The sequence below is a fragment of the Eretmochelys imbricata genome, chromosome 12, assembly GCF_965152235.1.
Source record: "Eretmochelys imbricata isolate rEreImb1 chromosome 12, rEreImb1.hap1, whole genome shotgun sequence".
In the NCBI taxonomy this organism is placed as follows: Eukaryota; Metazoa; Chordata; order Testudines; family Cheloniidae; genus Eretmochelys; species Eretmochelys imbricata.
Window position 1 is genome coordinate 6663608 of NC_135583.1, and position 69951 is coordinate 6733558.

The following is a 69951-nucleotide window of genomic DNA, read 5'->3' on the forward strand; positions in this document are numbered from 1 at the left end:
CCCGTGGTGGGGCTGAGAATAGAACCCAGATCTCCTGACTCCCCGCGCAGTGCTTTAACCACTACACAATGCATCCTCTGAGCAGATGTGGCTTGGGGCACTTTATATCTAGAAAAGGTTTACCGAGTGCCATCGTTGGATTGGCTCAGACCTGGATTGTGCCAGATCAAGCTGGATTGTGCCAGTGGCTCAATTAGAATTTTGAGTATAGCACCTCTGACACATCTCTGCTTAAAAAAAACAAAAAAAACGAACGATCAAAGGAAGGTGCTTCCTGCAGGTACCCACAGTTGTGAGGCGACCATCCGCCCTTAGCATGAGGGAGCTTCATCTGTGCCTGCCGTGGGTCAGTTCCCCAACTCCACTGGCCATGGGCAACACAAACCATCCCCTCTAGGCCTATGCCAGCCTGGCTACCTCTCTACAGGTTAGCGGCAGGAACACTCCAACCCTGAGAGTCTCCCTAGAGTTTCCAGCCAACGATCCACTGGCCATTTGCAGTACTCACAGATTTGTTGCTTCCAAAGAAGCAGTACATGCCCACTGTTCCACTTCAGATCACTACTCTGCTTGATACACAACACTTACAGTAAAAACAAAAGTTTATTGAACAAAGTGTAGCAATTCACATGATAGCAAGCAGAACTACTAAACACATATGGTTACATATAAAATAAAATCATAACATGTTCTGGAACCTAGACACTTCCATGTCTTAGAAAGCAATGCTCACCCAAAGTCCTTGCACCGTTTTATAGCCAAGTTTGGCTGTGATCTTCCATTCATAAGACTAGTCACACCATTAGCTTGCCTCTTTGGTAAAAGATCTAGGGTGTCTGTTTGCACCCATAGATACATCAGAATTATTGACTGTCCTTATTCATAAACCAGATGCCCCCCTGCTGGCTGTTTTTTCTTGTACATTTCACAATCTCAATCAGCATTTGACTTAGTCTGTAAATCAGCATCCATTGTGAAGCACACAATACACAATAACCAGACAAGTGTCTGGCGAGACGCCCTGCCTAAAAAGAACCTGTCCACGGCATGTCATCTCCTGGTTCCCTGCCTTTACTTTAAGATTTTAAGAACACAATTTCCAGTATGGATAAGTAACTCCTTAAATATTATCCGTGCAAACATTTTGAAATGATTATGGAGACCTGTTGGCTACTGCCTCTCAGTAGAGACTTTACATGTCACCCTTTGGTGAACTAATATGTCTATATCTGACCCAGGCGATCCCTGTGCAACCCTATACATCCTTTGTGCTCTCTGCTGGTTGGCACCAAGAAGTCCCTGGGTCACACCTCACTCCTCAAATTGATGCCGTAGGGCTCAGCCACTGGCTAACCTGTAGGCGTCGGCTCAGAACCTTGCCAGGACAGCAGTGGGATTTTCAAATGACCTACGAGCACAAGCCTCATTGATTTGCAATAGGATTCGTGCTCCAAACTCACTTTGGTGCTTTCAAAAATCCCACCCTAAAATGTCTTCCTGTTAAATAGATGCCTTCATGCCAAAGAATGTGCTAAAAGGTCTGGGCCACTTTCTGCTTTATCTTTTCCTGGTTGCTATTTCTTGATCTAGCTTGACCTCTCTGTTATGGAGATTGATGTTCAATACTGAAATCAGAATGACTACACCTACTACTTCCAGTCTGGCAGGGGTTATCAATACCTTCTCTCTGCCAACAAAAAAATAACCCTAGCCCAGAGGACAGACAGACATTGATTAGAGCACAAAGATGCTGGCGAAGAAGCTGCAACAGAAGTAAAAAAGGAGGAAAGAACTGGGATGGGGTGGTTTTGCATGTTGGTTGAAAAGCTATTTATATTTAATTGGGCATCATGCCTCAGTGGCTGCCTCTGCTGTAAGGAAAAGTACCCGAGAAGCAATAAATAAAAAGTTTAAAGAGAATCTAAGTGCAAACGTGGAGTTTTCCAACTCATTACTTCTGACAAAAATGATTAGGGGTCTGGAACACATGGCTTATGAGGAGAGGCTGAGGGAACTGGGATTGTTTAGTCTGCAGAAGAGAAGAATGAGGGGGGATTTGATAGCTGCTTTCAACTACCTGAGAGGTGGTTCCAGAGAGGATGGTTCTAGACTATTCTCAATGGTAGAAGAGGACAGGACAAGGAGTAATGGTCTCAAGTTGCAGTGGGGGAGGTTTAGGTTGGATATTAGGAAAAACTTTTTCACTAGGAGGGTGGTGAAACACTGGAATGCGTTACCTAGGGAGGTGGTAGAATCTCCTTCCTTAGAAGTTTTTAAGGTCAGGCTTGACGAAGCCCTGGCTGGGATGATTTAATTGGGGATTGGTCCTGCTTTGAGCAGGGGGTTGGACTAGATGACCTCCTGAGGTCCCTTCCAACCCTGATATTCTATGATTCTATGACAGGGATTCGCTGCCAGTATTCTAGAGAGACCTTCCACTCTGCTGATTTGTTAAATATGTGCTCCTTAACTTTGTTAGTCAAATGCCAGGGATTGTTTCTGTTTTACAAGTATGCAAATCCAAACTCTTCTCACTTTAGTTCACTGCTGTGTGATTACGAAGTACAGTTTGTGTTTATCAAAATTACACAGTAGGCTTAGCCAGATACCTTACCAGGCTTCTCAATGGCATCTGGTCTCTGGAACAGCCATGAAGTATTTCTGGATAGAATAAGGCATACAAGATAACAAGAAAATCAATAGCACATAAAATCTGCAAACTGCTGGCTGCAATTTCAGAGGACACTGTCAGTTTAAATATCATGTTTTCTTTTAAAAAGTCCTATCGTGTTTACTAACAACACCTGAAAGTATCAAAGGAACATTTATCAATGGGGAAAAAACCAAAAACAAAAAACCCCACCACATCTATGTGAACATTTTGTATCGACTACTGTCACAAGTATATCTAAGATTACTGAAAGCGGTTAGAGAAAAAAACCCTCGTGACTCACAAGCAAAGCTACATTTTGAGGACATCTCCATAGAGCAACCCTTGTGCTGTTTAATGAGTTCTAATTCCATTCGCTCCCAATAGTAATTTTTTAATTTGTTCATTTTGTGCATTTGACAGCATTTTGTGCAGAGTCATTTCAATGTCTTTGCTGCTTGAGAGAAAACAATTTTTTTTAAAAACATGCCACAAAAATTGGTAAAAGAATTTAGGGAGCGCATGTTGTTTGGCAAACAGACTAGATTTCAAGTCGATGCTGCCCCCTTTAAAACTGGGTTTTTAAAACCTAAATTACTTTTAATTACATATGCTGATTGGTTTCTGTTTTCACTTCACTCAGCTTGGACAATGAAAACAGATTGCGCCCGTTTTGCTCTTATTTGGGAGTGCCCGCATTCTAGTGGTTAGAGCACTCAATAGGAGTCAGGACAGAGATTCCATTTCTGGCTCTGCCATCATGTTGCTGTTTGACCTTTGGTGTGTCTCATACATCTGTGCCTCAGTTTACCCCTCTGGGAACTGAGGATAATACTTCCCTTCCTCACAGTGGGATCGTGAGAATTCATTAGTTAATATTTGGAAAGTGTTTGAACATAAGCACTATATACAGTGAATGCTGTACAGTATTATAATCATCAGTCAATTTCACTTTCTGGTTCTTGAGCATTACCACAATGCTTCAATGTTTGGGCTGCACATGCTGCAAGAGAATGGTTACATCCAAAACATCAAATAGTTTCCCCGGAATTAAAAAAAAAAAAAAAAATCCAAAATCTAAGCATAAATACTGACACATTTCTGTCACTTGGGTTTTATAATTTTTTTTTTTTTTTAAACAGAATTAAAGGTTGGAGCCTTCTATCAACCTAGCAGTGTCTCTAATGTGACTCGTGGCAACTGCTAGGATTGTCTCAGTGGAGCTAGGAGTCAAATGGAAGACGTTGCTACGCCAGCGGAAGTGTATAAAATGTAATACTCCTGTGTTTGGGAGCTGTGTGAAGAACACGGTGGGTTCTTGCAGCAAGACTTTGGCTATTCAGAAACCTTAGCCACAGGGTTAGCATTCGTCTCCTGGCTAGGACTGATTCTCAGCAGCAGGGCAATTACAGAGACACACACTGTGTGAAGAACTTATTCCATGTGAAACACTCATTTATTCAGCACAGAAATCCCCAAATAGAAAATATACAAACTCCAGGCTAAAATTAGTTTCTTATAAAAAATGCATCATTTTCACAGCATGCTGTCGGTTAGCACAGTGGCATTTAATAATGTGCATGCTTGAACTCCCTCTTCATATTCCACTAGCTGCTGCTTAGTCTCCTGCAGTGGGACAGGTTGCCCTGTGCACTTCAGAGACCATGGCAAGTGGAAGACGCTGCCGTATCCAGCACTCAGTGTCCCTTCTGACTGACTGCAGAGGCAGAGCTTTCACTCCTGAGGCCCAAAGAATGGCCACTCGCCTATTGTGGGGGATCCCTTAGCCAACAATTACATTAAACATCCAAGAACAAGTGGCCCACACAAAATTTTGCTCTCCATGGGCCTGATCCCAAGAGACGCTGAAATTCTGATTAACATCCACAGCTACTAATCAAGACAACAGTCACTGTGAATGCTCAGCACCTCTCAGGATAAGGCCCCTCATTAGTTACTTTTTAAAGGGCTTACTCCCAAGGAAGGCTAAGAAACACCCAGATAGTTTCTAATGACTTGTCCCAAGAATACAAATTCCAATGGTCCCAGGAGTAGCTTTCTAGAGAGGGAACCATGTGTTTCTGGGTGTTCTGCCCTCCAACATGACTCACAAGCAAAGCTACATTTTGAGGACATCTCCATAGAGCAACCCTTGTGCTGTTTAATGAGTTCTAATTCCATTTGCTTCCAATAGTAAGAATGGCATTTTCAGAGAGGAAATAACAATAGATCAGAAGGAAACAAACAATTCATTAGCTCTGCCCCTTCACAATTAGCCAAAACTAGAAATCAGGACAACTTCTTTCATGAACTGGGTGTCCATATCACAAAAACCACCATGCATGTAGGAGTGAATGGGCTCTCCATTCCCACCTGCTGCCCAGAGGTGGGCTTTGCAGGTATGAGGCATAGTAGTGGCAGTGGGAGGTGGAAGCAGGGTGCATAAAGTTTGCAGCAAGACTTCAACTGCTGTGTGGACAAACAGAAGACAGTCTCTACTGTACCAATGACAAGCATTAAAATCACATACGAAACTAAAGCCGCAAAAGAATCAGCTAAAAGCAGGTGCTTATCCCTAATAAAGACATTTGTACTGGTGCATTAAGACATAGCACGAGAGAAAGGGATAACACAATGCAGTCTATACCACTCTTCCCTTCATGTTACGGGGATGTCCTGTGGAATCATGAAGCTGGAAACAGCTGTTCATGGTCAACACACTGGGGTATGTGTGGGGAAGATGGGATTTGAGGTGGGGGTGAAAGAGTTGAAACTACATTTTCAGAATCCCTATTTACAATTCCAGATCTATTTAGATGATAAATACAGTAAATATTAAATGATCCTCTTTCAGAAGAGCCTTTTATATCCACTCAGATATGAAGCCCAAAACTATTACCATAAATCCATGGGAGAAGGACGTGAGCGCTGTAAAACAATTTTGTGATGTATTCTTGTTATACTCATCCTTTAGTCTAAAATGTTCTTTGTTCTAATCTGAAGATGCTGCACAGAAGAACTTCAGTTAAACTGGGAGGAGAGTCTGTCCCTTTCCAAGATTGGCTGGTCTCTCTTCTCTCTGACACAGAGTACCTCAGTATCCCCTGTAGCAGTTTTGTGTCCTTCATGCCGTCAACCATCCATATCCGTGAATTTTCTCTTCCTGTAATTTTGCACCAGGCTGGAAGCTGTGATCTGAGAAGCCTGCCCCTTCTCCCAGCACTGAAAGTCATTCAGCCCTTTCTGACCAGCTCGAAACAACGCTCGTTCCAGTTCATCCAGCCGTGCCACCAGTGCAGAGGTGTCCTCGTTGTAGGCATTCTGGGAGGAGTCCATGATGCGACGGAAACGGCCAATAAATGTCTAAGGGAGAAAAGCAGAATTACCAAAGGCTAAGGGAGATTCTTCTTGAACTCAGGTGCTAGAGGCCTTTGCTTAGGAGCTGAAAGATCCAGGGTTCTAGTCCCTATGTTGTCTGTATCTATGCAGTCAAGGATTTCTTCTGGGCTAGCACCTGACTGTGGTAGTGAACTCGATGTACTCAAGGATAAGCTTTACCTAACTGGGGTGGATGGAGGAGTATACAAAATCCTGGCTAGAAAATGTGTGTATAACTGGGTTGAATTCGATTGGTCAAGTGTGATTGTTGCCTTCTAGTTGCTGACCGAGCGGGGCTACTGAAACATAACTATAATTCCACCTCCATTCAAGTGGGAGAAGTCATTGGTTTTGGAGCACGGGCCTTGCTCGACTGCAGGCCATTAATCTGTAGTCATGCATTTGTTACAATACTGCTTAATGACAGGTTTCAGAGTAACAGCCGTGTTAGTCTGTATTCGCAAAAAGAAAAGGAGTACTTGTGGCACCTTAGAGATTAACCAATTTATCTGAGCATAAGCTTTCGTGAGCTACAGCTCACTTCATCGGAAGTTGGCTGTAGCTCACGAAAGCTTATGCTCAAATAGATTGGTTAGTCTCTAAGATGCCACAAGTACTCCTTTTCTTTTTGCGAATGCTGCTTAATGTTTTTCTTCTCAAAACTGAGCCAAATGAGACTCCCCTTTTTAAAGGCATTACTACTACTCCTGATTGCATTTACCAAACACAAACCTCCTTCTGCCCCCAAAGCACTTGGGATGCTGCTCAAACACTTTCACATTTAGTACAACTCAAAAACATACAATACATAAACAATACACTTAAAAAGCTAAACAAAGGGGATCATTTAAAAGATTTTTTTTCCCTACCACTATGGGTAAAAACATATATATAATAAGGTACAAAGAAAGGCAAAGGGTTAAACTCTTGATAATCTTTGGAAATTGGGTTTAAGATTCCTTGGGAAACTATGCTTTTAGAAGCACCAATCACAAAATGACTGGGTTTTATTTATTATTTCTAGTATACACATTTATTTGGCATCTAAAACTTTGGTATTTGGGTGCTCTACAAGCACCAAATAAAGACTTTCAAGCTCTCAGTGAGGTCTCTGTACTTTAGTCACACATTTCTTTGAACATTAGTTTATTTATGCCATGATATATAAAACACAACTCATTAACAAGGAGGAGGGACACTGTGGTGGGGCAGATCCTCACTCCAGTCAGGAAGGGGTTAAAGAGCTCTTCTAGGCACAATCAGCACCCAGCCCAGCACACCCAAAGCCTGTCAAGCCTGGAGATGAGTAGGTCCCTACAGGGGAGTATCCCTGCTCAGGGAAATGTGGCACTCAGAGGAAAGCGGAGCTCCCGGGGCTCATAGTGCAGGGGCTGCTTATGAACCTCTGCCAACTTGACCGGTAAAGGGACCATCTTTACTTTATTTTCTATTACAGTCTCAGGCACTCAGCCTGAGTCCCTCAGACACGCAGCCAGTTAAGACCCTGGATCCCCTCCACCCTCTTCACAGAGACTATTTAACTTTTGCCTTGCAGAGAACAATGGGGTGAGCCTGTACTGCAGGATTATTTTGTTTGCCTTTTTTGTTTTGGATGCTGTTATACCAAGAAGTGAGTGGGTGGGGGGGGAGCAGCGTCCCTCAGATATACAACCAGAGGACTAAACCCTGCACTCTGAACCAGCAAAATCGCAACACGTACAGCCAGAGATGATGTCTGGGACCACAGAGGTGCCCACTGTCACCCCAACAGGATGCCCCAGAGGTACAATCTCTGACAGATGCTTTGCATTTTCTGTTACTAAGAAGTGATGCATCAAAGTAGTTCCTCTTCTAGAAGTCATCACGTTCCTTGTACAAAACTCACAGGACCAAATTCGGCTCCTGGATGCATACATACGAATCTTACTGAATTTTCTGGGATCTGAATATGCACATCTGATGTCAGAGGGCCTGATCTTGCAGTCCTTACTCAAGCTAGAATCATGTTTTTACATGTTGTTTACAGCAAAGTTGCAGGAAATATGGAGGAGGCAGCAGCAAAGAAAAAGGAAACCAAAGCTAACAAAGGAACTAGACTTGGTTCAAATACTTGCCTGCAGTATAGTCTGAGCTATCTCTGTATTCTCTGGATTGTCAAAATTCTGGAGCTGGGAGCCAAAGCCATAGTAGAATGGCCCCATTTTATGCAGGTCAACAACATTGGCATCAGCACTGAACACTGTCCGCCAGCCTTCCTTGTAAATCTTGGGCAGTTCCACTGAAAGTATCCTCCGTTTGTTGTCATACAACCCTTTTGCTAGCCACAATGGTATTTCCACCTTTGAACCCTGCATGCAAACAACAGAAAACCCCCCGCCCCCCCCAAAATATAGGTAAATGAACTCCGATCTTGATAACAAATAAACATGAAACTCGGATGAATACTGAAGATCCACAAGAGAGTGATTTCATTTCAGTCTACAATAGTAGAAACTAATGTAAATCATAGACTTTTGGTTGTCACTGGCAATATCCATAGGCATAAAATTTTTGTGAGAACGGGTGCCAAAGTATGAGGCACAGAAAGACAGCTGCATGTGTAAGATGTATATATAAATAAAAAACAATATTGCAGTGTAAGGAAAGTTACAAGCAGAGTCCCCCTGATCCTGCAGACACTTTCATATATGTGCAACTTTGCTTATGTGATCCCCACCACTAGGATTCCTCCGGGAAGTAATTTTACACACAGAATTTATTTGCAGGGCATGGTCCCCAGACAATAACTAGAATTTAAACGAAACAGCTAACCAACAGTAACTACATTCTCTACCAGAAATTCTCACCTCACTACAATATTTAATGGGCATAACACTTTCAGGCCCTTAAAAAGATACCCTAGTCACAGTCATTGCTTTAGTGAATGCACTCTACAGGCTGAGGGCATGCTACAGTAAGAATTTTCTGATATTGGTTTGAAGAGATATTACCCTTTAATTTCACTATATATCCCACCGATCTCAGATTAGAATCTGGGGTGGGGGTAAAATGTGCCCACCCAGAGCAGTTTGCAGCCCCCCCCCCAAACTGTAATGCAAAAATGCAGAGCCTAGCGCGATGTTGCACCCAGGCCAAAGCTACACATGACAGAGGGTGAAATCATAGAAGACCAGGGTTGGGAGGGAACTCAGGAGGTGTCTAGTCCCATCCCCAATTCAATCACCCCAGCCAGGGCTTTCTCAAGCCGGGCCTTACAAACCGCTCCCCGCAGAGAGCTCCACGCGGCCGCAACGGCACCGAAGCACGCGAGCAACCCCGCACGCCACCACTCTGAGGCTGGAGACTGCATTTCCCAGCCTGCCCCGCGGGCAGACACAGAGCACAGCTCCCGGCCCGCCCGCCGGCTTGTCACGTGGCCGGGCCCGGGGGCTGCCGGGAGCTGTAGTCCCCGGCGGCGGGTTACCTCCGGGATGCCGTCGCTCTGGCCGGCCCCCGCGCCCTTGCCCAGCACGGCGGCCAGGCGGGGCAGGGCAGCCTCCACGCGGCCCGGTAGCTTCTCCTGGGACATCAGGATGTCTTCCAGCGACAGGAAATTCTCCTCGGGCCCCAGCCCGGGCCCCACTGGGAAATAGGCCTCGGACATGACGGGGCGGCGGCGCGCTCCGACCCCGCGGCTCCCGCTCAGCAGCGGCCAGGCAGAAGCAGCCGCTGGGCCAGGAGAACGGACAACGCGCATGCGTCCCTTTCTCCCCACCCCGGAAGCCCCGCAGCAGCGCCAGGCGAGAGCAATCGAGGGGAGCGGGTGTGCGCGTGCGCACGTCGCACGTGGCCGGTCGCCTCGATGGGGGCCTGGGCAGCTGGGAGTTGCGAGGCCAACGGTGTTGCGCCCCGGCCCCGCCCGGCGTGGGGGGAAGCGCTGCTCCCCGACCCCTGCCCGGTGGATCGTTGCGGGCGGCGCGAGCGGGCGGGGGCGCGCGCTGCCTCATGACTCGAGCGGGGCCGGCCGGTAACCGACAGCGCCGCGGCGTCGAAGCGCGGGGCCGGGGGCTAACGGGAGGCGGAGCATGTGAGGGTGAGGCCCCCTGCTGTCAGGAGGGGGCTCGCAGGGGGGAGCGCACCTCGGACGGGGGCCCCCCCTTAAACTCAGCGATGTGCCTGGGGGGGCCCCCCTTAAACTCAACGATGTGCCTGGGGGGCCGCCCCGGTACTCAGCGATGTGCCTGGGGGGGGCGACCCCCCATTCTCAGCGATGTGCCTGGGGGGGGCGCCCCCTGGTACTCAGCGATGTGCTGCAAAGACACCACGTGTAACAACTTTAATCCTAAACCACACGGGCCCCCTGCTCCCCACCCCCTGATCACCAGCTCTGCCCCTCCCATGCCCCCAGCCTGGCCCTGGGGACACCAGCTGCTCTCCGGGGATACCAGACCCTTGGCTCCTCCCAGTGCCCCCATCCCTTCCCCTCCCCCCCCCCCCCCCCCCAGTGCAGACAGGCAGTTTGCATTCAGGTTGAATCCAGCCTTGATCCGGGACAGGTTGAGTCGTGATGTCATGAAATGTCCTCATGAGACAACGCCACCCCCTGGCAGTGACGTAATAACATTGCCCTGGCGGGAGATCGTGTTCAGGCTAACCGCCAATAGCCCTGCACACAGGACCACCCCGGTGAAATCAGGACAGTCACATAAAAGCCTGGCCTCTTGGGAACCTCTCGCTCCGCTACAAAGTTGTGAAGAAGGGACCCGAGAATTACATGTTGCACCGAAGAGTTCATCGTGGCGTACAGACATGTAGGAAGACAGTCCCTGCCCCAGAGAAGTTACAGTTTGTTTAGATTTTTAAAATCTAGGGAGAAATTCTGGCAAAATTCTCATTGACTTTAAAGGGGCCAGATTTTCATCCCTAGGGAATTTAAATAAAAACTAAAAACATATGATTCAGAAGATTTAGACTGCTCTGTCTAATTTGGTGGAAGGCCTGTTCAGTGGAGCTGGTTGGCATGAGAACACACCTCCATCCCATAAACTGTACTGGCTTCCCTGATGCAAGTTATTTTTAGTTTAACATAAAGCCCTCTGGCCTAGAATCTCAAAGGTATGGAGACATTTCACTTCCATGGGAGTGCGGCACCTAAATACCTTTGAGGATCTAGGCCTATGTGATTTGACATTTGTCTGGTTTAGAGTGTGGCCATCTCCTTTGTGATGGCTGAAATCAGCCTGAGTGTTTTTGCTGACTGTCTAAGATGTATGATCTTGATGCAGGCAGTTCTTGGTTGGAAGGTCCCTGTTTGTGGAACTTTCTCATTCTGGCAGGTGTCAGATCATGAATTTGTTAGCCTTCAACACGTTGTGCTAGGCTCATCTTTTCAGCTAAGCCTTTGCTGACTGGATCTAACCAGAGGCACTGGGACAGGTTCACACTGGTGCAACCCAAGTAGTGGGTTGCTGACAGCAGGAAGTCAGCCTGGAGAAGGGGCACAGTGGTACAAACCATCCTTGCCTCTCTTTCCTTCCCTATCAGAACCCTAGGGGAGAGCACCTATGCTATCACAACTGCCTGTATTTGAGGTTTGAATCTCTTCTTCAGTGCAGCCACTCTGACAGGCACAGGGGAGCTGCAAATTGCACCCCATTATGCCCAAGGGATGAATCTGGCCCTAGCCACAAACTGCCTGAAGACCACAGTGAGTATGAACTTGATCTGTGTGGTTAGGTATTCCTTTTTTTCTTTGAAGTGGGAATATGGGTTATCCTGCTTAATAAGGGACATGGTGAAAATCCAGGCAAATTAATATCTGTGCTAAGTAGGTTTAAGTAGATCTTAATGATCTCTGAATGCCAATGATTTAATTATTAAATTGTTTTCATGCAGCGGCAGAATATTGGATTTGAATTCAAATGCCACATTCACTTTAGTGCTATAATGCAATACACCAGAGATAATGCTTCTAGGTTAAAATCACACTCTTTGGGCCAGATTTTGATCTTGGGTAAAAAAGTATAACTCCAGAGTAACTGCACTGGTTTTACCAGAGTTACTCCAGACTTACACTGGTATAACCGAAAGCAGAATTTGACTTCTTTTGTCCTTGTCTTGTTTAGAAATTTTAAAATGTTTTAAATTTTGTTTGGGAATTCATTTTTTTCTCCTTGCTTGATTATACCTTGTTACCCTGCCTTTAATTGTGCATGTTGAGAAATAAAACAACATCAAAATCCCTCTACTATTCCTAAACACAGTAATCTATAAAATAACAGACCTTTTATATAATTGGTAAAGATTTTATTTTCCTTGTATCAGGGTTTATAGCTATGTTTATCAATCTCTGCTCATACAAAGCTTTGAGTAGGTTTGAAAGAAACAAGAGCATCGGTACACCCATGGGAAATGGCAATTTGGGTTGTTCCCACAGTTTTTGATGACTTAAGCAGAATGATATTTTTGAAACTTACTCCGTTTCCCTTCAACCAAAGACATACTGACAAATGGACCAGGAATGGATCAAAGGTATAGGGTGGGATTTTGAAAAACACGAAGCAGCTTTCAGTAGGAGTCAGAGGCCTAACTGTCATCAACATTCCTGAAAATTCTGTTTTGTTTTTAGTGTGGTCAGTATTAAAGTTGAAGGGTGGTAACTAATGTAGCCAAAACCAGACTAATCTGAAAAAAGCCTGAATAGAAGAACAATATAGGGCAGGGGTGGGCAAACTTTTTGGGCTGAGGGCCATATCTGGGTGGGGAAATTGTATGCAGGGCTGGGCTGGGGGTTGGAGTGTGGGAGGGAGTGTGGGGTGCAGGAACGGGCTCAGGGCAAGGGGTTGGGGCAGAAGAGGGGTGTGGGGTGCATGAGGGGGCTCAGGGAAGGGGGTTGGGGTACAGGAGGGGTGTGGAGTGCAGGAGGGGGCTCAGGGGTGCAGGAGGGGTGCAGACTGCTGGAGGGAGCTCAGGGCAGGGGGTTGGGGTGCAGGAGGGGTGCGAGGTGCAGGCAGGGGGCTTAGGACAGGGAGTTGGGGGGCGGGGTGCCAGAGGGGTTCGGGCTCTGGGGAGGCAGCGGTGTGCACCGGGGCCAGGGCAGGCTTGCAGGGACGTGGTGCCGGCTGCTTCTGAGAGCAGCGAGGGGCCTGTGGCACCACGGGAGGCAATCCCGCTGGCCGGATCCAAAGCCCTGAGGGGCCGGATCCAGCCCGCGGGCCGTAGTTTGGCCACCCCTGGTATAGGGAATACTGTGTGCATAAGACTTCTTTCAATACATTTAATGAATACTGGCTCATGACTTAGCCATGAATTGCAAAATTTCTCCCAAGTGGTTTAAAAATTGACAGCCTCAGATTCAGTGTGAAAGACTGGTGGCTCTCATACTCTCTTTGAAATGTAGCTTTAAGTTTTAGGTCCATATTTGTACCACTCTTACAATTGAATACAGCCAAAGTTTTAGAGTAAACTTGGCTTGGATCCATGAAAAATATATGGCCCCAAATAGGTTCATATATTTGTGGGATTAGATTTGCAAAATTTGGGGAGCTTTTGAAACATGGGCCCCAGCCTGTCACACTTCCGCCGACCTCCACCTTTGATTCTGGTTTAATCTGGCACGGCTTGTTGCAAGAGTGAGTGGGGAAATTGAGTCTGCTCTGTGGAATGGATCATCCAGCTGACCCTTTTTTGTGCAGAGGGTTGGGATTCTGTATGCCACTCTTTGTTTTACTGGGAAAAATAATAATGGAAATGTATAGACTGAACTGGTATTATAAAAAGTGTGTGTCATTATTAATCATGAACGCTTGTTTTTTATCATCTTTTGAAGGGTGAAATCAGTCATTGCACTTGCCAACTAAAAATCTACATTTGAATCTTTCAAGATTTCCAATCTGTAGTCCTTTTAAAAATTCATATCTATCAAAAAGAGAAAGAATAAAGGAAGAGATTTTGCAGTTCATGGCTAACTCACCAGTCAATGTCTCTTTTTTCATTACTTTTACATTCTTATGATCACAGTGTTCTCCATAAAGCCTTCTGCTCAAGCTGGTTTCAGGCTTGTTTGATATTGTTTTGACTGTTAATTTCCACACTTGTATTTTGATCAAAATCAAATCTGTTAAAACAGCCAAATTTGCAACACTTTGTTAAATCTTGTATTATCTATTTTATTCAAGGAAAATTTCATCAAAAGTTTTTTTAAAAGTACAATATGTTGGGCTAAGAGTACATACTTGGATTATTTACTCATTGTTTAGATGCTATGGTACATAGGAGCTATACAAAAACCGTAAGTAGATAAAAAGTAACAACAGGTTTTGTGAATGCCAGTATGCTGAAGTTGTGAAAATCCAAATGAACTAGATTTGTTAGCTGAGTAGAAAGGACATACACAGACCAAGGAGCAGAAGGAATATCTGCACATGTGTATGCAAATATGACACCCACACTTTGCCAGTTTTAGAAAGTCTCTTTTCCCCATTAATCAGGTACGTTAAATGCTTGCAACAATGCAATGCACAACTGAAGGGCAAAAACCAACACCAGAAAAATGATTCACATAAAAATGAAAAGGTCAACATTTTGTCTTTTTCCCTAGTAAGATTCCAAGTGTTTATCCATTGTACAGAAAACAGTTGGTATATTTAGATAGAAGTCTTAAATATTGTCCTTGATTTGTGATGGGAGAAAGAGAGAGAAACTTTGGAATAATTTTATTTCCATCTTTGCACATTTTCCAGAGGAATGGTATAACAGATTTCAAGAGTCCTTTTTAAAGGACGGTTCTGGATGAAGAGTCTAATTTACAAGACTGGACTAAAAAAGATATCCCTGTTTAATCGGGTCATAGGAACAAAGTCTTTGTGCTGAAAATGGACATTTGCAGCGATTGTGAGAAGAGAGGATTGTACAAATGGACTCATCTCTTTTTATAGGGTTTGGAATCAAAATGTCCGGAAAGAGAAAAAAGAAAATTAATATTTCCATCAATCCTGAGATGCGTCAGCCTGAAACGAATGATACTGAAGTGAGACAAGACAACCCGGAGAGACTGAGGTACAGGGCAAACACAAAGATAAAGGAATCACATAATTTCAAAGAACACTCTTGTGCTTATTGGAGGACTACTCTGAGGCCATGTCTACATTGCAGGTGATACAGGTGGCACAGGTGTGGTGGTGCAGCTATGCCGCTGTAGTGTAGACCTTTCCTACAGCGACGGAAGTTTGTTTTTTTTAGGGCTGTCAAGTGATTAAAAAAATCAGTTGTGGTTAATGGCATGATGTTGAAAAATTAATCGCGATCAATCGTGCTGTTAATAATAGAATACTATTTATATAAATGTTTTTGGGTGTTCTCCACATTTTCACATATATTGATTTCCTTTACAACACAGAATGCAAAGTGTACAGTGCTCACTTTATATTTATTTTTATTATAAATATTTTCACTGTAAAAATAAAAGAAATAGTATTTTTCAGTTCACTTAATACAAGTACTGTAGTGCAAGCTCTTTATCATGAAAGTTGAACTTACAAATGTAGAATGTGTAGAGTGTGTGCAAAACAATGTAAAACTAGAGCCTACAAGTCCACTCAGTCCTACTTCTTGTTCAGCCAATCACTCAGACAAACAAGTTTGTTTACATTTGCAGGAGATAATGCTGCCCGGTTCTTGTTTACAATGGCACCTGAAAGTGAGAACAGGCATTCTCATGGCACTGTTGTAGCTGTTGTTGCAAGATAGTTACATGCCAGATGCGCTAAAGATTCATATGTCCCTTCATGCTTCATCCACCATTCCAGGGGACATGCATCCATGCGGATGAAGGGTTCTACTCAATAATGATCCAAAGCAGTGCAGACCAATGCATGTTCATTTTCATCATTTGAGTCAGATGCCACCAGCAGAAGGTTGATTTTCTTTTTAGGTGGTTCGGATTCTGTAGTTTCCACATTGGAGTGTTGCTCTTTTAAGACTTCTGAAAACATGCTCCATGTCTCGTCCCAATCAGATTTTGGAAGGCACTTCAAATTCTTAAATCTTGAGTCAAGTTCTGTAGCTATCTTTAGAAATCTCACATTTCTTTTTGTTTTGTCAAATCTGCAGTGAAAGTGTTCTTAAAATGAACAACATGCTGGGTCATCATCCGAGACTGTTATAACATGAAATATGTGGCAGAATATGGGTAAAACACAGAGCAGGAGACGTACAATTCTCCCCCAAGGAGTTCAGTCACAAATTTAATTAACGCATTATTTTTTTTAATTAGTGTCATCAGCATGGAAGCATGTCCTCTGGAATGGTGACCAGAGCATGAAGGGGCATACGAAAGTTTCGCATATCTGGCACGTAAATACCTTGCAGTGCCAGCTACAAAAGTACCATGCAAATGTCTTTTCTCATTTTCAGGTGACATTGTAAATAAGAAGCAGGCAGCATTATCTCCCATAAATGTAAACAAACTTGTTTGTCTGAGCGATTGGCTGAACAAGATGTAGGACTGAGTGGACTTGTAGGCTCTAAAGTTTTACGTTGTTTTGTTTTTGAGAGCAGTTATGTAACAAAAAACAATCTACATTTGTAAATTGCACTTTCATGATAAAGAGATTGCACTACGGACTTGTATGAGGTGAATTGAAAAAAACTATTTCTTTTGTTTATCATTTTTACAGTGCAAATATTTGTAATAAAAATAATATAAAGTGAGCACTGTACATTTTGTAATCTGTGTTGTAATTGAAATCAATATATTAGAAAATGTAGAAAAACATCCAAAATATTTAATAAATTTCAATTGGTATTCCTTTGTTTAACAGTGCGATTAAAACTGCGCTTAATCGCAATTAATTTTTTTAATCACAATTAATGTTTCTGAGTTAATTGCATGAGTTAACTGCGATTAATTGACAGCCCTACCTTTTTCATAGCTTTAAGTAATCAACCTCTCCCAGTGGCAGTAGCTAGGTCAATGGAAGAATTTTTCTGTCATCCTAGACATGTCTACACTGTAGATTAGGTTGGCATAGCGATGGCGCTCAGCAATGTGAATTTTTCACACGCCTGAGCACCACAGGTATGTGAACCTAACTGTTAAGTGTAGACCAGGCCTGAGAATTGTGTCTCTGTATGCGTTGTAAGAAATGTTGGAAATAAGCTGCCAGATCATATGCCTCCTTTTATATAGTTTGCCCTTCCATGATAAGAGAGATACCATACTGGGATTTGCCACTGAACTACTGAGAGTGAGTCTTGAGCAGGTTGCAGCATTCAAAAATGTATAACAGCCTTGAACAGCAAACCAGATTATAATTGATTAGCCTTGTTGAAGGAAAGGGAATGGTCTAATGCATAAGTGATCCTGCTTATGCATTGTGGAATTAATTATAATTCCATAATGCGTGAGCGTCAGTATAAATTGGGAGTGATCTTGCTGAAGTCATATGGAGTTACAATGGTATACGGTGGTTTGAGAGGAGGATCAGACCCATTAATGAGATGAATGAAGATAAAAATTCAAGAACCTAAGCTAGGTAGAAGAGGGCAAAGAGTGGAGGAGAGTGGGGAAACAAGTGGCAAAGGAAAGAAGATGATGGGAAGATATGAAACAAAAATAAGGACAGAGGAAGTGGAATACAAACAAGGGGAGTGGGGAATCAAGAGGATAGGACATGGAAAACAGAGAAGGTGAAAGTCCATCTTACTATAAAGGTTATAGATGAGAAGTGATCCCCCACTGAAGAGGAGAGTAAAGTATTGCAGCAGTAAATACTGGCTGTTATGGGGCAAACTGAATCACCTGAGCGTATGGTAGTGAAACTGAGGGAAAAGCAGGCAGCATCCCATTTCTCTTGGTGTTAATCTATATCCCCAAGATCTGGAATCCCAAATCTCCAGGCCAGGATTTCCCCTGTATCATGATGCATAGAATAGTGGTAATTGTGTGCACCGACAATGCCCAGGTCTGTTAGAGGTATGCATAAGGGCTGCAAGCTTGTCATGGAGGTCACGGAAGTCACAGATTCCGTGACTTCTGCAGCAGCTGGTGCGGCTGGCTCTGGGGCTGCCCGAGCGGCTGAGGCAGCTCCTGGGTCAGTTGCACTGGCTGCTGCTGAGCAGCCTCAGGCCCCTCTGTCCTCCAGCAGCAGCAGGAGGAGTTTGGGTGTGGGAGGGAGCTCAGGACTGGCGGTTGGAGCGCGGGAGGGGGTGAGGGCTTTGGGTGGCACTTACCTTGGAGTGGCTCCCTGAAACGGCAACAGGTCCCTCAGCTCCTAGCTCTGTGCGCTACCTCCACCCGCAGGCACCGCCCCCGCAGCACCCCCCAGGCTGCTGCCCCCCCAGCAGCCGCAGTGCTCCCCGGGCTGCCCCCCCACCGTGTGCACCCATTGTGCCACCCCGAAGGACCTGCGCCCCCCCCCCCCCCCCGCAACCCCTCCTGGGATGCTGTCCCCCAGCACCTACGGTGCCACCCAGGTAGCCTCAACAAGCACCTGTGGCCCGCCCCCCAGGCCACCCTCCCCACGAGCCCCCCAGCACTCCCAAGATTTAGTCAGGGGTATAGTACAAATCATGGAGTGGTCACGGGCTCTGAATTTTTGTTTACTGCCTGTGACCTGTCCATGACTTTTACTAAAAATACCCGTGACTAAAACGTAGCCTTAGGCATGCACAGTTTTGAAGATCGGGGCCTTAGTGTTTGTCGTGGGTGCTTTGAAGTTATAAATTACTATCATTATCCTTCAATCTGAAACTGTTCCAAATATTGGTTAAACCCATTTCTTTCCTTACTGGAGCATTTGTTGATAGGAACAATTTGTGTTTCTTAATCAGCCTGTTGGACTGATGATGGGGGTAGCATACTTGTAGCGACCAGACATATTGTATCCTTCGTGCCAGATTTTGCAACCCATATGTTGAGTAGGACTGACAGTACTTGTGGAAGTAGTTCCATTGGCTTCAGTGGGATTACCTGTGGGAGTGAGTGCTGCTTTGCACGAATAAACATTGCAGAATCTGTCCCTCCTTGAGCAATTTAGCAGCTAATTCATTTCTTGGAGAAAAAGAAGGAAGCAAGACTAGGAGTTCCCAGTCACTGCTGGATCTTGGGTGAGAATAACAACCTTTCTGCTGCTTTTTGAACACCTGCAAGCTCCATTAATAGAGATTAAGGCTTGTCATCCCATAGATCCCCAAGCACTTTTCCCTGACAAAGGAGGAACACATTTTACAGCTAGTGAAACAAACCAGGTCTTCTGAATCCTATTCTAGGGTGGGGTCTTCTAGGCCACACTACCACCCTATGACATTACTGCCTTCTACAGTTGGCCTATAAGATTAGGATTTGCCTACATAGGTAGTTCATGTCAAGCTAGGGTATAAATCTACCCTGCACCAGCCTGCCGTGCACTAAGTGTCCATGTGGACCCCTGCTACTCTGCACTAAAATTTCCCCAGTACACTGTTTCAATGCAGCATACCGCACAACTGAACTGTTAGCTGACGTCAGCAGGGTCCACGTGGACACTTAGCATGTAGGAGGCTAAAACAGGGTAGATTTACACCCCAGCCAGCATGCCATGAACTAACTGTTCATGTAGACAAGCTCTTAATTTCAAAGTTTTCTAAGAAGCCACCGAAGAGGAAAATTAAAGTGAGAATATATTTGTCTTTCAGACAACTATATAGAAAACTATATTTTCCAATAAAATTGAAAATGAAAGCATTACAATAATTCTTCATTTTTTTTCTTAGCTGTCATATGTTGTGCGAATCCCTATTATCGTACGGGAGTGGATTCAACAATTTTCAAGGCATTTTTAACTGGTCTGTAGTCCTATTGGTAAGTGGAAAATCATCAAGTAACGTAGACCGATAATAGATGTTTGGTTAGTGTTTCTGACTTTGAAACCGTACAGGGAGGTGCTGAATAGATTAAACCTTTCATGATTTACTTGGTAATACTTACAAAAATATTTGGTATTTCTTGTCTCGGCTCCTAAATTTAGAGCCAGCAGCTGTCACTTCTTTGTTGTACCAAGTCAGTAACTTTCCATTCTCTTTGTGTTCCTTTATGTATATCACTAACTCTTTGCAAGTACCTGCAGCTTAGAATTGTGGGGAAATGGTGGGTACATGCGTTCTTCCTTCAGTTAGAGGCTGATACAACATGAAGCCCTGTTTAATGTGGGTCAGCATATTTCTCTAGTAGATCCCAGTGAATCAGTGTGATTCCCCACAGTTTCAGACCCCTGAAGTCAATGGAATTTTGTGGGTGTAAATCTGGTGTAATGCCAGGGAGAGCCAGACTCAATATATTTGTTTTGTTTGTTATAGAGAGAGGATTTCTCTTCTTCCTAGAGGGGGAAAGCAAGCCTTGCTCAGCCAAATGAGCAAAGCAATCAGTCCTTTTCTCCATTTTCATCACTAGGGTTTAACACCCTCCCTCCCTGAAATTTGTCACCTCCCACAGCAGGCTTCTTGTACTATGACTGGAACTGATTCTCTTCTCACGTCAGGTATGCACAGATGTAACTCTAAAATTCTGGGGAGCGACTCCTGCCGTACACCTTAGGAGAGAAGAATAAGTTTGGTTCTCTTCCCTGGGATCTATTGAATAGATTGTGGGGTTTTTTCAAGCAGAATAAAACAAATGTCATCAAGAAATTTAAGAAACTGGGATTGGTGATCAGTATGGGAAAAAAAAGGCTGTTCTCTTACATAAACTTAACTATTCTGAATGGACCTATCAGCTTCTTCTGAGCTACTCTGACCTATTCTAATCAAAGGAAGCCAAAATAATGCATTTGTCATCAACTTTTTGGTTTATGTAAAGGAAATTAGTTCTTGCAGACTACAGGCAAGCTGTTTCCAGCCAATCTGAATGCTGATATTTTAAATATGTTTTTGTGTTGAACTCTGGTGAACTGCGTATGTTTCTTTACTCTAGGTCCTCACACATGTTCACATGAGCCTGGAGAATTTCATCAGGTAAGTGTGTCACTAAAAAAGAAAAGCAGTGTTTCACAGTTCTGGAGAACTTGAATTCTTAGTTGCAGGGGGAGTAGGCATATATTGACTGAAGAGTCATTCTGTGATTAATCAGTAAACAACAAAAAAATAAATAACTGCATCAAATTTCCCCCTGAACACTATGACGGTGTCCCAGAATTGTTTGCTGGACAGGATGGCATAGTGGTCTAAACTTCAGATTTCAAAATATCTAGATTCTCTAACCATGGTTTCAAATCCCAGCATGATTAACTCAGCCCTTCATCCTTCAGTGATGGATAAGTTAAGTTCCATGCTGTTTAATAAATAATTTAGTCCTTAGAAACCTGTTTGCCTGAACATTAACAATCCCATGGTATGTTTCAGCCGAGTACAGGTTTTCCCTGCTGTCCTTGACCAAAATCCCCCCCCCCCCCCCGGGCATCATTTGTCCACCTGATTGCTGCCAAAGAAGCTGCATTTCTGGGCGCCGTGTGATTATAGGACCAGATTGTGTTCCACCCTTTTTCTGGTGTCCAAGAGTGGGAAATGATGCAAAGAATTTGCTTTACTGACTCCCTGTGTAGGGGCTGTCCCAAATCATATTGTAGAGCATGTAGCATCCTCTCAAAGGATCATGGAGAGAGAATTCCTCATGGGTTCATCTGCCACATAGACCCTATGCAGCCTCCAAACCTGAGGGTGCCCACAGCAGAATCTTTTCCATAATTTGTGAAATATTTTGGGATCCTTTGGAGTGAAAGATGCGACAGAAGTATAAGACCAGATCTTCAGCTGGGGCAATTTGGTGCAAATCAATTGAAGTCAATGGATCTACACCAATGAGAATTTGGCCCATATAATATGATTACTATCAGAGCCAGCTCAGCAAGGATATCTTGCATTACTGTAGGACCTTTATTTTATGAACTAATTGGGAACCGAAAATTCATAAAATTGAAATCTCAGAATGACAGTAGGTACGCTGCATATGTGAATGTAGTCATTGTTCAGTGCGTGTCCTTAATGAATGGTAACTCATGTATACAGCATGCCTGATTTCTCTTTGAGAGAGCTCCCTTTCTTCGCTGCCAGATCTCTTAGTCTTTTCAAACCTGTACAGCCGATTAAACATTGGCTGAGGGATTGAATTCACATTTGGCAGCAGAAAAAAGGTTCCTATAACTGGCCATTCATAAAATCAAGGTTCTACTGTATTTAGAAAAACTATTAACCTAGGAAAGGGGGAATGTAAAGCAGGAGAACCAACTAACAGGTCCATCTGAAGAGGAGTGAAGCAGCACATGTTGCCCACAATCTCCACTTCTTTAGGAGACTCAGAACCTGTCAGGGCATTTTAGCAAGTGGGCAAGGCTGGCTAGTGAGGGGGCAGGGCCTGAGTGCCAGGGAATGTGTGCTGATTGAATGCATTTCTGCGCGCCTGCCACTTGCAAGGCTCCTGCAGAACCCTCGCCAAAATTTTACAACGGCTACTTCTGGTGGAACCCCTGGGTGATGGTAAATTGTAGTGTCTTCTGGAGCAGAGAGAGAATACAGGGGGATCGGATTTCAGTTCTCGAACCCAAAAGTTGGGGGAAATCATGGTCTCCATTTTGAACAACTACAGTTGGGAGAGGTTTGGGGATTCAAGGTCTAGGGGAGTGAGTAGGAGAAAAGATACAGGCATCTTTTCTTAGTTTGACAATTAGATAGAAGTGTAGTATCCATGTTTCTAAGTATCAAACCATAGAGTTTCTGCACCACCTCACTGTTTTTCTCTCCCAGGTATGGACTGCTATTCGACCCTGTAAAGATAATCTCAGTTTTCCTGAAAGACCCCTATAAGTGGCCAGCAGTATATCTCATTACTGGTAAGCTGACAGTGTTCAAATGTCATTTGCTGAATACCTAATGGTGTCACTTTTGCATTTAACAGCATCCCATGAAATATTTCTATCACAAATGTATTTTCTCTGCACTTTTCTGGATCACAAGCAATGTCCAGTTTTATCACACAAACCCAGATGTGGATTTTTGGCAGGGTTTAAATCCCTGGTAGGAGAGGCAGCGTAGCGTCTGGCTTTCTCTTTTTTGCATATTTCCATTTACACCTATCATGAATTTTAGCTTCTATGAGAGAGGCTTCAGAGGAAGAGTTTCTGTTCTATTCTATTGATTAGCCTGCTGCCCTCACCACCATAGTGTCTGTGGCCAGGTCTACACTAGGAATGCTTTGTTGGAATAGCTGTGCTGAGCATTATACAGGCAAAGTGCTGCTAGAATGGTTGTAGCTTATAACCAGCGCTTTTGACAGTATGTTTTTTTGAGGCCCTGGAGCAAAATACGGGTGAGGGTGAGAGTCCGAGTCCCCCAAAAGTGCATTTTTGACAGTATAACTACATCTGCATTAGGGGCTTTGCCAGGACAGCTAAGTTGGTCAGGGATCACACCTTTTCACACCCTGACCAACATAGTTATGCCAGCAAAACGTTGTGGCCTGAGTGCCCTCCAGTGGTGCATTAAGCAACATGACTAACGTCTATCACATGTGACTTGTTCTCTCTCTCCCGCAGGGGAGATTTGTGTGTGCAGTGGGGCGCTTTGTTTTGGTAGGGTTTTGTTTGTGTTTTTAAATGTCTATGCTGTTCTGTGTTAGTGTTAGAGAAAGCAGGTCAGAGGAGTGCACCTGGTACGTGGAGCAGAAGGTGGGGAGGTCTGTGATGGTCCTTGGTTCTTGGGGGAGTTTATCCCACAGCCTGGGACCCGCCCCCTTATGGTAGCGAGTTTAATTATCATTCCATCAGAATCAAAGCTCTGATTTCCCCTAATGTGAGTGAGGTCAGTAGTTAGTACAATTGATCTGATTCTGCAGCTACTCTGCATGCGCAGCTTCTATTAACTTCAGAATGGCTGTAGAATTGGGCCCAATATCTTAAACCTTCCTGATTTACAGAGCAGTTTGCTGCCTCTTTCCCAACAAGTGCAGATACACAGAAATAGTGAGCAGTTTTAAAAATCGAAATCAACTCTGAAAATAAAGATCTGATACGATTATCGCACACTCCAGCAGGATGCTGAAAACAGCATGGAATTCAAATGGATTTTTGCTTTAAGTGTTGGTTGTGGTTTTCACTGTAAGAGCACAAGAAAAGAGATACTCAGCTCCTTGTTATTAATGAGAACTGCACATCTCATTCCCCACATATGGCACTAAAAATTTTACCATATGGTGCTTGTTGTTTTACCTTTTCCCTTCAGCTTCATTATAATTTTTCATATAACGCACATTCAACCTGTGCAACTCCTTGCCAAAGGATGTTCTGAAGGCCAAGACTATAACAAGATTCAAAAAAGAACTAGATAAGTTCATGGAGGATAGGTCCATCAATAGCTATTAGCCAGGATGGGCAGGGATGGTGTCCCTAGCCTCTGTTTACCAGAAGCTGGGAATTGGCGACAGAGGATGGATCATTGATGATTACCTGTTCTGTTCATTCCCTCTGAAACACCTGGCATTGACCATTGTCGGAAGACAGGATACTGGGCTAGATGGACCTTTGGTCTGACCCAGTATGGCTGGTCTTATATTCTTATATTTACTCAGGTGTGAAGAAGTGATGATATTCTGCTCAGACTCTGTCTTCAAGACAAGAATAGGTGGATGTTTCTCCTAACATCATTAGCTGTAAAATAGTTAATAGTTTTGAATTTAAACTGTCCTTGTCAGATATCAAAGTTAACATCTCATTGAGATGAATGAAAACAGCGCACACCCCTCTTGGCACTAACTGCTGAAACACCTCATGCACAGTCCAGTTTTGGACAAAAGATCTAAGAGGAGTTGTAGGAAAAGACATTTTCCCTTCCCCATCCCAGCTGGTTGATGCTAAGCAGCTGCGTAGCCACTTGTGAAGCCCATGTGCTTTAATAACAACTGGGGCCCATATGCCTTCCTAAGTGAGCCATTTTAGAACTTTCCATATAATAGCTGCTCTCCATGCCACTCTTCTACATGACCTCTGTCACAGCACATTAGCACTGCATGCTGTCCCTATCCTTGCAGGGAACCACAGTTGTTCCACAGTGTGTTTAGGGCCTTCCACTTCTGTGGAGCAGAGTTTAGCATTTAGCCCCGGGAGCTATGATTTCATTCTGTCTGAAGTGTCATCTCCGTGTTGGATCACATTCAGAACAGCATATTTACAATCAGAAGAGCTAGAAACATCATTTTAAAAAATGAAAGCTTCCATTCTGCTGAAACTTGTAGATCTCCAGAGGAGTTCTAGTAGAACATATCACTGCCCACCAGTTGAGTCCTACCTGTGCGCTTACTTTACCATAGATGTGTTTGATACAGATTTATTTCCTGATGTTTTATTATTTTTCTTCCTTTCAGCCGCTGTTTTGTTTGCACTTCCTGCAGTTTTTATAGAAAGGTATTTAAGAAAGGTAGGTGAACTGGTGGTTTGCTATGCATTGTGCTCTCTCTCTGTAATGGTATTTCTGACTGAACACTTCTGTTATGGATCTACTGGGAGAAGTGAAATACCCATAAGCCATTATTGATTGTAAAGAACATTAGTAGCAAAGTAGCACAGTTTAATGCACTCGTGCATTTCAGCTTTGGAGATCAAGAGTAAAATTTAGATTTGGGCACCAGTAAAATGAGTTATGTGGCCTCAGTCTAGATAGCTTTTGATCAGCCCTAAACTACCACACAGTTGGCACAACTCGCAGTCTTTGAGTCAGAGACTGGAGTTGAAATATATGTTGGAGGCTAAGATGGTTGGCCTTTGGTAGAGGTACATGGAGGAAGCTTGCAACATTCCTAGTTTTCCTTTCTGTCCAGCTCTTTTATGAGCAGTAAATCCGCCAAAATCACTCTGATTTAGAAAGCACATTAGTGATAAGGCCAAAGAATCACTGGTTATGCTATAAAATTATTATCCTTTGTAGGTTCGTGGCTCTGAAAGCATTGGTTTGGTGTTGCAGTCAGTAAACCTGTTTTTTCTGATAACATTCCCAGCTGTGATGGTTTATAGAATGCAAGCCATAACTCCAGGTGAGAGACGCTTGTTTTGTGCTAGAGGTACTTATGGCCAGCACTATAGTGTAATATGCAGTTTGTCACATAACAGGTGTGTTTGTTTTCAGGTGGGAGGAGAAGGGAAGGGCTGCTGGCCACAATATATTGTTTTTAAAATTCAAAATGACACAGTATTTAAAAGTGTATAGAGCAGTCTTGGTAATTCAGTATCACGTGGTCTCTGAACAGTGCCACAGAACAACAGGCATTAAAATTCTGACTTTGATGTCTCAAAGTTCTATTAGTAATGTACATGCATACTCATCTGACTTGTTTGGCCTGCAGAGTATAAAGAGACAATTCTTCAAGATATTCTATCCTTCTCTTCCAAGTGTTCTGTTCCCTGGCCATTTTGTACATGTGTGTAACTTCTGTCAGGGGTGATGGTAATAAGTTTGCATACCAAGAGGAGTCAGGAGTCCCAGTTCTCCTCTCTCGAAGTTTATGATGTTAACAGAAACCTTTGTTGGTCTATAGCCTCATATAATAAATAGATGCTTGTACAATACATTATTAGGCCATCTATCCCAAATTCTAATTTAAAGCACTACACCCACAAGTAGACATATTTTAAAAATATATTTTAGGAAATGTATATTCAGTTTTTGTGTACTTGTTTATATTCCTTTTCCCAATATACCTGTGCATAAATATGTCTTCTTTATAAAAACCTACTCATTCTGGCAAATGTATCCTTCAGTGTCCCAGTCTGGCACCGGGTCACTTCCATTGTAGTTACCTGTGATGTTTTAAAACACTGGATTGTGGCTAAGTGAGGGAATCTGGCTGAAGGAGATGGCAGATTATCAAGGTGAAAGCTGCTGTTTACGTACACACAGGAAGGAATTACGTAAAGGCCTAAGAGGCCTGCAAATGGACATACAAAAATGTGAGCCTAATTTGTGGTGCAAATGGCCAGTTAAATGCACAGCTAGTCATTTGAGTGTGCAGTCACCCAGTTTGCATATGCACGTATGTGATAATTACAAGTGCTACCTGTGTGCACACTAGTGAACCTGGAGTTCTGCAGCTTGGGCACTGAATGTACATAGCAGGTTAACCAATTTGCTAAACTATCATATTGTTTATAATTTGCCTGGATGTAGCTGGCAATTCTTTCAACAAATAACCAAGCAAAAAAAAGTACTTTTTTCTTTGAACAAATTGGGCATGTATAAAGAAAAGGAGGACTTGTGGCACCTTAGAGACTAACCAATTTATTTGAGCATAAGCTTTCGTGAGCTACAGCTCACTGCATCGGATGCATTCAGTGGAAAATACAGTGAGGAGATTTATATACACCCAGAACATGAAAAACTGGGTGTTATCATACACACTGTAAGGAGAGGGATCACTTAAGATGAGCTATTACCGGGCCGGGGAGGGGAGAAACCATTTGTAGTGATAATCGAGGTGGGCCATTTCCAGCAGTTAACAAGAACGTCTGAGGAACAGGGTAGGGGGGGGAGCAGCAGCGGCATGGCATGTATAGTAATGCAATAGCAATAGCTCCATCTGCTGAAACAAATAGTAAATCATTGGAAAGTCCAGGTGTCACAGCCTACCCAGAGCTCCCGACACTATTAGCATGCCATGACACTTTCATGTCTTGCATGCTCTGTTTAATAATGCGCCAAACCAAAAAAATCTGTATTCATTCAGATTTTTGAGGGTAAATGTGTGAGGTGGGTAATAGTGTTAATTCAGTCAAGTGAAATGATGAGTGACAATAAATAGAGAAGCTCTCTCAAAATGGTACTCCTTTCATTTGGAGGGTCACTTAGTTTTGGCGTGCGCAGATTAGCGATGTAACACCATCATCTAATGTAACTAATATGATATGGCTACATGGCTAGGGAGCAGGAAACCATATTAAACCATATTTCAAGAAGCTTTCTCTGCCATGCTTTATGATTTTAACTCCTTACATTGTTTGCCACTAAAAAGTCCCAGGTACCACAGTTCTTTCCTATACTAAATCTAGAGAGAGCCTATGGCTTCTCTAATATCGCTGTGTGGTAACAGGCTGACACATGCTTTCTTTTCAATGATCACTTCTGTTACCAACCTCTGATTCACAGCTTTGCCTGGTTTCAGGGTTGAGCCACCCTCCTGGGGCAGCGCGGTTCACACTGTGCTTCTCTATAGGAGCCAGGCCCCTTTCGCTATGGGGGGGATTCATGCGGGGGAGAGCTGGCTGCTGCCGTCCAGCCGTTTCAGTCTCTAGGGGTCTAGTGGAGCCTCTCTGGCAGAGCCTCTCTCTGAGCCAGTACATCTCTTGGCTGACTTGCCATGCGCTTTCCCTGGCCAAGGGCTGCCTACGTTTGGGGCTGCGTTGGCTCTTGTGGGCTTTGTGACAGAATCTCTGCTGCCAGGGCCCTCTGCCAAGGTCGGTGCCAGCAGGAAATTGCCTCCCAAGGTGTGTATAGATTTAAAGGACACTCAAGCAGTCAAGTGTCACTGGGCACCTCCTTGTAATGAGAAGGAATTCGTTTGCAAATCTCTTTTATGGATGCATTAGGCAGGCTGCACAGATAGACTGATATCCTTTATCTAATTAGCAAAGACAACATCATTGTCCTGAGTCTGTGTGTTTGAGAAGAAAAGATAAACTGCACCTGGAACTACCACAACAGGTTATTTTCTCTCTTGTTTCTTAGCTGGAGGGTTGCTGACCATGTTTGTGTATATCATCATTGCCCTGAAACTGTTCTCCTACTACCAGGTGAATCGCTGGTATAGGGAGGGAACCCCTAGACCAGTCAGAGGAACTTCCAGAGTGCAAGGTCAGCAAATTCTGAACCCTCCTATCTCTATCAGTAGGCACCGAAAAGAACGTACCATTTATATGTGGCTCAGTGGACCGAGCACATCAACGCCAGGGGCTTGGGTTCTAATTCCAGCTCTGTCATGGATTCCTTGTGTGGCAGTCTCCTTGTCTCAGCTTCCCAATCTATTGAGGGAAAATCTCTCTGTCCAGAGTATTTGTAAATGTGCTTTTGTTGAGGCATCTAGACATCTGTTACCTCACACAGTTATTGTAAGGATTCATTCATTAATATTTGATATAAGATATAAAGTGCTCTATAAGGGCTAGCTCTGGTACCACTGATTTTGGTGGGAACAGGACCAGGGCCTCGGTGTTTTTGAACAGGCAGAGTCTCACTCTGCTTTCAGAACAACGTGCACACAATAGGTTGATGTCTAAGCTTGCCCCTCCCTAGGGTTTGCCTTTTTTGTTAACTTAAGTAACAACCATACTTACTCCTCAGCCTACACTTTCTCCTGACCTTCGCTTGTTCCTAGCAGCATCCCTAGCCCTAGTTCTCCTCTCCTCCGAAAGACATTCTGACCCCTTTGATGCTCTTGGTTGGGAGCAAATAGGATTCACCCGGCCTGGTGAACCAGCAGTAATAACTCAGCCTCTCTCTCCTGTGCACCGAATGAGGCGGCGGTCCTGTGGAAAAGATAGAATGTGATCATGTCATTAACGCATACGCACAAGGATGCTGAATTAAGGTTGCACAGGCAACCTGAATTCTGACGTTTCCTAACTTTTGAGCGCTTCGCTTTGCAACCGTAATGATCATTTAACATAGTTTTTTTGGATGTAATTTGCTAGGTTTTAAAAAACTTAACAGAAAAAGCAGAAATTTCATCCTGTGGAACCATATTGACTCCCACGTGAGTCACCAGTAGGGTTGGGGTCAGTATCTGGAGCTAGCTGTCTTGGTGTAAAAACACACCTTTTTGGCAGTGAAGACATAGGTGTAACTGGGAATAGATTGATTAAAATGATTTAAATTCCTCTCTACCATTGATTTCAGTGGGCTCAGAGTTAGGGCAACTCTGAGCTCATGTGAAAATCCTACCATAAGCTCCTACCTGCTTAGAATATTACCTACTCTAGCCTCTTGCTTGCCTCATCTGGGCTCCTCTTTTAATTGTATGTTAGCTTCCTCCAGTCATCCTGCAACCAAACCCTGTGCGCTGGTTTGCCCCAACCAATAGCAGATGATGCGCATAATCACAGAGGGGAAGGGCAGTAGTTCGTGTGATCACAAAAGGAAGGGGAAGTAGTTCACACAGTCATGAACCACAGGAGACGTGTTCATGAGATGGTTTCTTTTTCATGAAGAAGTGGTTTTCTTTGTGAAAAAGAGGAAGAAGGGTCCAATGGTTAGGGTGCTAGTCTGACACTCAGGAGACCCAGGTTCAAATCTCTGCTTTGCCATAGACTTCCAGTGTGACATGGGGGAAGGCCTCTCTGTGCCTCAGTGCCCATCTGTACAATGGGGATAATAGCCTCACCCTGCCCTGCCTCAGAAGTATGGTTAGGGTGAACGCAATCATTGTGAGGTGCTCAGATATTATGGGAATGGGGGCTACCTAAGTGCCTAAAGAGAGAGAGAGGAAAAGAAGTTGACCCTTGACCCAAAGTGTTGGAAACTATGCACCCACAGATTAGCATGAAGTCAAAGCTGGACAGAACGTTGGTGTTGGTGTCACCTCCTTGAACTTTGTAAAAGTTGAGCTCTCTTCAGCCCCGGCTTGTTATATAAAGTCATTTGTGACCTTCAATTCACTTGAAACCATATGATAGATGTTACACCTTTTGTTAGCAACAGATCCTTCAGCCCATCAGTCCAGAAGGAACGAAAGAGGACAGTCAAAGCAGATCATGTACCCAATGAACCTGAAAGTAAAAGGTAACATTTCCTCATACTTCAGCAGTTACCTCTTCACCGTCAGCACTCTTCACTGTATTTGCAGCAGCTCTTACCCTGATAACCAGATGAACAAAAATTGCATTTCTAATAGCTCTTCTTAAAAGAACATTGTCCCTTACAAATCACACTTCTGGCTGAAAATACTTTACCTGCGACTGTTACAAGTCCACCTAAGGCAACTGTAAATGGAGGAGAACAGAGAAAACAATATCTGAGTTTTTTTAGTTTACTTTGTATATTTGGCAGTACTTTAGGTATAGTCAGTTTCACAGTTCCCCTTGTACAGTCTGTTGTTTGTGAGTCTTTCACAGGGCAACATTTGTTTGTATGTTGAGCAGGGGGCAGAATGTTTTAAATGGAAACTATATTTGTAAAGCCACTTTGGGTACCCAAAGTGATGGCATCAAGATACTCCATGGTTCTGGTTATGATTGGAATATCATGCTCCAACAATACAGCAACCTCCATCTCTTTCCCAGTTCCGTCTAGCAACATTAGCTCTCAGACAAAGCCTGTATTGGTTGAAATCACAGTACTTCACAATAAAAATGCAAATATGGTCCAAAAATGGCTAGTTGCATTCGGGGCAGATGTAATACCTGGAACTACTTTTTAAATCAAGTTTGTGATTTTTTTATTAGCTGCCTAACTGGCACTGGTGCCTTCGAAAGATATCCCCACCTTGACTCAGTGGGAACTGTTGGGGATTCAGCACTTTTAAAAATCAGGCCTTTTATTTAGGGGCCTCAGTATGATCTTAGGAGCCTAACATTAGTTACTCATTTTACAAAATCTTGGCCTTAAGTTTGAAAGTATGGAGCACATCTCACAGCACTGCCATTTAGCCTGCATTCTAGTCATTGCTTCTATGAAAACTTAACTGTCTTTAAGTGTGCACAGCTCTGTCAGACCTGAAATAGGCTTCCAGAGGAGGTTGTGGAATCCTCGTCACTGGAGGCTTTTAAGAACAGGTTGGATTAACACCTGTCAGGGAGGTTCTAGGTTTACTTCAGCAGAGAGAGGTGGACCAGATGACCTCTTAAGGTCCCTTCCAGCCCTACCTTTCTAGGATTCTATTATTCTAATGCTGTTACAGAGATAAGATCCTCAGAAGAGAACGTCTTTGGTTCAAGGAGTTCTCTTTGCTATATTGCGAGTTCTGCCATGTCTCTGCATGATTTGTGTTTTGTAGCTGTTGAATTCTGATTGAGCTCCATGCAAGCTTCCAAATGTGATACATTATGTGGGCACAGCAGCCTCACTCATCCCAAAGCGTTTTGCGATGAGCAGTGATAGCTTAATACAGTCATAGTCAAACTGATTGACAAATGTAGCGACATTTAGCTATTATGGAGCGCAGTGTGCGGCAGTGTTGCTCTTCCAGCTTAGCCCTACTATGACTGTGGTGTATAGTCACTTAGAAGATGCAAAGATAAAGGGTGATATCCTGACCCCACTGAAGTCAGGAGGAAACTCCCACTGGTTTCAAAGGGCCAGGGTTTCACCCAAAATGAATACGTTCATAAATGCTAAAAGCAAACAACATCAAGTGAGAATTTTTTCATGAACCTTTCAGGGCCTCTTAGGGCGAGATTGTGCTGTCCCCTGCACATGTGTAAGGGTGGAGGGAATGCAAGGAACTTCTCCCTTCACAGAGCCCCCATGCACAGGCTGGCCACAGTTCCAGTCCTCATGCTTCCCTGAACATAAGGACTGTTCGGGCTGCCAAGCCTGTCCCTAGGGGTGGAGAGGAGCCAGGCATGGCCATTGCCCTCTTTAAGAACGGTGTCTCTGGGTACTCCAGAAGGCACTGTATCACCCGGTAATTGCTGCACCGCATGTTGTGGGATGGAGTGATTCAGCACCACCCACATTTCAGGCTGCTGCTTTATGTCACAGTTTAGCTGTCAGGGGGTATGTCTACACTGCAGTTAGACACCTGTGGCTGACCTGTGTCAGCAGACTCAGGCTTGCAGGGCTTGGGCTAAGGGGCTGTTTAATTGCAGTGTAGAGGTTCGGGCTTGGGCTGCATCCCACGCCCTGGGACCCTCCTACCTCACAGGATCCTAGAGCTTGTGCTCCATCCCAAGCCTACATGTCTACACTCTAATTAAACAGTCCCTTACGCAAGCCCCGCAAGCCTGTGTCAGCTGGCATGGGCCAGCCGTGGGTATGTCTACACTCACTGTGAGCTAAGTCATCCACCCACTTCTTACGTGACTTATTTCCATTGGAGTTATGCATGTAGTGTAGGTCAGGATCTAGCCTTAGATTATCTGTCATTGGAATTACCCATGTTCATTTGTGCATTCCTACAGTTTATTGGGTACCCAAAGTGATGGCATCAAGATACTCCATGGTTCTGGTTATGATTGGAATATCATGCTCCAACAATATGGCAACCTCCATCTCTTTCCCAGTTCCATCTAGCAACATTAGCTTTCAGACAAAGCCTGGATTGGTTGAAATCACAGTACTTCACAATAAAAATAAATATGGTCCAAACTGTGTAGATAAACTGAATTCTAAAGTCGATTTGCCATGAAGAGTGAATTTTTTTTAAAGCCTGGTATTTTTCTTCTTCCCCCAGATCTGTATTACTTCCTGCTAGCCCCCACGCTTTGCTACCAGCTGAATTTCCCAAGACAAAAGAATTGCCGGCAAGGCTATATCATTAGGAGATTCATTGAAATGGTAAGAACAAGGCATTGCATTTAAAACTGTCCACTTCTCTGCTCCCGCTATCATAGTGAATGTATCAGATCTTGAGGTTTCACACTGCATATGTTCCCTTGGAGGCTGAATGTGACAGTTCTGAGCCATGCATGATTTTCCCATGACATTTTACAAACACAGGTAAGCCGTTTCTGCTGTGTTAAAAAGATTTTCTTAGGCCCCTCAGTCCCTGGAGGGCTAGAAGAGTGTCCTAGGACATCCTTCCAGCTCTTGGTCTACCAGGGATGGAATGCCATCCCAAATGCATCCTAAAAATGCAAGAGCCAGCAGTGCTACCTGAAGCCTCTTCTAGCTTCATTGAGGCAAGTTGTACTGCACTTGTGTTGTGAAATGTCATCAAATTAACACACATTTGAGACTTTTTATTGACATTTTTGCAAAAATGTCCATTTTTCACAAATCCATTTTGAATCCCCACCCCCATCTTTAGAACACTTGAATGAGAAATGGGGGTTGGCTTTCATAGATTGTCTCTATAGGGGAGCCCTCTTGATACCCCTTAGACCCCTGTGCCTTAGCAATTCTTATGCTAAAGGTTCCTTTTGCAGCCTGTAAAGTGTTGTCCAGTGGGGTCACTGACACTGATGTGAGGCCTCTGGAACTCTCCTGTCTCCAACCAACACAAAGAGCAAAGGATCAAACTTAGCATCCAAATATGGACCCTGCATGTATAACTCAGTGCATGGCCACTAGGCCACCGGATCAGCTGATCTTTGGTCAGTTAATGCAGGAAATACACAAGATAAAATTGCACTGTAGACTTCATGAAAATACAGATGACAAGACGAGTCCTTGTATTTTGCAGCTGTAGATGTTTGACATCTTGTATTAGAGTGACTGATACGCTGGGAAGCATGCCATTCACTCGAGCTTGCTGCAGCACCAGATATTTTAGGGTCAGTTGCACTTGAAGATGCTGTGGTGGTTATAGTGTTTAAATACAAGATAGACTGGAGATTTTGCTGTGATGACCCAGGATACTGTCAACTCAGTTTAAGGGAATTAAGGCTCCAAAATCTACTTTTGTTGTTTTCTTTGCAGGTTTTTCTCTTTCATCTCATGCTGGGGCTAATACAGCAGGTATGTTTTTTGTCTAAGGTTAAACCCCAGGGATTCAGCTACCATGGATAATGAGGCCTCTGTGAACCACATATTACCACTTAATGCAATAAGCTGTTTAGATCTGACCTTTACCACTTCATTTTCTTTACTGTCAAAATAAGCTCCTGCATCTACCTTAATACTCACGCAATTTGGAAATGGATCAATCATTTAGATTCCTGTCAGTATCTGCTTAGACTGAGGCTATATCTATTCTACAGCGCCTATGCCAGCATAGCATGGATGCAGTGTACGCCGACAGGAGGAGTTTTTTCTGCTGCTGCAGGCACGCCACGTCCCTGATCGATGTTAGCTATGCTGATGTTAGCACTCTTCTGTTGGCATAGCTGTGTCTCCGCTGGGGTTTTGCCATCACCCCTGATTGACATAGCTATGTCAGGACAAGTTTTAAGTATAGACCAAGCCACAGTTACTGCCTCAGCGAGCTACCACGAGACCACAGTGCAGATATAATATAACAAAGTAAAGATGCTGAAGGGGCGGGGGGAGAGGGGGAGTTCTCCACTCCTGTTAGTGGTGTTGCTGACTTGCTCCTCCACAGCTGTCCATGCCTCAAGTTAAGCACTGGGAATTTACAGACGTGTGACTGAGAGAGTGAGGGAAAGTACCCACTGCGTCCCTAGTCACCAAAAGGATTATTAAACTTGTTCTGCCACTTCTTTGGGCTTCTCCCCATCTCAGCTGCTCCTCTCACAGCAAGCTGGAAAATGTTTAATAGCCAAGATCTAAACTGGGCTGGGGTTAAATTGCAAAGGAATTTCCACCGGGACCTGAAGACTAGTGAGGATTCAATGAGGAGACTAAATCCTCAACCAAGTGCACAAATATCCATGCCCCATATTGGCCTGTTTCTAAATTTGTTCCCAATTCCTACCCTAACACCCAGTTCATCAGCTCATCCCATTCACTCTCTGTCCTCAGCAGTTGTCATCTGCCTTGTTGTCCAGTATTTTCCCTTCCACCGTTTGCTCCAAAATCCTTTTGCCTGCAGCGGTGGCAATTGAGTGCAGTGAAGGAGGAGGATTCACTTAGATGAGGATTTTTTTCAGTAATCAAGCATAATTTGTAGTGCATTAGTACAGTTTAATAATCCATCTAGTAAACTACTAACTTTACTAATGCACTTAGAGCTCTTATTACTGCATGTTCATCTAAGATGCCACCCTTTTGCATCATGATAGCAAGTGCTGAGGATTCTTTACCATGCTGATGTACCCCCATACATTTGATTGTGTTCCGTTTGCTCCCAGCTAGAGAAGAGAGAGTACAAGCGCTTTGTACCCCCAAGCTTCAGTGATGCACACACTAATGCAGGGGGGTAGAGATTCCAGCTCCATATCCAAACTGATGCTGAAAGCATTATAGAACTTCATGGTCTTTACACCCGAAAGGAAGTGCTACCCATGAGAACAACAATAGTCAGCTGGCAGGTTGGGATGCAGCTGTTTAGCAGGGTGTCAGGTGTCCTCCTAGCTATTCAGTTGGTATGACAGCCCAGGAAGGGTTTGTATGCTACACAAGCTGCACTTGTGCTTTTTCATTATAGCAGAGACATAAAAGAATGAGTCACTTTACAATGCCTTGCAGAAAGAACTGTTTATATCCTCAATTCTGTGTTTATTTTTTGTTCCAGTGGATTGTACCAAATATTCATAAATCAATGAAGCCCATAAATGTAAGCAAATCACACCTGGTTATTTTCTTGAACCAAATTCTGACTCATTCAGACCAGTGCCAGAGATAACATTCATCTATTTTGTTTGTTTCTGCAGGAAATAGAGTCCACCCTGCTCACAGAATACATCTTAAAACTAGCGGTGAGGTCAATCTGCATGCTTTTCGATTCCGGGGTTAAGCTGATGTGTAACTATTAGAAATTTCCCTTTGGAATAGAAAACAAAGGAGATTTGGGAATGCCAGGGGTCCAGTAACCATGATAGATCTATTCCCTTCTAGCTCTTTAATCTCACTTAGGGTTTTATATTGCTGTCCATCTCACAGCATCTGATTGCCTTCCATGTAAAATCAGGAGCAATAGTAAAGTCCCTAGTGGACTTCATGGACTCTCTGGCATGTCTCACTTTTTAGAGTCAAAACTTTATTTGAGGTATGGTATTTTCTTTTTTAAATTATTGTTCTGGGTAAGGGTTATTGGGCAGAAGAGGGTATCAGTGTTGAAGATTTTTGGGTACAAGGGGGTGCCAGTGTTGTGTCATTCTTATGATGGAATTACTTTTTTGAAGAAGAAGGTTTCGCAGCATTTCTGGAAGATCCTCAGAGTCTGGATTGGCCCAGTCTCCTCTCGGAGTTTATTCCATAGGCAGAGCCCCTCAGTTGAGAATGGTTTGTCCCTGCTTCTCATGTGCTTCATTGTGGGCTCTGTGATCTGCATTGTCCTAGCGGAGCACAGCTGTTGTCGTGGTTCAAAGATCAAAATTTGATCTTTGATTTAGCTAGGGTTTGATCCATTAATTGCTTTGAAAATAAGGACCAAGGCCTTAAATTGGCAGCAGAAGCTAACTGCGAGCCATTGGAGGGGCTTGAGCACTAGCCTGATACTCTCACAGCAGCCTAAGCCATGGAGAAGGTGGGCAGTTATATTCTATACCATCTAGAGCTTGTGCATGGTTTTCACATTCTGCTTCACATACCTGTAGGTGACATGTGCATGGATCGGTGTTGGCAGGTCTTCATCTGGGAGGAGGGGACAAAATTTCCTATTGTGAGCTGGAGTGAAAACCCTTGTGTTAAGTTAGCAGTTATTTCTTTTCCACAAACACTTACCTCTCTCACTGATATGTGGGAAAGACCTCCCCATCCCTGGTGGAGCCCTAACCTTCCTCCACTTTCCCCTGTTTTACACTATGTCTGTTCATAGCTGCGTAGCTTCCCCTTCCAAGGCCTGTCAACAGTCCCCATGCTTCTGACCAAGGGGCTGCGGGAAAGGCGGCCAGCACATCCCTCGGCCCGCGCCGCTTCCCGCAGCCCCCATTGGCCTGGAGCAGCGAACCACGGCCAGGGGGAGCTGCGATCGGCCGAACCTGTGGATGCGGCAGGTAAACAAACCGGCCCGGCCCGCTGGGGCTTTCCCTGATCAAGTGGCGGACCGGCTTTGGGAACCACTGGTCTATACCATTCTCTAGCTTTTAAAGCTCTTTGGGATCCCTCAGGATGAAAAGTGCTTTGCAAGTGAAAGGCCTGGTCTACACACAGATTTTGTACCAATATAATTATTTTTGGTTTGGGGTGTGCTTTTTTTTAAACTCAAATAGTTATTCTGGTTGAATCCGTAGTATAGATGCAGGTATAGCTGTAGAAAGCTGCCTTATACTAGGATAGCCTATTTCCCTTCCTGCGTATAGTAAAATTTATCCTGGCATAGCCCCTTAATGTGAATGCAGTGTACACTGAGAGAAGGAATTTTTATGCTGGCGTAGAAACGCCACCTCCCCAGACGACGTTAGCTATGTCAGCAGAAGCACTCTTGTCGGCACAGCAGCATCTACACTGGGGACTTTGTCAGCATAGCTAAATTGCTAGGGATTGTGGCTTTTTCACTGACGTAGCTATGCTGGGATTAGTTTTATTTAGGTATAGACCAAGCCTAAGCAGTACTGATAAAAGCACCTTTATTCCAGTCTAACTGCATCCACCCATGGGGATAGTATTGCTCCACCGGTGTAGTTAAAGCGGTATGTCTTTTGTGTGTAGACGAGGCCTAAAATGATATTATCTCTTACAAGAATACAGAGAAAACAAAACATTGAAGGTGGGACCATGGTTAATGGATGAGTATTTCCCTGTTGGAATCCTGGAGGGTACAAGAGGAATGTATTTGATTCACTCTAGTTCATATTACATTTTTATCCATACTGAAGATAAAAAATCTACCCTGCCCTCCTGCATTGAGCCATCTCCGCAGGGCACAACTCAGTCCAGATCTATGACAAGCGTTGGCACAACTGCCTGGAAGAGTTTGCCTATCCTCTGCCTGACTCCAGCCAGTTACTCACTCTCTCAGTGTTCGCTAGGTTCAGTTCCAAAATTACCTCATTACACACCGTAGGCCCATATAGTTTCTCAGTTTCCTGCCTTGCATTAGTCTATGAGCTTTATTTATATTTGAATCATTTTCATGTGTTTCTTTATATTAATCATATTTAAAAGCCTGTCTCCATTGCATTGCTTGCAACTGGATACTTTAAATCCAGGAGAAGGTAGATCTCTTTATGAGAGCAGTTGCTGTGGCAAGGGCCAGATTATATCTGATTATAGTGAAGCAGTGCTGGAGGAGTGGCACTGTACAGGAGGGAAGGATTGTTTTTATTATGTTTCCCACACAGGTGCCAAATCATTTCATCTGGCTGATCTTTTTTTATTGGTACTTTCACTCCTGCCTCAACTGCCTTGCAGAACTGCTTCGATTTGGAGACCGGCAATTTTATCTAGACTGGTGGTAAGGTTTCTTTTACCTCTTGTCAAAACAGATCGCTGTTGCTTAATAGAATCAGACTGTTATGTGTCATGCTTAATGTCAATGGGGAGATTGTATTCCAAAAAAAGAGGGATCTGATTGGCTGGCAAAGGTTCTACCTGTACAAGTATCTGGCATGACTGACTGAATTTCTGTAACTGTTAGTCAGTTAGCATTGTTAGATAACAATGGGGCTGGGAAAAGCAAGGTAAGGAATTTAAAATACAGATGTAGATGCTCTGTTGCTTTGCACCTTGTGCAGTCATTTACACAATGGAAATAGGATGTTAAAAGGTCACCTAATCAGACAGACAGTGATTTACACCACACTTCGCATGCGTGTAAGTGATGTCCCAAGAATCTGCCTCATAAACTCTACAAATATACTTTAACTTTTACCGCTACCTGCAGAAATAGACATTGGATCTGTTAAAATAAGATTCAGATAAGGTCCACAAATCTAGGCTTTACCTTACTTTGACTAATTCCCTGTGGAAGCAGAAAACAGAAGTCAGCAGCTGAAAGTAACAAGTGTTTTGGCATCTGTTTCTTGTTTCCACTGCCATTTGCACAGAAGGTGGACTTGTGAAAACAAGATACAGGAAAGTTCAAAAACAAAGTCTACGCTTTAAACCATTGCCTGATTTTCACTGATCTGACCTCTATTTCCAGAAAAGCTGGTAATGTTAGTATCACTAGCAACCGATAGGGATTCCAGGTGCTGGCTTTTCCTGGCAAGATCTAGTTTGCATAAGTAGCTGAAAAGCCTGCAGTACTTCAGATTGGAAAAGGATATTTTTCATTTAAAAAAACAACTTTGGGTTCTTTTAAAAAAAATCAAATAGTTTATTTAATTTTCAAACAGACAGTTGTACCCAGACATGCCTACTTTTCAGGTACTGTCGTTGAATTCTCTGTGCTTTTGGCCCTCAACAGGGTAAAATGACACACCTTCCTGTGTATTATTATTTATATATAGTATATGTGTCATAGAATATAGAGTAATTATTCTGTTGATACTCATTTCCTAAGCATTGGTATAGAAAATATTTTAAAGTTGTTGGCACACAGAGATGTCAGTTACAGCCTAACTATGCTGCTGTTGAGAACAGGTGTATGCATGTATACAGTTAAGCAATGAGTCATGGCCTGCAGGGGTGGAAGGGATGGTCTGCATACTGTGGATGGATCAGGCGATATGAAGCAAGCAAGAATGATTCCAGCCTCCCAAGAAATGGCATAATCCACCTGCAGTGTCGGAGTGGATTTACGAGATGCAACTTATGAAAAGGATGTAAAGAACCACGATACTTTGGTCTTTGTTGGGCATTAATGAGGTGAATTCTTTTACCAACAATCAGAAAGGTGCATGTATAGAAAGTGCTCCAAAGCCATTCCATAGATCTACTGGTCTAATCCCTGCAGTAGGTAGGAAAATTAAGGCAGTGATTTCAGTGGGAGGATTTCAGTACAGTACATAGGCTTGTTGCAGGACCCCTTGCAGGGTCTGCCTCTGAGTCAGACGTTGGATCCAGGGTTCCCCAATTTCAGCTGGAGGCAGGAGAAGGAGCAGTTGGCAAGGCTTGACATGGTGCTGTCTACAGGACCCAGTTATGCAGGTTTAAGGCATAGGCAAACTAAGTATGTGCCTAGGGCCCAAATTCATGGGGCAGGGCAAAGTGAACCCAGACTCCATTAACCCAATGGCAAGTCACTACCCCCAGGGACAAATACTTTGTAAGTGTAAATATTAAGCTACAGCACTGCCAACCCCAAGTGTTCAAAAATCATGAATCAGGCCTCAAAAAACATAAGATTGGCTCAAAAATGAGATTTTAAAAAACCCAAAACTTTTGGTTCTTTTTAGTTGCCTTCTGGTAGTTGAGTCTTTAGAGTCCACGTTTTCCATTTTTGCTCTGCAGACATCAGGGCTAGAAACTTATTTTTTTAAAAAAGCTGAGATTCTCCCATATTCATCTGACTCCAGGAGTTGGAGTTTTAAGACACACACCAGATATCATGAGTCTCAGAGACTGTGTCATCTTGTTGTAAGCTCCAGGTGGTAAATTCTTTATAACTACAGTATAAATTAAATGTAAGCTAGCTCCAAAGATACAGCATTCAAGAGAACCACAAGATGATAGTTAATAGAGTGTCATCAGGGTAAGTTCTGTTTGTATGCATAATCTTCTGGTGCTGGTGTAAGCATTGTCAGGAAAACCAGAATGTTATACTCTAGAAGAGTGGGTGAGAGGCAGGAAGTGCAGTAGGTGGCAGATACCTCTTCATCATTTTGATTGACTGATGATTCCACCTATCTCAAGTTGCCAAAGCTGTACAAGGGAAAGGAGGAATGGCTGCAGGTTAAATTAGGTAACACTGAAAAGTTTGAAGTAAAATTATGCTCTGCAGCATCTGCACACAATGTATAAAGGATTCATGCTGATCGGGTCTAGAAGATACACGGTGTGAGATCTGCAGGAAGAAGAGTCTGTTTTCTTTCATTTTTTAAAATTGGTTTTGCTGTTCTCAGTCATCCTTTACAATATCTGGAGGAGGCATGCTAACCTCAGCAGCTCTTTTAGATATTGAATTTAGCTGAAATAAAAAACTCCTGCCTTTCAGGGCTCTCTCTTCCCTGTATGTTTCCATACCCAATACCTTAGTCTTTCCTTTCTACAGTTAGGTCTGATGACTGATTCATTGACAATGAGAGACCTAAAATATTAACCTCATTGTCACAGTTCAAGGCAACTGTACTTGTATTTCCCTGACATGGTAAACCAAGGGCACCTCTCTTGGGCAGAGACCCACATCTCACTCCCTTCTGATGAGGGATTTTAAGGCTGCACAGCTCCCTGGCTTACACTGAGATATCGCCAGAAAGCCGGACTGCTTAAAAGCCAAGTGCCTGTGCTTTGCTGTCTCCCTGAGGGCTCTGACCAGTGTATCACCCACAGTGTCAAGCGACCACACAGCTCCTTCTAAGCAAGCACATTTATTCTTAAGGTAAAAGCATTACAGAGAAACCATATTAAAACAATACAAGAACCTACACCTGTGCTAGAATGCTTACCAGAGATCACCCCCAAGTCCATCCTAGGGCTCTGGTAGGTTTTAGTATTTCAGACCCACAACAGGGTTTTCCCAATGGAAACGAGTTCATCTGTCTTAGATCCAGAACAGAGACTGGGCAGATCAGCTGTTTCTTTGTTCAGCTCCAGCCTTTGATCTCAGGCTTCTGTAACAGGTAATTAGCAGACAGTGACCCTCTCCTCAAGGCATAGTGTCCAAACGGGTTTTTGCATAACCAGAACTGCGGAATTTGTATTAATTTCTCCCTAGGGATTCCCGAAGAAACCCACTTCACACTTACTGTCCCTAAAGTCCATACTTCTCTAGTTCATTTCCAATTTAGTCTTGTAAACTCCCAGGTCTCACATCTGTCACATCTCCCCCCTAGAATTGTTACATACAATTCCAGCCCACAATAATACATAAATGTAATATAATAAGGTCTTTCAAGGATATTGCAGGAAATTGCCATATCTGTCACACACAGCACTTAGTGGTTTCATAGCTTAGCAGAATACATCATGTGTAGGGCTCCGTGTTTCACAGAGGTCGCAGAAGTCACGGAATCTGTGACTTCTGCGACCTCTGTGACTTTTGCAGCGGCTGGTGTGGTTGACCCCAGGGCCGCCCAAGCACCTGGCCCTGGGGCTAGCTACTCAGATGGTCCTGGGGCCAGCTACACTGGCCACAGTTGGAGCGGCTCTTCAGCCAGCCGCTTGGGCGGTCCCTGGCCCCGGGGCCAGTCGCACTGGCCGGTGCTCTGGTGACCCTGGGCAGCTGGCTCTGGGGACCGCCTGAGCAGCAGTCCCAGGAGCAGTGGGAGCAGCCACAGCTTGGTGGCTCCTGGCAGTGGTCTCAGGCGGCTGGAGCAGCGGCTGGTCCTGTCCGTTCTCCCCCCAGCAGCGGCTGGAACAGCAACTGGCCCCCTGGGGCTCTCCCTCCAGCGGTGGCCAGAGCAGCGGCTAGCCCCCTGAGACTCCTCCCCCCCGGTAGCTGGTGCCATGGGCTCCTGCTCCCGCTGGCAGCGTCCCTCCCCCCAACATTCAATCGTGTGTATTTATGGTATAAGTCACGGGCCATGATTTTTTGTTTCTTGCCCATGACCTGTCCATGACTTTTACTAAAAATACCTGTGATTAAATAATAGCCTTAATCATGTGTCGTCGTTAAGTGTGAGATAATTGGCTCCCAAGTTCTAGCTCTGGTAAAAATGATGGGCTTACCACTGGAGGGATGTATGCATGCCCATCAACTGCAGAGTAGTCACATGTGTGAGTCAGTGGCTTTAACTGCACACTACTCCAGGGTGCACTTGATTTTTTTTTAAACCCTCCTACCATAAATAGCAAGCACGACATTTATTTCTGATTCCAGGGGTTGCATGACAGAGAATACCAAAGCCCTTATCCGGAGGTTATTTCAGTAGTGCCATGGAAGGTGCAGTCATAATCAGCAGGCTGACTGAGCTGCATTTTGATTTTTGGTGAAACAAAATTGGTGCTGAAAAACGTGTGTCTGGTAGAGTGGGCGTATGCTCTTCTTTCTGTGCTTTACAAAGACGTCCCTTCTGCTTGCTCTGTCCTTGTAGGAATGCAGACTCCGTCTTACAGTTCTGGTCCAGATGGAATATCCCCGCCCACAAGTGGCTAGACAGGTACAAAAATGAGTCCTGCATTTCCCAGTTAAGATTCAGCGTCAGTGAGGAGATGAAATATTGCTGCTGGGAATCCATAATAATAATAATTGATTTCCTTTGTGAAGGATTAAATCACCATGAATGGGCCTGTTTGCCTGCTGTATCACACCAGCAGATCTGCTGGCTTGAAATTTAACTCTCAGGCATTGCAATTAAGCCTTGACATTTAAGCATAATTAATGGGTGATCTTTAAATTTCAGGTGGTCGTGGAGGAATAGCAGGGTGCTGGAGGAAATGTAACAGTTTTGTTAAGTTAAACACTTTAAAATAATTGGAAGGATCTAGCATATGCTGCTGAGAATGGGATCTTCAGGAATAATACAGCAACCCTATAGACCAAATCCTGTCCCCTCTGCAGTTGCAGGGGGTTCTGATCTGTGGAGTTCCAGTTGTGGGGGATGCAATTTGGGAACCTTCTCCTCATCAGGGAATGTGGAACCCTTTTGCATCACAGACCTCTGCTCCATGAGGGTTTCCTTGAGACTTCACCCCAATGTGTAGATGGTCAGGGATGGGCCAGGGAATGTGCAGTATGGTGGATCTGTCATTCTATGGATTTCCCAGTCACTTTCCCTGTGCAGATGGGATATGTTGGCTACAGGGGCTATTGAGAGAGGTTGGGAGAAAGGATTCCTTAGCAGTGAGATTCCCCAGCAGGCAGCCCAGCTATCCCAGCTGTACGCAGGCTCTGATCTGGTTCTACATCTCAAACAGGTAGAGTCTGTGTCTATTCAGTGTCCATTGAAACTGGTAGCTCTTATAGTACCTTCTGGTGCAGGTTCAAATCGCTAAACAGGTGGCTGTGTTCCAACCTAAAAGCCTCTTTAACTTTGGGAGGATAGATAGTGACCTGTTAGTCCACTGGGGCCTGTGCTAAAGTGACTCCTGCTCCCCGTGAAGCCGGTACTGCTCCATTCACACATTACCGGGGCATAACCTGAGAGTTCCTTGTTGTGATGGTCTAAGCCACGTTAGCAGGGTAACAAGTCTGGAGAGCTGTGTAATCTTTCTAACTCCGACAGTGCAGAGAATCAAACACCCTGACCTCCTTAACGCTGCCCACCACCAACGTACTGCACAAGAAGCAGGGCCACTCTTACAGGTAAAAGCTATTGCCAAGATTTTCAAAAAGGGGGTTCTACGCTCACATTTAGGCAGCGAAATAAGTGGCCTGATTTTGATTCAGCTGACTTCAGTGGCAACTACTGCTGCTCAGCACCTTTGAAAATCAAACCAGGCCACTCATTTTCAGTACCTTAAATATGAACTTGGAAGCGACAGGAATAACCCCTTCCTGAAAATCTTGGCCTCTTTGTGTAATTGTATTTTCGATGCATGTTCATTAAAAGATATGGAGGAACCACTAAGCTACTAAGATCCATGTGGAAGCTCACAGGAAAGTCAATGGAGGTTGCAACTTACCAGCAACAGCCATTTCAGTGCAGTTACTCTTCTCCCTAGCTCCTTCTGTCACTGCATAGGGCTAAAGGGCAGGAAAATAATAAATAGTGCTTTTGTTAAGTCAAAATAGTTGTCCTGTGGGCCAAACTCTGCACTTATTTACTGGTGTAAATCTGGAGTATCTCAGCTGACTTCAGTGGAGTTACTCTGGTATAAGATACATAGACAGCTCTGTCGGACTAACACTATACTAATGGCTGACTGCACCAGGAAACAGTGTAAGTAACTCTTTTTCTTTTGGCTTGTGTACATAGACATGTATACAGGCCCTTGCTGCATCACGGCTATGACAAGTGGCAGGCCCGAATGACAGTATTCCTACTCTCTGCATGTTTCTATGAGGTAGGTCACAACAGCACTGATCTAAGCATCAGCAAGGGGGCACTGTCCTGAGACCACAAATGATTGTCATTGACTTTTAACAGATCACTCACTCAAACTGCGAAATCTGCGAAGATTCTAATGGTCTCTCTTCAATAAGAGTCTCTTCTACAGACCCCAATCTGTGCTGTGTGTGCTGGGTGTGCTAGCTGAGACGCATTTAGCATATGGGACTAAACGGATTGGCAATGTCAATGGCGGTGTAAGTTAGACAGAAAATGGGTTTAAGTGCCAAAGTAGGCTAAGCTTCACCAGTCGAATCCATCAGTTGTGCAAGGAGTCTCACTCCACTTCGTCAGACAGTGACCCCGGGCCTCATAAGGGGTGTGGCTGTAAAATGGGGTGTGGTCAGTTAAAAAGAGGGCATGGCCAGAGGAAAGTGCTACTGAGACAGGTTAGCAGGTGTAGACATGCCAATTTCCCAGCCTAGAAAATTTTCCGGAAAAATTAACTCCTTGAATATGGGACTTTTCCCCACTGAAAAATACGTCACTAGTAACTGATGATCCACGCCGTGCTGAGGATGCTCTGTTTTCTTTGCAGGTCTGTGCAGCTTTCCTCGTTCCAGTTTTCTCTAGGGCTATCCCCCATTTCAGGGCTGAACTCTAGCACTGGGCCCCTGGGACATTCCATTGTTTTAATAGTTCATAACAAAGGTTCTGAGTCACTCCGTATCCTGCACTGTCACTGTGAGCCCAGTTCTGAAGAGCCTGCTCAGGTGTCTGCTCATCTGGACTCATGAAGCCTTGGGGGATAGTAGAACAACCCTATTCCTGCAGACGGTGGGTGGCCACATGACCTGTTACCTAACGCACCTGTCACAGCCTCTTTTGCCTCCATGGCCAGGGTGCAGCGTAGGTGCAGTTACTGCTGCTCTGGACACCAGAAACACCTGCCTTGCGACTGTCAGAGACTGTCATGGGGGAACTAGGCCCAAGGCTGACAGGCCCCTGGTCAGGGACAGCCCAGCAGCTGTGCAAGCCATGCTGCTGCTGCTGCATGCAGGGCTGGGGCCAGAGGGCTAAGGAGGCTTCCCTGTATATACTCCTGGTTCTTGGCATTTAGCTGTCCCAGTGACAGTGCTTTAGAACTGGACAGAGCACGTGAGCTCAGGCTGATGCCAGCAATGCTGGCTGTCCTGTGCCCCACCCTGGTCCCTATGGTCAGTGCATTAGACTGGTAGTTCTTTACGAGCTCTGCATCTCAGAAGGCTTTCTTTCCCCTTCTTCACTCCTTTGACTATGAAGGAAATGTATCAACATCACTCCTTCCTTAGGAAAAAGTCCTATTGAAGCCGTGTCAGGATCAGGCCCTTCACACTCCACTGCTTATTATAGTAAAGAGCAGAGTCTTATAGTCTCATTCAGGGCAGTGCGCCTCAGATCCTTGCTTTTGTCTTTTTCAGTATCTAATTGCCATCCCACTGAAGATGTTCCGGTTTTGGATGTTTTTTGCTATGGCAGCCCAGGTATGCTAAGATGGAAACTCTGCCAATGAATGTATATCTAACAGGGAGTGGTTACCAAGCTCTTTGTACTGTTGCTGCTAACTAGCGATGATCTTTATAATTAAGGCATGAAGCTTTTTAGTTTAAACCACGAGTGAAAGCTTTGCCAAGCCCAGGGTTTCTGGTGAGCATTGGGCAGGCTGTTCCTGCCCGCCATAGTTCACGCTGGGGAGCTACACTACAAAATGTTTTTGAGCTGTCGCTTTCTGACATGCAGTAAAGATGCTAAAAAAACCTGTACCCCAGTTTTATTTTTATGGCAAAAAATGCCAAACATCAGAAATCTTGGCTTATAAACCCCTCCGAGAGAAATCTTTCCTTGTTCTTTGGTTTCTTTGGTATAATGTTTAGAGCCATTGGCGATCTGAGAAGAAACGTACCAAATTCTGCAGTAATTTAACCCTGAACACTTTATAAAATCTTTTTAAGCCAACAAGAAAAAACCTTATTGTGGTCTTGTAACCAGCTCAGTGAAACTCGCTCAGGCCACGTACACTATAGTTCCACCTGGTTTTAAAACCTGTTGAATTTTGAGGGTTAATTTCCTCAGTGTAACGATCGCTCTTTTGCTATGATGGTTTCTGTGGTGCAGAATTTGTTCCCCCCTGAAATCTTATTTAATCTCTCCCTACCTTTAAAAACCATCTTCAAGCCTTTCTGTTCCAACAGTGACTTTTAGTCTGACATCTGTTGGCTTTCTGTATAGGACCCTTTCCTTCTCCTTGTGACTGCTTAGCTGTTAAGCTATTAGCAGGTGGTCTCTTTAATGATTTTTTAAAAAATTTAATTATGCTGTGCACAGACCCAGGACACTTTGGCAAAGGGAAGTGTTAGAAAGAAAATGAGACGTTGTTATATAAAAGTCCATTCATTTTGAACCTGTTCTCTAATTAAGGGCACTTGCACCATTTAGAAAACGGTAGGAACTACTGGGAAGAATGTTGTTAGTGACTTGTGTTTGCTTCTCCCTACAGGTCCCACTGGCTTGTCTAATGAAAAGGCTTTTTGGTGGTAATTTTGGCAACATCTTCATGTGGATCAGTCTGGTCTTGGGTCCTCCCCTCATGATGCTCTTGTATTTTCATGACTATTATATCCAGCACCATCGGAAGGATTCAAGCTGGAGACTGTTTTTTTTCTAATCGACTCCAGTCCTAGTTCCCTTGTGCTCTCTGTCTGTCTGTCTTTATGTATGACAGAGGCACCCAAACTTGGCTCAAATTAGAACCACAGACTGAAGCCACCCTTTTCTTTAATATGGGAGGGGTGGCCCAGGCCTGCAATGCTCCATCTGGCCACTAGGCTGGAGATATAGAATTGCATGCTGGTCTCCCCCGCATATTGAAGATGAGTGAGTGCAGAGCTCTGTGGGCCATATGTATTTGTTTACTTTGGCCACCTCTGATCCCTTTGTCTCTTCAATAGCAAGTTGATCTTTGGCTCCTGCAGGATTGACTTTAAAGAATACCTGCAAAAGTCCGGTAACAGCTCTGGAGATAAATATACATTATAGTGGATGCTCTTTATTCATATTAAAATCCTGCTGTTTATGATAACATCTTGCCTGAGAAATGAATTTAAGAATCAGGTAAAACCTAATACTGTTTCCTTGCTTTTTTCATCCAATGATTTAAATGGGAGAGTTGAATTAATGAGGAGATAATGTCAATTGAACAGAAGGTTGAGAATGGTGTCCTGCAACTAGATAAATGCAAAGGTGAAGCCAAGACATTTCTGTTCACAGCAGGAGACATCACAGGTTTATTAAACTCATTCTCTCTCTTTTATCCCATGTGACTGCTGTACAGTAGGGATAATTATTTTGGGCCTAGCTCTGCCACCCTTGCTTGTATTGAACACTTCCCTTGCTCCTCAAGTAGTCCCAGTAAACTCAGGGGGACTGCTTGCAGAGTGCTGTTCGACTCAGTGGAATTAAGGGTGGCAGCTTCGAGCCCTTTGTATGCAGTAGTAGTGTGGCAATTGCTAATGGATGACTGACTGCCCTGAATGCATCACGTCTTCCTAAGGTGTGGGTTTCACGTTTCCCATGCAGGACAGACAACTACCTCCTGTCTCCAGACCTGTGTGTGGAGGGGACAGGGTGGAACTTACATCACACCCCGCGTCCCCATGACCAACCCAGCTGAGGCTCCAAGTACAGTATTCTCATGACAAAGAAGCTGTGTGTTGCTATTTGGGGGCAGTGAAGTGGGTGGAGTTAGAAAGCAGCCATTTGGCAGGGAAGTAGCCCCGAGACGGTGCCTTGCCCTGTTCTGAGGAGAATCCCTTTGAATTTGGCAAGTGAGGAAGCTTTGAGGATCAGATTTCACGCAGGATCAGTAGATGGTTTTACCAGTAGGCATGTAACAAGGATCACCTGATGTACTAATGGGAGTTAGCTTTCACAGCACACACAACAGTAACCAGTAGGTGGTCAAAGCATCCCTGTTCAGGAAAGCACTTAAGCCCTTGCTGAACTTTACAACTTGGGCTTAAGTACTTTCCTGAATGAGGCAAAGCTATTCTGAACCTGCCTGGCCTCATTCTTTGTCTCCCTTGCTGCACCGTATGGTGAGGCCAACATTTTCATACATGGGTGCCAACAGCGAGGCACCTGAACCCAGGTTTGTTTATCATTATCATTCTCTGTATTATCAAGTGCCTAGGCGTTCCAGTTGCAGACCAAGACCCCATTGGGCTGGGTACTGGACACGCAACACAAAGAGACAGCCCGGCTGCAAGGAGTTAACAGTCTACGGCAAGAGACAGTAGATGGGTACAGACAGGGGAGCACAAGGAAACGGAGAGACAGGACTGGTCAGCAGGATGGACGGTGGTCTCAGCACAACAGCCGGCTGCATGGGCACCTAATTCAGCAGCCTGGTTTTCCAGCACCCGTTGACAACTGTCAAATTCCTTCGATTAGATTTGCTTAGACTGTAAATTCTCTGGGAGCGGGAGCAGTAATATCAGAGTTACTCCAAATACACACTGAAGGGAGAGGACAGTCAGGCCCGGTGTGCACAGGACAGATGACATAGGGGAACGAGGCGCTCAGTGAACAGTGAGGATGAAGAGAATTTCTTAGAAAGCACTGATTACAACCAGTGGATTTATTTTAACCAGTGTAATAATCCATTTCCCCCAACGATGATCACTGAGTAGTGGCCTTCCTCTTTGCTTCTGTTGGAAGAAGTTATTTAAACAGAAATGTCTCGCCACTCCCTCGCTCACTGGGCACTGTCTAACCGTGTCCGGGCCGGGAGTGTGCAGTAGCGAGAGCACATGAGCGTTTAAGGAAAGCCCCTCTCTCAGTGCGAGCACACAAAGGCACAGTCGGAGGCTGTGGGCTTTGCTATCTCCTGGGCGTCACTGCAATTGGAATGCTTTTTGAACACAGGTTTTCTTAGGGAATCTGGATGTATAAAAAGAACCATTCACACATTTCAGGCACGTCCACAGGGATGTTAAGACATACGTGGTCTGGCCTTCAGAGGGGCTGAACCCCAGCAGTTACCATCGACTTCTGCACCTCGGAAAAGCACTCCTAACGGGCAGCTAAAAGCAGTTAAAGGCCAAGGAGGGCCCATTACTTACCCTGACCCCTCACCTTCTGTAAAGGGGGGTTAGGGGCTCCAGCTGCTTTTTCACTATCTCCATATTTACACCAATGATGATTTCAGCATAGCTGGCAACATGTGGACGTTTTAGATGCATTCCAGGGGAATATGAAAAATATTCTTGCTGCATGTACGTAGGGCCTTTTGGGACACCAAAGCTGCTGAAAATGTGACACACCCCTCTCCCTGCTTTAACCAGTCTTTGTTCTCTGGCCCTTTTTTCCCTTCCTGTCCTCTTTTCTCATAGGAAGGGCAGGATTTGTAAGGGTGTTTCAGAGCAACACAGAACCCCTGCAGGCTAGGAGCGGCAGGCAAAAGAGCAGATGGGTTTTCCATCCAGGGAGGTTTTTAAAGATGGGCAGTTGTGTAAATCAACCATGTATCAACTATCCTGAAATATATCTGCACTTGCTCTGAGTCACTGGCCCCTCCTGGCTGCACCACTTCTTCATTACAAGGTCACCCTGTGTCCCGAAGATGAATGTCATCATCTCAGCAGGTGTGACATACTCCCGGTGTATATTTTCTAGTGGGAGAAATGTGTCAATCAACAGAAACACACTGGGAAGTTTTTGAGGCCTTCCTATCCTTGTATTCCAGTCAGCCATGAGATAATGAGCGTTCACCGCAGGGCTTCCATATCTGCCATTTCTCTCATTGTGCAGTCAGTGTATTCGGAGCAAAAATAAACCAATTCATCATGGGACTGGATGCTTCAGGCGACTGGTGGTGAGAGATGGGACCTTTCACATCTAAGACACCGTCCATGGCAGTAGTAGCTGAAAGCTGGTACCTTCTGGTGGGTGCTCAATAGTCCATGTGGAATAAGGCTGTAGTCTCAATCTAGTTCCTGGTGGAAACTTGTCTGCATCACAAAACCATCACCGCAGTCAGCACAAATCAACACCTGTGCTGGCAGATAGTAGAAGGGCTAAGGAACAGATGGGTAAAGAGGCACCTGTCATCCCTACAGGCCAGGCCATGGGCTACCGTAGGGGAATCTCCACCGCCACTCCTTGTGTTGGACTTGATCTGTGGATCGAGGGCGTGAGTCTCCAAGTCCCTCAACCTGGCACATTTCATGAATGCTAGAAACAAACAAAAAAAAACCCTGTCCATCACCCTTGAGCAAAAGACGAAGGGACTGTCTAACAACTCAGTTCATCTCCAGCAGCTGTTTACATTGTGGCTGGATTCAGAAATATCCCCACTCAGAAGCTTTTCCTTTACAGCTGTGGGCAGGAAATTCTTATGGAAACGGCAGGGATCCTGGTACATTTGGCTGGCTGCATGAAAATCTTTGCCTGTTTGCATCTTAAATAAGTACATTTTAAACAAGGAAGTTGCCAGTTCCTGGCTTGCCTGCAGGCTGAATGCTTCCATCTGTAAAACTCGCTGAAAGTCACTGAGCAGCATGAGAAACTTACACACTTCCACCAGTGCTCATGGAGGCATTTCTGCAGGGCACCCTGCCGAGACTTCAGAGCTGAGTCAGAAGGGGCTGTATCTGAGATCTGCCCTTAAAGGTCACCAGGAGCAATGTTTTTCGGTGATAAGGCCAGCAGTGAGGGGGATGTGATTTTAATCTAGAGATGCAAAGCAGCCTCACAGAGCCGATAATTTAAGAGGCAGGGCACAGATGTATAACTGCACAACAGGGGTACAGAGTTCTGGGAAATAAGTAGAAACCAGTTTTTAAACGTCTCACTTTGTTTTGTTAATTTAATCTAGGTTTTTGTCCTGTCAAACGTGGTAAGTAAAATGGCTGCATTTATTTTGCCAGGTGGAAAACCAAATGAATGCATCTCAGAAGCCAACTGGAGACAGTCCTGTGTGTACCATTTTTGCTGGGTTAGTGGGTTTCCAGGATCAATAGATTTTTATTGGGTAGTTCCTATGTAATTGTTAAATCTTTCCTGACACTCAGAATGAGCCCAAAACATGATAAAGCACAAGGGGACATTCAGCCAAGTAGATCAGTTGTTTGGACGAATGCTCTTAACCCTCTCAGTCTGAATAGAGACGGCTTGGTGCCCTGGGTTGGCTTTCCTAACTGCAGCCTTTCAATTCCAACTTCAGTAGGATGACAGGTGGAAGCAGGGCCACAGGCTGTCTACATACAGGAGTTATGCTGGTTTATCTAAAGAGGGGTTTTAAACTGATTAATTTATAGGCTAGGGCTTCACTGCCAAAAAGGTGTGTTTCTATCACAAGAGAGCGAGCCCGCATTAGCTGTCTCCCTGCAAAATCCTCGTGGAGACAAGGCAGAGGCCGATTCTCTTAAAAACGTTTTTAACAGCCAGTCACGGTGTGACCTGCCCTTTAAGGGAAGATGAACCCAGCCCCACCTGTGACTGATCAGCTCGCTGCCTCCTAGGTGAAGCTGTGGGGCTAGGGATCAGGTGATCCCCTAGGAGCACCTGGGTCTTATAAAGGCCAGTGAGCGCTCAGCTGAGCCAGAGAACTGCAGGGAGCAGATTGCTGAAGCAGAGGAAAGATTCCTGCTAGTAAGTGATCCCCAGGCAGATGACCTTGTGAGTGAGAACTGTAGGTGTCCTGGGGTCCAAGCAAGGACTGGAGGGGCTGAGGGGTGAGGGGAAAATCTTTCGGCATTTGAGCCTATATGGGGCAGAGGACCTGCTTTATTTGGGTATTTTGCTTGTGTGTTCAGTTTAACTAGTAAACTGTGCTCTGAGGCATGGCCTGACGCAAACTCTGGCACGGCAATGATTCTTTGGTTGCTGGTAAGGCTGCTTACACAGCCCTGTACGTGAACAAGCTGCTCTGTGCTTTGCATCGTCCCTGCATGAGAAGCTGTCTCTGTCAAAGCTCAGCTGTGAGACTGTTTAATTTGGTGGTCTGCAGTCTCAACTGCTGCTCATGGAGACAACATCCTCTCCCTCTAACCTCAAGGAAGTCTCTACAGTGACAAAGCAGCAAGCCGGGCTCCCTCCGGCTGAGCCAGCATAGAAGCAGCAGTGAGAGTTTAAAAGAGGCATCTCCTGGGTCTTGTGAAATGCTGAGCCTCCCTTAAGGACATATAAAGAGATGTTGCACCCTGATTCCACTAATAGAGACACTCCATAAATGGAACAATTTAGTAAACGCTTTCCCTCTAAACGAGCTTAGTGGCAGATCCCTCAGAAGTATCCATCACACCATGGGCCTGCTCTGACAAGCGACTCTAGAAATGGCACCATGGGGCTCTGGGTTTATTGTCCATGGTTTCTGTAATAAATGTGCTGAGTTGAAAAGTAAGATTGCTAGCCCTGCCCGCTGAACCTTGCATGGCAGGGTCAAGCTGGGTTCTTTCCTTCTTGCGCATCATCACCACCACCAATAAAGATGCTGCCACCCAAATTGTCTGCCCTTTGTTACATCCGTGCACCCCTCCTGCCTTCAATAAGCAGGCTGGACTTTACTACATCGCTCTGTGGGTGATGCATGAGATGGGACAGATTCCAGCTGAGTGGCCGCTGCAGGGATAAAGTACAACAAATGCTTATTTTTTTAGCTGAACTGAGCAGATCTGACTCTGAGTTCACACAGGGAGCTGGTGTAGGAGGCAAGAAGGAGCCCCATTTTAAGGCTCCTTTCCCCCTGCTTTAAACCCACCAGTCAAGGCTCTGTTTTAAACATGCCATCCTTCCTGTTGGAGGACTGGGGAAAGGGTTCGATCTGGAGCGTCTCATTTCTGCGCCTTACTCTGCCAGGGTGCCTGTTGATGAATTACAGAAGACGCACCCTTTGCCTCTTAGATTGCTGACAGGGTGGTGCCCCCCGCAGCTCCCCCAGTTTACGCTGGCCTGAGGCGTGAGAGCAGAAGCTAGATTCTGATCTCCATTCCCTTGGTTCAGTGTGAATACAAAGTTCCTTCGTCCGGGTCGCGGAATGCACTCTGCCCTCACACCAGTGTAACTGGGATCAGTACCTGCCCCAGGGACCATGAGTCACGGCCCAGTCTCTAGAATGGCAGTGCTAAGCCGTGGGCTGGCCCTACCGTTTTCAAACCGCTCTTTGATGGGAATGAAAGAAGATCCCTTCCCCACGCCCCCGTGCAGGCTGAGAGCGTCTCACCAGCTGGCTGCACATTGCAAATGGGGACTGAATACCGGCCCGGGCTGCTGGTCTCTATTTGGATGGGGGGGATTGCACACCTAGTGCTAATCTGAACAGAAGAGTTGGGGGATTTTCATGCTTCCTGGTCCTGTCGCCAAGCCCCAGACTGCTCGCTGAGCTACCCTGGGGCACCAGGTACCGTGCAGCGGGTCTTAAACTGGCTGGCTTTAGCCTCCTCCCTACGCGTGGCTGGAGATGCCATGGCAACGGTGAGCGAACAGTGGCTGCTTATGCAGCCGCAGAACCCTGCCATCTCCCAGGGTGCCCTGCTCCGTGGCCCGGCTGAGGTGCCCAACGACTTCTGGGAGCCAGGGCTTGCGAGGCCAAGCGACCCCCACCTTCTCGCTGTGTAAAGCAGCTGCCGAGAGGAGAACAATGCAGAGGAGACCGGGGCCAAGGCGGGTGGCGGGGGAAAGGTGGGGCTGGAAGTGGCTGGGGGAGGTCCGTCTGTTCTCTGCTGGGGAATCGGGACCCACGCTAGCCTATGGTAAGGCTGGCCCCAGGGTTTTGGCGAGCGGGACGACGGCGAGGGAAGGCGGAGGCTTTGGAGACGGTGTCGGTGAAGAAGCAGGAGTCTGGCTGGGGAGAAGGAACGGGGAGCTGAAGATGATCAGAGCAGTGATGGAGAATACGCTGGAGTGAGGCAGCCAGCTGCGGGAGCTGGTTTCTGTGAGAAGGAACACGACCCAGTAGGCCCTGCCTCGCCGTCTGTGCAGCCCCCTGACCAGTGGGGCGAGTCCAGCACGGGTTGGCCCTGGGTTCGCCCCAGCAAGGCTGCACGGCGGACATCTGGACGTGCAGAGCCGGGACGGCTCGGGGGAGAAAACGCCGTTTCCAACTCGGCCGGGGGGACAAGCAGAGGCCTGGGCCTCCTAGCGGGAGGAAACACGAACAACCCCTCCCCGCACTGTGTGGCTGCCTTTGCAGGGGCCGAGGCGGTGCTGAGATGGTCAGGCAGCCAAGGCGCACCATGCAGGTGATGGCAGGAGGGAGTGATTGTCCTGTGGTTTCCCTAGGGGTCCGGGCCGCACGGGTCCATCTCTTTGCCGGGGCAGCAGGACGAGAGGCCTGGTGCTGCTATGGCTGTGCATTTCCCGCTCCCTGGCAGCTGGTGAGTGAAGTTGTGTCTGGGAGATGCGACCTGACCATTGCACTCCCCAGCCAGTGCCTTCAGCTTGCTCCCAGGGGTGACGGAGCCTGGGCCCAGCCCCAAGTGAGGCCAGCAGTTTGGACAGCTGGTACTCATGGGACGGTGGCGCTGCCTGACGGGCCTGCTCAGATCTCAGGAGACACCAGCAGCAGCCACTCACTAGTGAGTAAGTCGACAGGGGCCAGGGCGGGAGAAGGAAGGCAGAGCATGAGAGAAGCAGAGGAAAGGATGGGGTACTAATGGAGGAAAAGCAGAGAGGAGAGGGTGGTAATAGACTGGAAAGCACAGGTCTGCCGGGTCCCGAAAGGGCCCCAGAGGGACCGTGCCCTCCATTTGCTTTGCAGGATGTGGTACGCAGATGAGCTTGACACCATCTAGTTCCACGCAGGCGTTTGCAGCTGTGGGGGAATTCCCCTGGGTGGTGTCAATACAGGACCTACAGCACAACCACCTGGCCTTTGGCTCCATCCTGAGCGAGCACTGGATCCTGAGCGCTGCATCCAGCTTTCAGACAAGGTATGATGTGCCATGGTGCTCTTCGACCATAGCTCCGTTCGACAGAGGGAGGTTGATGCCTTGTGGTGCGGGCTTGCTCTCAACTCTGGAGGACGCTGCTTCTTGGAGGTCCTCCTTGGAAGGAGGCTGCCAGGAGCACCCAGTTCCTCAGTGCATTACCTTCCATGTTCTGAACCAGCCCCCCCGGCACAGACTTGACAGGCAGGCTTTGGCTCAGTTCCTGGTCTTTTTCTACAGCAATCAGAAGATTAAATGATCTCTGACTGACTGCTGAGTAGCTGGAGCTGCTCATAGCGAGGCTGCGGCTGTAATGAACTTCCAGTGAAATGGAGACTGCGCTAAGCACAGGGTTCGCTGCGCACTGCTGCCATTTGCACTGGGCTCTTCTTCCCACCTTTCAGCCCCTCATGTGTTTAGTCCTCTGAGAAGATCTGCTCTGGTCTAGAAGGCCAGGCAAGAGATTGTGAGGCTTCCTCTCTTCCCTTCTCCCTCGCTCAGCGACAAGGGACAGAAAGCTTGCACCCCGCCTCTTTTCCTGGGCTGCCTTCTGCCCTTCCTCTGCACACGCCACCCAGCTGCTGGCAATCCAGGGTCCACCCTGGTGAACCGGACACTGTGCCAACGTTCAGTCATCGGATGCTCCGCATTCCAGCCTGCCCCTCCCAGACACAGTACAACTAGGCCCCAATCCTCCCCTCTGATGTGGCGCTCTGCTGGTGTAAAGCTGGCAGTGGGGGAATCCCTGGGTATCAGAGCTGCTATGGCATCTCCTGTCCCCCCCAGCTCCATTCCCCTGCTGCAGGAGGCATGGCTGAGGGAAAGGGGGCGCAGGGTATGTGGGTGGGCAATGTCTCCCTACTGCCAGAATAGCCCCTGCAGACTGTGCAGTTTACAGCAGTCCTTAGACTACATGTCTAGGGGACCAGACTGGGGCTGGGCCACCCAGGTCTGGGGGGATGGTGGCATAAAAATCACCTTTGCACACATCTCCCTCCTGAGTTGTGCTGGGATCTGGACCCTGAGCCATCAAATCGAAGGCATGGAGCCCGATTCTGATCTCGCACTGGGTTTGCACCAGGATAAACTGCCTTGACTAGTGGCCTCAAGTCTTCCAGTAGCTGGTGTCACCCTGCACCCTTTGAGCTGTCACATTCCCACTGCCAAGGGGCTCTCAGTTCCCAGAGCTCTTTGCACGTCAAAGGCTCCTCTGGTCTCTCTTCAGGCATCCGGCTTTTGCCGAGGTTCGTATAACGGATCTGAACGTGCAGAGGAAGACCCAGCCCCAGTACTCCATCAGCACCATCGTTCCCCATGAAGACTTCAACGAAATCACACTGGACAAGAACATTGCCCTGCTGAAGACAGCCACCCCAGTAGAGTTCAGTGATGCTGTTCAGCCCATCTGCTTCCCCAGCAGGAACCTCACCACAGCCACCCTGGAGAACTGCTGGGTGTCCGGGTGGCTCCACCCCACGGCAGGTAACCCCTTCCTTTTCCTGGGTGACATGTACGAGACAAGGGCACAGGCCTAGTTTGACTGCTATATTTGGGGGGACAGCTCTAGCCAGGCCAATGGAACCATGGGGGGAGTATGGGGGGGAGACAGACGAACGAATGTGCACACACGCTGAAGCCAGTCCCCCTGGCTCGCTGGGTCTCTCCCCTGTGCCTGGAGTGGCGGGTGCAGCTGCGGCAGGCTGCACATTACCTGGGCTGCTGGTTTAGCGGGGGAGCCCCAGCTGCTGCTGTCCGCTGTGGGGACCTGAGTGCGGGAGCTGCGGCTGCTCTGGCCCCAGCTGCTACAGCAGGACTCGATGCCGCTGCTTTTCTAGTGCCTCCTGGTGCTGCCGCCAAGCGCCCATCCTGGTGAATTATGTTAAATGCACCGAGGCTCACCCCCCAACCACGGCACCCCCAATAAGGCTGGCCCTGTTGGGGGGGGGCAACGCCCATGGAGCAGGGTGAACCTCAAAAGCTGCATTCAAAAGTCTGGGTGCTTTTAGAGAGACTGCAAAAGCCAATCAGACCTGCTGGCTTCTTCCAGCTAGAAGAGCCGGTGAGACACCAGGATGGTGACTTGCCTTATAGCAACTGGGGCTCTTCAAGAGGTCTTGTCTGTGTGGATGCCACTCGGGGTCAGCATGTACCTCGTGCACCTGCAGGTCCTCGCAGATCAAGAAATATGGTCAGGGTATGAAATCCAGTGCCGAGTAGTGGGGTGGGGGGGCTTTGGTCTGGGTACACGGTGCAGCATCCCAACTCCAAAGGCCTTTGTTTTCTTCTCCTCACCATAAAGCCACGTGTCCTCTTGGGGGGCAGGGGTGAGGGGGAACAGTGCTCCCCAGGGAGTTTAGTTAGATCCATTTCTGCTCAGCAAGCAGCCGCTGCTAGGAAATGGATTTGAGTCTCAGGGCTGGGGGGGCAGTGCCCCCAGGAGATGCCAGAGCCCTGTTTCAAACCCAGCTCTCCCATTTGCCGGCGCAGGGACCTAGCCCTGCCCACCCAGCAAGGCTGATCCCCGTGGGACTGAAGCAGGTGACCCTCCTTTTAGCCGGCTGGGCCTGCCAGCGGGAAGAAATGCAGCATGTGGCATGGCCACTTCAAGGTCCTAGGCCCGAGACCGGGGGCCTCTGATCTCTTGGTGTCTTGGCTCGGACAGGAAGGCGCATGGCAGCAAGCTTTCTAAGGAAGCTCTCAGTCGTGGATGTGGATCCCTGCCCCTTGAAGAGAATCGTTACCACCGAGTGCAGCAGCCACAGGGACTCCGACAATGTGACTGGCTGTTTGGTAAGGAGCTCGCACTGATCCAGCCACAGACTCTGACACAGGGTGCGAACTACGGGGGGACCTGAGCTCGGCTTCCCTCACACTTCCTATCCCCCAGTTAGCTACTGAATTGTCCATGAGATCCGGGGCCCGCATCATCCTTGGGCCATAATAAAGGCCTGAGTTTCCACATGTCACTTTCCACTCTCCTCTGTCCTGAGGCTTTGTCACATCACGCATACTAGCCTTCACCTGGGAAAACTAAACTCCCCTGTTCAGCCAGCCAGCTGATATTTGGGGGCCATAAGAGCAGATTTCTGGGCAATGCATCTGTGATGGGGGTGTTCTAACAGCCTAAAGAAGAGCCAGCCCCCTGGAATTACTGGTGGCTTGTTGGAGCAGATAAAGCAACGAGCTGGTGGGATCTGTCCTCCTTCCAGCTTAGGGTTAGTATAGAGGTGCCCACAGGATTCAAGAGCAGTGACAGCACACGTAGGAGGAAAACTGGTCTGATTTGACTAAAACTTGCCTTTTCTCTCTTAAAGGGGGACCCAGGAAACCCAGTCATGTGCCAGGCTAAGGGAACCGGAGACTGGGTTCTGAATGGAGTGCTGAGTCAGGGCGGCATGAGATGCTATGGACCGTTTCTCTACACCAAAGTGGCCTATTACAGCGACTGGATTTCAGCCACAACAGCTGATGCAGGAGTCCCCGTATATCCCACTTTTGCCAGAGGGCGCTCCGCTTTCCAAGTGCCGGCTGAGGATTTGGAAGGTTCGTTTGAGCCAGCAGAGAAGGTGTTTCAATCCTCAGTCATCTCAGAAGCTGGGTCTGACCACGGCCAACCCAAGCAGCGACCGAAGGACATCAAGCCCGCCCAGGAAGGGCTAGCCAGGGCTCACACCAAGTCTGACCCAGTGTACTATGACTACTACAGTGGGGAAACGCTCCCCATTTCTAAGGGGAGCTTACGTCAGCCGCAGATCCTCACAGAAATGAGTGCTATTTTCCTTCTGCTTGGGCTCCTCTTTTACTAGATGAGACACTGTAACCGAGGCAACTATGTGATTGACTGGCCTCGGGGGCCATTCCCAACACTCTGGGCACCCTCCCCATCCTTTTTCGTGCTGGTGACAGTGGCTACGTGGCACGATCCATGTGCACAGTGCTGACACGTCCTCCCCCCACAGCAACGTCCTCGTGTGTTAATCTGTCTCTGCATTTTAGCACTCACTCTGGGCTATTAAACTTTAAACTCCGCCCCCCCAAAACTCTCCTGATTCCTTTTGTCCCAAGGGTCAGTCCAGAGAGGACAGTGACTGTAAACATGTCCAGACACAATCGCCAGATATATTTGAGAGGGAAAGGGAGCTCAGGAGCACAGCTGATTCAGGACTTTGAGAGCCCCGCAAAGAACCCAGGTGACAGAGCCCAGTGGATACTCCAGCCTCTCCGACAAATGGAACTTGACAAAATAGAGGTGTGCTAACCCAGGTGGTTTTGATTTCTTTATCAATCAGGCTGAAATGGTCCCATCTCTTTTCACAGACCAAGCTGCAGTATAAGGTGTTCTGCATTTCCCCCAGTCGATAGCTTCATTGGTCATGTGGCTGGCTCCAAGCCAAATCTCTCATTGGCCACCTTGCAGGGGGAGACAAAGCTATAGTTGGTTACTAGCCACCTTGACCTTGTTCCAGGCTCTGCGGTAGCTCTGCAAGGACATCTGCAGAAGTGAACATGGAGAAATAGTAAGACCATGGCAAACTGCCACGGAGTATACTGTGCACCCAGGGTGAATACTGTGCACCCAGGGCATTTGAGTAGGTACACTCCTGCAATCTCAGCCTAGCACTACTTCCCAGGGCTTTCCTTTGAATGCTATGTAGAAAGCATTGAGATCCCACACAGCAGTTTGTACTGGGATCTGAACTTCAGGACTCTGAACCTGAATAACACTGAACTCTGGGGAATGTTGGCTTCAGATCCCAGAGTGGATCTGACCCTTAATATTATTGGTATTACCCTAGTGCCTAGGAACCCCATCCTGAACCGGGAACCAGTGGTGCCAGGTGCTGTACAAACACAGAACAAAAAGCTGGTCCCTGCCCCAAAGACCTTACAATCTAAGAATGCAACTGGGGCCCATCTCTCTGCGTTAATGAACGTTGGGGGGGGGAAGGAGGGGAGTTAAGATTGTACCATGAACATAAGAGATTACTAGGAACCTGCCCTAGCAAGTCTGTTTCATCTCACTACTGCATATCTGAATTCACTAACTGTGGGGCAAGGATTGCTTTTCAATACGGAGAACTTACCACTGGGCACTATTGTTTTATTTCTACCCATCTCGCTGCATAACAGGGCATGATCTAAAGCAATAGCTTCAGAATCCTTTTCCTAGCTTGGCCCCAGACTCACCCTGTGTCCTTGGGCAAGTCACAACCTTTCTGTGCTTCAGTTTCTTCATCAGTAAAGTGAGCTGTGACGCTGGCAGACCAAGTACCAGCTCATGCCAAGGCCCAGGGCCTCACTGAACACTGACAAATGCATAGCTGGAAACCAGTCTGGTTAGTATAGTTAAAATGGATATCAGTGTTAGACTTTCTGGAATGCTTGTAGGATGCTGCAGGTATTAATCCATCTTACAATATCTGTCTCCCATGGTATAAAGTTATATTGAGTATTTGCATTGTAACCCTCTCCAGTTGTGTAACTCACCAGACAGGAAGAGAAGCATTAATTAAGGTAAAGTGCTCTTCCTGGACACAAGATGGCCCATTGAAGGCAAATGAGGCACTGTGTATCATCAAAGGACAGGTTTCAGTAGTAGCCGTGTTAGTCTGTATTAGTAAAAAGAACGAGGAATCCTTGTGGCACCTTAGACTAACAAATTTATTTGGACAAGATATCAGCTGTTGGACATGGATCACATCCACCCTAATTGAATTGGCCTCATTAGCACTGACCTGGTAATGTGGCTGCCCCTTTAGGGTCAGAAGAACATTTTGTATAGTGAGAAGAGGTTTTTAAAGAACTCCTCACCTTACTGCACCTAGGTGCTGACTGGGACCCAGAGAACTGGAATGCAAGAAAGGGGGCTCTGTGATTTCTCTTTTTGCTTCTTGATAACCATTGTGGGGATCAGGGGCACAGTGTGTGACTGGTTGGGGAGTTTAACATCAGTGTCACCTACCAGTCTCAGGAGGATCTACTCTCCTTTTTGCAGCCTGCCCTGACCTTGGCATTTCGAGTGAGGGCTGCCCCAGCACCCTGGGTGACAGTGACTATCTATCACATAATCCAGTTTGCCTGGGTGGCAAGATAAACTGGAGAGCCCAAGGGGGCTGTCTGTGACTCCATGGTAAGGCTGTTACAGTGCTTTAGTTCACACTTGTTACTAGGTTGGTGAAATCTAACTATAGAACATACCACGAATTTGGGGTGTCTGCCCTGCTTTTTGACCATCTGCCCTGAGGTTGGCACTCCCAGTCATCAGCCACTCCAGCCAGCGTGACATAGGGATAATGATTAGTTACTAATAATGAATGCTTGTGAAGTGCTTGGAGCTTGTTACATGAAGATGATCAGAAAGCAGATCCAAAACATTTTCAAACAATCACAAGCGTGGGTGTATGAAAAGGCCCAAACTGGTTACATCTGCAGAGGTGAGACATTTACATTGCTGCTCTTTTGTATTTTATAGTTGTTTAAAAGGTCAGGATAATAATAACCTGATGATGCTTCCTATTAACTCACTAATAACCAGGTCCTGGCTTAAAACTCCTTAGGTTCCAGTCTCAGAGCTCAATTGTTAGATACACTCTGTCCTCTGAATACATTCAGGCTATGACACGATCGCTGCTTTGTAAACAGGAAGCATGTCGAGTTGTTCAATTATGCTGTAGTTAAAACCACAACTAAAATCGCCCACTCATGCTGCCTGGTTTGTAAAAAGCATCAGACCCCTTCACCATAATCGTATGAATGTGGGTGGCCACAGATAGATGCCCTCTGGAAGTTAAACCCCAGCTGTATACAGGGAAGGACACAGAAACTGACAGACTACAGACTCCGGGAGTTCTTGTCTTACTGTACCTCGGCGATCTCCACCTTCCTCTCCCATATCTTAATATTGTTTTCCAGGTCATCGATGGCCATCTTCTGATTGACGTACTTCACCACTGGGGGCACTCTGTAATCTGAGAGCTGCTGCCGCAGCTGCTTATTCACACCCTTTGCTTTGGTTCGTTCCTGAGAGAGGAAAAGGATCCAGGGCAGGTAGATTAGGTGGGACATTGCTTTCTGCAAAGTGGCAATTTGGAAAAAAAATCCATCCCCCTAAAACTGAAGGTCAAGCGATTAAGTTGTGCAGAATGCAGCTGCTCTTAGCGTTTCGGTTTCCTGTCTGCCAGGGGCACTCTGGAGCTGCTTGAACTCACTGGGCAACTCCCTGGTGCTACAGCCTGGGACAGTGGAGTGGCACAAAACGCAGCTGGGGCCCTTCTTCGTGCCTTCCTTGGAGTGGGAAGGGCATTGCCTCTAAAAAGAGGAAGGATATTAAATGCAGGAAGCTATGCCAAAGCTGGGTGCCTAAAGTTAAGGTCCAAACTCCATCCTTCAGCACCTAAAGTGAACTAGTTTTCACAGCACCACTAAATCCTGCTGACTTCAATCGAAGCTGCAGGTACACAGCCTTTTGGGTACCAGGGCGCTTGCCTGCAGGTGCCTGAATGTAAATTTCACAGCATAACTTTAGGAACCCCAGCTTCTAGTATTACAATATACTGTAATGTTGAAATATTCCTTTGCTAATTACATACGTAATAGACAATTTATGATAATATTACGATCATCTCTTATTTGTATGGGGTCATGTCTAGGAGCCCTAATTGGAGATCAGGCCCCATTGTGCTAGGCGCTGTACAAGCCCAGCACAAAAAGACAGTCTCTGTCTCAAAGAGCTTCCAATCTAAGTATGTGGCCAAGTTAACAGTGCTTTGAGAATCTTCATTCCTTCATCTCCTGACTTGTGTGTTTTAAAGTCCCTCCCGACTGCTGCCGGAATGAAACGACTCCCATTGCTACGCCAGTAAAGGGCAGCTTACAAAGAGCCGTGGCGCCAGATTGCGACCCCGTCAGTATAACTCAAGAGTAACTCCGCTGAGGTTGGCAGAGTTACCAATAGCGCAAAACAAGCGTGTGAGCGGAACTGGGTCGACTGACTTGAATGGCATTACTCCGGCCTTACGTGGAACTGGGATCAAAATTTGGGTGTAATTCAATACCAGCCTCACTTACTAGTCTATGCAGTAATCCAGTGTTAGAAAATCTTAAAAGAAATGGTCTCATAACATGAAATTTCTGGATTAAAAAAACAAGTAAACCCACAATCCCTGTGCTGATTATTTCTGATGTTCCTACTACCTCCTCCACCAGGATGGTTTCCCTTTCCATCTTCTCCAGCGCCTCCTTCCTCTGGGAGATATCTTTCATCAGGCAGGCGGATGCTGCGGTGGCGTTCTGCAGCTTTCTCTGAAACAGCACAATGCGGTAAAGTCAGCGAGCCCAAAGGAGGGGAAGAAGGAGGGCAACGGCTCATCAATGAACACGGAAAGCTAGAGTCCCTTTACTCACTACACCAAGGCTCTCGTCAAGCTTTATCTCTGGCTGGCCTTCTGGGACTCTGCTCCCTACTCCTGTTCATCATAGGATGCATTGATCAAGGTGGCATCTCATTTCTGAGTTTCCCTTGTAGATGGTAGCCTCAGGATCTAGCCTTTGTTTCACACAGTCGAGCATGGTGTTACTTGGTAGCCAACACGTCATCAAGGAGCAGTGAGGCAGAGTGGGGCCCGTGTCCTAATATTGCGAGAGGTAGAGCGACTGCTCCCTTGCCCTTTCCCAGTGTAGTTTAACAATAACTCGGGGGAAGATTGCCAAAGGAGTAAACCATCCAGAGACACTGACTGTCGGTGGGAGTTGCTCATGCCTGTGAAAATCTCCCCCTTGGTTTATAAGGTAGGTAGCCATACCCCGGGATCCTAAAATATGCAATGGACTGACAAGCTCTTCATTTTTCCTCCCACAGAGGTGCAGCCAGCTCTGGGGTGGAATGCAGTAACCCTGCTGGAGGCAGGAGTGGAGGGGAAGCGCAGGCGTACTAGAAATGCCTACGGTGTTATTTTGACCAGGATACTATGCCCAATATCCCAACTTTCGCAAAAACTGCCATGGGCTGGACCTTTAGTGACCACATCCCTCTTTTTTATATTACAGCTGAGAGACACAGTGCCCCAATCTTAGTATTGACTCAGAGGGGAGGATTCCACCTAATGAGTCACCTACACCACCTGCAGCACCACCTGGATTTTTCTTGAAGATCACCCATCCAAGGACTGGGTAGTCTTAACCCTGCGTAACTGATGAGATCACAGCTGCAAGGATATACAAAAGTCTCTAGGTAGGTCAGTGCTAAGGTTACTGCTTACTGCCCTGTGGGACAAAATAACCACACTGCAATGTTTGCAGCTTTGCACCATCACATGTGGATGCCACAAAACACACATCAGAAGGATGTATCAGAACAAACCCTAACAGCCACAGCAAATGTAGGGATCTTTACAGGCAGGCAAATCCATCAACAAAGGAATGGTTCCAAAAATTCCAGGGCAGGTGCCAACTCCCAGCCCCCACCTGCTGGAATGTGTCTTGCAGGCAAGTCAGGCAGCTGTTAACAGGAATAAAAATGCCTCTGATTGAAAGAGATGTCCTGGAAATAGAGAGTATGTGTGTGTGAGAGAAGGACAGTGTTAAGCACCCCCCTCCCTCTCTTACCCTGCAGGAGATAAAGAGAAAAAGAGAATCCAGGTGCCATGGGCTTGACTCACTTTGTAGGAATTGAAGATTTGAAGAGTGTTTCCCACTGTCAGTTTTATCTGTAGCAGGTCCCGGTTCCTCTCATCAATCTTCTCCAGAAACTGAGCGTTCTCAATCTTCAGCTGCTGGAAATCAACCTCATGGAGTGCCTCGCCCATCTCTTCCTTCTGTAAGCAGCAAAGACACAGAGGCTGATGATAGAATCATAGACTATCAGGGTTGGAAGGGACCTCAGGAGGTCATCTAGTCCAACCCCCTGCTCAAAGCAGGATCAATTCCTGATCTGAGGCTAAATGCCACATAATAAAGCGTTGCTCTGTCGGGGCGGGGGCGGGGGGGGTCCTAAAGGCTGGAATCCTCAACCCAACCTGGCCAGGCTGCTAACTCAGGGCATGGGGAGGAGTAGTGGACACAACCTGCTGCTTCCTTCCGAATCTGGGTTGCCGTTCAGTGGATCCATGCAGTGCCTGAACCCAGCACCACCGGCTGTGTTCCTGCGACACCCACACTACCCCTTCCAGGAGGGGCTGCAAAGGTCCACCCAAGATCTTCTCCACAGCACAAAAAGGGTGCAAATTCCCACTCTGCAGGAGCTAGGCTGCGGTCACCCTGCACAATCTTCTCACGGGTTTTAAGCTGCTTTGGGGCCTGCCTCAGGCATACAAGGTGCTCTAGGTTGGGGCATTTTCTCAATAAACTCCGAGAAGACTAAAATCTCTCCCAAACACAGGAGTTAAGATGAGACGCAGAGAAGATGCTCAGAAACATGAGACTCCCCGGTCTGGGTGAGCCCCTGAAATCTCCCTGCCTCCTCTTCAGAGGGCTGCAGCATCACCGGCTCTCTTCAGTCTTTACCCACCTGCTTGAGCTGCAACTGTAATTTTTTCTTCTGCACTTTGAGGGAATCATTTTTCAAACGCAATTTTTCTTTCATCGCATCCTAAAAAAGACACCGGGATATACGGTCACGGCCCCTGCTCCCTCTCCGTCACTGGCACAGCGGGACCCAACAGGAGAGAGTCCCCGGGTTCCACTTCCTATTGGGACGCTCCCATTCTTCCAAGCCACAGCACTTTCTCACTGGCCAGAGAAGGAGGGGAGGCAGCATCCCCAAGAGGCTCTTGTTCATGCCCCTCTATATAAATCAGTCAGTAAGAAATGCTCTGACAGCAACCCGGACAGCACCTTGCCCCAAATCCCACCTACATCAGCCGTGCAACTCCTCCAACCTCCACTAGGCTGTGCATAGGTGAGCCCTGCAGTCATGCGTGTGCCAAAGCTCCTGTGTCTTGGCTGGAGGACAGGTCATTGGTGAGCCACCAAGCTGGCTCCTAATGCACTACTGCAGGAGTCGGCAACCTTTCAGAAGCGGTGTGGGGAGTCTTCATTTATTCACTCTAACTGAAGGGTTCGCGTGCCATTCATACATGTTAACGTTTTTTAGAAGGTCTCTTTCTATAAGTCTATATTTTCGATAACGAAACTATTGTCGTATGTAAAGTAAACAAGGTTTTCAAAATGTTTAAGAAGCTTCTTTTAAAATTAAATTAAAATGCTGATCTCATGCCGCTGGCCCGCTCAGCCCGCCGCTGGCCTGGGGTTCCGTTCACCTAGGCTGGCAGCAAGCTGAGCGGGGCCTGGGGCCGGGACCCCGGCTGGCAAGGGGCCGGCAACCAGAACCCCAGACCGGCAGCGGGCTGAGCGGGGCCTGCGGCCGGGACCCCGGCTGGCAAGGGGCTGGCAGCCAGAACCCCAGACCGGCAGCAGGCTGAGCGGGGCCGGCGGCCAGGACCCCAGACCGGCAGTGGGCTGAGCAGCTCAGCCCGCTGCCAGCCTGGGGTTCAGTCCGCCGGCTCCTGCCAGCCCTGCTCAGTCCGCTGCCGGTCTGGGATCCCGGCCCTTCCCACATAGAGTGGGTACCTACCTTCTCCCTGGTTCTTGCCCCTTCTCTTCCTCTCTCTCAGCGCTGAGGGTGGGAGTGTACTGAGCACAGGGCTGGGGGTGAAGGAGTAGGCTGGGGGTTGGGGTGTAGGGTCTGGCCAGGAGCTAGAATGAGGGAGGGGGCTTAGGGTTGGGTTGTGGAGTGCTTACCTGGGCAGCTCCCATTTGGTGCGAGGGGTGCAGGTGGGAAGGTGCGGGGAGGTGCAGGAGCTCCCGTTTGGTGCTCAGGGTGGGAGTGGGAATGTAGGGGGTGCAAGAGTTAGGACATGGGGTGTGAGGGGGCTGGGTATATGTGGGGGGTGCAGGAGTCAGGGCAGGGGGCTGGGGGCATGTGAGGGGGTGCAGAAGTCAACGCATGGGGTGTGGGGGGACTGGGTATGTGTGGGGGGTACTGGAGTCAGAGCTCGGGCCGTAAGGGGTGCAGGGGTCAGGGCAGGAGGCTGGGGTGTGTGGGGGATGCAGGGGTCAGGGCAGAGGGCTGGGTGTGTGTGAGGGGGTGCAGGGGTCAGGGCAGGAGGCTGGGGTGTGTGGGGGGTGGAGGGGTCAGGGCGGAGGGCTGGGGTGTGTGTGAGGGGGTGGAGGGGTCAGGGCAGAGGGCTGGGGGGTGTGTGAGGGGGGGTGCAAGGGTCAGGGCCGGGGGCTGGGGTATGTGGGGGGAGGTACAGGGGTCAAGGCAGAGGGCTGAGGGTGTGGGCTGGGATTGTGGGGGTGCTCCCAGCCCCCTGCCCAGAGTGGCTCACGGCAGGGGGCTTGAGGGGATATGCCCTGATTCCAGCCCCCTTCCCCAAGGTCCCGTCCCCACCTCTCCTCCGCCTTCTCCCGGGAGCAGCGAGCGCGCTCCGCTTCTCTCCCTCCCTCGAAAGGGCCATCAGCTGATCCGGAGCAGGGAGGGAGGGAGAGGAGGAGGGGCAGGAACCCAGCACGCTGGGGGGAGAGGCAGGGGAGGGGGAACTTGCCTGCCCTGCAGCAGCAGCCGGCAGGGCCAAGCTTCTTCACCCTGCCCTGGGGGAGGAGAAGAGTGGGCCGGGGCGGGCAGGATTTTTAATGGCTCGCTGCTGCCTGCCGGGGTCCCGCCTGGGGTTCGGCAGCAGGCTGAGCGGGGCCGGTGGCTGGGACCTGGCAGGCAGCAGTGTGCCATTAAAAATCGGCTCGCGTGCCGTCTTTGGCACGCGTGCCAAAGGTTGCCGACCCCTGCACTACTGTAACAGTGAATTGTTTTACCCACGAAAGCTTATGCCCAAATAAATCTGTTAGTCTTTAAGGTGCCACCAGACTCCTTATTGTTTTTAAGGTAAAGCGAGATATCCAAACAGACTTGCCAAGGTAGGTCTACCTATGGCCCAAAACGTGGCAGAGATTACTCATGGATCAGGATTTTGTCTAAACTGTTTAGCCTGGTATATAATAAATGTATAAATACACAACTCTGAACTGACCCTGTAGTGGTTCTTCTCCTCAAGGTATCTCAGTACCTTCTCAGTTGCTGTGACACTCCCTTTCTTCTTGGATATTGTTTGGATAATGTCTTTGTTAAAGTTGCACATGGCTTTCTTAATATCAGCCCACCGAATAGCTGCTTCTTCCATGACAGCCTGTAGAATGGAAGTCACATTATAGTAAAGAGATGTCATCTCCCATTCATTTTTTGGGCCTTGGGGTGGAGAACAACATATAGGAATAGTGGGACAAGTTCTCTGTT

General features: G+C 46.6%; 4 protein-coding genes across 7 annotated transcripts in view; 2 read left to right on the top strand and 2 right to left on the bottom strand.

Moving 5' to 3' along the window:
• Positions 1–584: 584 nt before the first annotated feature.
• GINS3 (GINS complex subunit 3) lies at positions 585–9671 on the bottom strand. The gene is made up of 3 exons (XM_077831246.1): positions 9492–9671; positions 8143–8376; positions 585–6013 (listed from the first exon to the last, which is right to left on the bottom strand). The coding sequence occupies exons 1-3, from the start codon at positions 9669–9671 to the stop codon at positions 5783–5785; spliced, it is 645 nt and encodes a 214-aa protein (XP_077687372.1). The 3' UTR covers positions 585–5782.
• Positions 9672–9739: 68 nt separating this feature from the next.
• LOC144272879 (diacylglycerol O-acyltransferase 1-like) lies at positions 9740–48842 on the top strand. Of its 4 annotated transcripts, XR_013347690.1 has the most exons (19): positions 9740–10100; positions 14944–15064; positions 19760–19847; positions 20955–20995; positions 22781–22866; positions 25392–25444; positions 25952–26057; positions 28742–28867; positions 30704–30790; positions 33402–33505; positions 34589–34627; positions 36303–36344; positions 36442–36486; positions 39013–39125; positions 43807–43872; positions 45631–45718; positions 46301–46539; positions 47163–47225; positions 48239–48294. XR_013347690.1 is itself a non-coding variant. In XM_077831242.1 (18 exons), exons 1-18 carry the CDS (start codon positions 10013–10015, stop codon positions 48404–48406), a joined length of 1524 nt encoding a protein of 507 aa, XP_077687368.1. In that variant the 5' UTR covers positions 9740–10012; the 3' UTR covers positions 48407–48842. The 4 variants fall into 4 exon arrangements, 3 of the variants coding, with proteins under 3 accessions (XP_077687368.1, XP_077687369.1, XP_077687370.1); XM_077831242.1 differs by lacking the exon at positions 46301–46539 and having other exon boundaries at positions 48239–48842; XM_077831244.1 differs by lacking the exons at positions 9740–10100; positions 46301–46539 and adding an exon at positions 10554–11714 and having other exon boundaries at positions 48239–48842.
• Positions 48843–55378: 6536 nt separating this feature from the next.
• PRSS54 (serine protease 54) lies at positions 55379–60472 on the top strand. Its single transcript, XM_077831245.1, has 6 exons — positions 55379–55419; positions 56020–56114; positions 56498–56669; positions 57892–58148; positions 59329–59456; positions 59981–60472. Exons 1-6 carry the CDS (start codon positions 55379–55381, stop codon positions 60470–60472), a joined length of 1185 nt encoding a protein of 394 aa, XP_077687371.1.
• Positions 60473–62149: 1677 nt separating this feature from the next.
• Positions 62150–69951, bottom strand: part of CFAP263 (cilia and flagella associated protein 263) — a 13266-nt gene continuing 5464 nt past the window's right edge. Inside the window, exons 4-9 of the mRNA XM_077831411.1 lie at positions 69689–69844; positions 67171–67251; positions 66323–66478; positions 64860–64967; positions 63531–63686; positions 62150–62275 (exon numbers count right to left, since the gene is read on the bottom strand). Coding sequence (XP_077687537.1) covers positions 62150–62275; positions 63531–63686; positions 64860–64967; positions 66323–66478; positions 67171–67251; positions 69689–69844 — 783 coding nt within the window. The remainder of the gene's footprint in view (positions 62276–63530; positions 63687–64859; positions 64968–66322; positions 66479–67170; positions 67252–69688; positions 69845–69951) is intronic.

Bases quoted from the DNA above. Each gene is read 5' to 3' on its own strand.
- GINS3 (XM_077831246.1), bottom strand. From the start codon at position 9,671: ATGTCCGAGGCCTATTTCCCAGTGGGGCCCGGGCTGGGGCCCGAGGAG. The intron at 8,377-9,491 runs GTAACCCGCCGC...GTTTGCATGCAG, and splicing joins AGAGCGACGGCATCCCGGAG to GGTTCAAAGGTGGAAATACC. The intron at 6,014-8,142 runs GCAAGTATTTGA...TTTCTCCCTTAG, and splicing joins TAGCTCAGACTATACTGCAG to ACATTTATTGGCCGTTTCCG.
- LOC144272879 (XM_077831242.1), top strand. From the start codon at position 10,013: ATGACTCGAGCGGGGCCGGCCGGTAACCGACAGCGCCGCGGCGTCGAA. The intron at 26,058-28,741 runs GTGAGAGACGCT...CTTGTTTCTTAG, and splicing joins AATGCAAGCCATAACTCCAG to CTGGAGGGTTGCTGACCATG. The intron at 45,719-47,162 runs GTAGGTCACAAC...TGTCTTTTTCAG, and splicing joins TCTCTGCATGTTTCTATGAG to TATCTAATTGCCATCCCACT.
- PRSS54 (XM_077831245.1), top strand. From the start codon at position 55,379: ATGCAGAGGAGACCGGGGCCAAGGCGGGTGGCGGGGGAAAG. The intron at 55,420-56,019 runs GTGGGGCTGGAA...TGGTTTCCCTAG, and splicing joins AGGCGGGTGGCGGGGGAAAG to GGGTCCGGGCCGCACGGGTC. The intron at 56,670-57,891 runs GTATGATGTGCC...GTCTCTCTTCAG, and splicing joins GCATCCAGCTTTCAGACAAG to GCATCCGGCTTTTGCCGAGG.